The following is a 72,089-nucleotide window of genomic DNA, read 5'->3' on the forward strand; positions in this document are numbered from 1 at the left end:
CTGAAGAGGTGGGTTTTCAGGTTCTGTCTGAAGGATCCGAATGTAGTTGAAAGTCGGACGTTTTAGGGTAAAGAATTCCAGAGAATGGGGGATATTTGGGAGAAGTCTTGGAAGCGGTTGGGTGAGGAGCGAATAAATGTGTAGGAGAGAAGGAGGTCTTGGGAGGACTGGAGATTATGTGAGCAGTGGGGATGTTGAAATCACCCATCATGATGGTGGGAAAGTCCTCAGACAGAAAGTGAAGAAGCCAGGTGGAGAATTGGTCAATAAAGACAGTGGCCGGAGGTAGGTATATGATGGCCACTTGGAGGGAGAGTAGATGCGGACTTCAAAAGAGGGGAGGATAAGGGAGGGTAGAGGTGGGATTGGGTTAAAGGTGCAGTTTGAAGAAAGGATAAGACCCACTCCTCCACCATGTCTGTTTCAGGGGCGTGGGTGAAGTGGAGGCGGCCGTAACACAGCGCAGCAGGGGAGGCAGTGTCAGAGGGTGTTAGCCATGTTTCTGTGAGGCCAAAGAAGGCAAGTTTGTGAGAGAGAAAAAGGTCATGAATGACATGAAGCTTATTGCAGATGGGCATTCCAGAGTGCTCCGGATATAGGGAGCAGGGGAGTGGGCATCAGGGGCACGGGTTTTATGTTGGAAAGATTGCGGTAGTTCATATTAGATAGGGAGCTGTAGAAGGGGGTAGTAATGGGAGTTATGAGCTGTGGGGGTCCAGGGTTGGGGGATATGTCGCCAGCAGTGAGGAGAAGCAGAGAAAGGGAGAGCAGGTGGGAGAAGGAAAGTGGCCGGCTTGTTTTATTAGGACAGATTTGAGGTTGAGAAGCAGGTCAGCAGAGGAGGACAGGTGGGGAGGAAAGAGGGAAGGAGAGATGATTATTTGGTTAGAAGGTGCTGGGGTTTGTGGATAGCGAAGGAGAAAGGGGATTATTGGCGCAAACACTATAAGGGCATATGTAAACATGGTGAAGGAGGAGTAAGATGGGTTAACAGAAAAGCTAGATCCAAGTAATAGGAAGTGTTTACTCTGCAGACATACCCAAAAGAGACAGATACATAGAGTGGGGTCCTGACTCCTGCTGTGACTAACTGCCGTTGAAATAACTGTGGTGTCTTGATGCTTAGGCTACTTTCACACTAGCGTCGTTTTGCATACGTCATTTAGGAGAAAAACGCATCCTGCAAAGTTGTCTGCAGGATGCGTTTTTTCCCCATAGACTTACATTAGCGACGCATTGCGACGTATGGCCACACGTCGCATCCGTCGTGCGACGGATGCGTCGTGTTTTGGCGGACTGTCGGCACAAAAAACGTTACATGTAACTTTTTTTGTGCGTCGTGTCCGCCATTTCTGACCACGCATGCGTGGCCGGAACTCTGCCCCCTCCTCCCCGGACATTACAATGGGGCAGCAGATGTGTTGAAAAACTGTATCCACTGCCCCCGTTGTGCTACTTAACACACTGTCCATCGGGCCTTAGCTGCCGTAATGCTTTGTTGCAGGGGTGCGCGTGCCTGACCCCACACGCATGCACCCCTTAAGATGCTACTAAATTTATAGGATTGAGTAATATCTAGTGTGTGAAGCCGCTGCTCCTTTGTATCTTTAGAACTATTAATATCCGATGTCATCGCGATGGGCCAATCGTTGCCATGGTGGGCCAATCGTTGCCATGGTGACCCAATGTTGACACGACGACATCCAGGATACCAGAGCTAGCAAGCTTGCTTACAACGTGCTCAGAGCATGGTGTGGCAAGTTTGTCTTTCAGTGCAGTGCTGACCGTTTGTAAAGCATAGGAATGCTCGTGCATTCCCATGCTTTACAAGTAGACTGCAAAAAAGTGAAAATCCCATAGTGGGACAAAGTAAAAAAAAAAAAAAAAAAAGTGAAAATTTAAAAGATATAAATGAGGTATTGCTGTAATTTCACTGACCCATAGAATAAAGCTGTCTTATCAATTTTACCACATGCGAACGGTTTACAAAAAACAGTCCCTGAATTGCTGATTTTGTTCATTCTACCTCCCAAAAATCAGAATAGGAAGCAATAAAAAAAAAGTCATGAGCCTGAAAACGAAGCCAATAAAAATGTGAACTCGTCCCACAAAAAAAAAAAAAAAAAAAAAAGAAGCTGTCGCATAACACTGTCGGCCAAACCATGGGAAAATTATATCTACTAAATATGACGAGGCAATAACTAGTTTTCCCAATAAAAAGCGTCTTTTAGTGTGTGGCAGCAGCCAAACATAAAAATCCGATATAAATCTGTTATCGCTGTAATCGCACCGACCCGAAGAATAAAGTCACCTAATCACTTATTCCGCACGAGAAACGGCGGTGTCTGCCTAATTTACAGGTGTGTCTCCAGAAGCTTGAGCTCTGCATTATGTACTGGTCACTTTAACATACTGGTCACTACAATGGCAGTTTGCAATTTTCACTCAACAACATCCCCTACTGCTTGTTGAAATACACCCATGGAGTCAAAATCATCACTACACCTGTAGATAAAGCAGTATAATATCCAAAATGGGGTCACTTGAGGGGGAATTCTGCTTTTCTAGGACTTGGGGGCTCTGTATATGGAGTCTACAAGCTATTCTAGGATAATCTGCGCTCCTTTCCTCTCGAATCTCCCCGTGTGGCTAAGCAGTACTGTACATCCATATAGAGTATATGGCATTTGTAAATTCTGCAGAAATTGTGGATCAAATTTTGGTGCCATTTTTACCCATTTCCCAGTATGAAAAAGTTTTGGGCTAACACAGTCTTGGTGGTAAAGGTGTAAGTTATTTTTTCTTCATTGCCCAATGGTACAAACAATTATGTTAGCAATTTACATTCAAAAAGTCAAATGGTGCTCAGTCCCTTCCGAGCCCTGCCATACGCCCAAAAATTCTCCCCCACATAAGGAGTAACATGCTCAGGAGAAAGTGCACAACAAATTGTGTGGTCAATTTTTTTTTCCTGCTATACCCTTTTGCAAGTAAAAAAAAAAAAAAAAAAAAATTGGGTTTATTTTCCCCCTCCACATTCTATTAATTCATGTGAAGCATGTGATGGGTTAATAAAACTTCTTGAATGTGTTTTGAGCATCTTGAGGGGCACAGTTTTTAGAATGGTGACACTTTGGAGCATTTTGTCTTACAGGCCCCTCAAAATGTGATCCACAAATAAATTAAAAAAAAGTTCCGTAAAAAAAAAGAGAAATCGCTGATCAACTTTTAGCCTTTCTAACTTCATAAATTTTGTTACCGTATAGGGGTTGTCCACTACTTTCAATTAACCCCCCAATGTATCCCCCCGTGGCCCCTGATGACTTGTGCAAATACCTTCAGTTGCCGTTTTCGCCTGTGAGCGGCGCTATAGCGGCGGCTGAGTCCGGGTCACGTGATCCCCAGGCTGCAGCCACCACTTATTTCCGCCGACGTCACGTCAATTTCCAGACTCTGGAAATTGACGTGACGTCAGCAGCAGGCGTGTCCCAGCCGCACAGTCAGAGCAGTCACTCATCAAGAGTGACTGGGCTGTGGGCGGGGCTGGGGGCTCTGCCGGCGCCGGTATGTGCGTGCGGGCACCGGGGCTCTGTGTGCCGGTGCGGGAGCTCTGTGTGCCGGCGCCGGTATGTGCGTGCCGGCGCCGGTGTCTGCGTGCTGGTGCGGGGGCTCTGTGTGCCGGCGCCGGTATGTGCTGGGTCTGCTGGGGGGGGTGGTCTTTGGGGTATGTGTGTGTGTGTCTCTCTCTCTGTGTGCAGGCATTGTCCAATGGGACTACAAGTCCCATCGGGCTCTGCCTGCTACAGTGACAGTGAGTGACACATTAGCCAATGATGGGACAGTAGTAGTCCCATCATCCGGCTAATGTGTTGAATGTAAAAAAAAAAAAAAAAAGAAATGCACATATACAGTACATACATACAACACACACTATGTGACATGTAACAACATGCGACGTGACAACATGCAACATACGACATGCAATACCATGCGACAACATGCACCATGCGGCGACATGCACCATGCGACGACATGCGCCATGTGACGACATGCGCCATGCACCATGCGACGCCAATACGACATGTACCATGCGACAACATGCAACATGCGATGACATGCACCATGCGACGCCATGCGCCATGCGACGCCATGCACCATGCGACAACATGCACCATGCGACGACATGCGACATGCACCATGCGACGGCATGCACCATGCGACGACATGCGACATGCGCCATGCGACGACATGCACCATGTGAAGACATGCGCCATGCGACGACATGCGCCATGCGCCATGTACCATGCGACAACATGCGACATGCAACATATGACATGCACCATGCGACGACATGCACCATGTGACGACATGCGACATGCACCATGCGATGACATGCAACATGTGACATGCGACATGAAACATGCCACATACAGTACGTACATACATACAACATACATACAGTACATATAACAGAGTACATACCATCACTTGTCACTTTGATCCCCGAAGCCAGTGTCATCTGTAAAAAATATTTAAATAATAAACAACCAATATACTCCCTGATCCGCAGAAATCCAATTAAAACGAGTGTCCCTCGACGATCTCCCGTGGAGAGCAGGAGCATCTGCTGATGCGACTGCTCTCCAGGGGCTCCAGGAACACAATGATGGAAGGTATCCTTCCACAATGTATTCCTCACAATGTATTCCTACGCCCCTGTGAGAAAATAGTCCCTAGTCTCACTTTATGCCATTGCTGTTGAGAAATTTTCACAGGCAGCAATTGCTATAAAGTGAGATTTGTCCTTAGGTAACCTCTCAGTGATGCACTGCAGGAGCCATTGTCTCCTGTCAGTGTGTCACTGAGGGTCCTATAGAGCAGTCACATCACCCGATGTCACTGTTGTATAGGGGAGATCGTCGTGGGACACTCGTTATTAATTGGACTACGGCGGACAGGTAGTATACGGTTTATTATTTTACGTTTTTTGCAGGCTCTGAAATATGGTAAGTATGGTGAAATGAAGAATATTAAAATACTTTTTTCCTAATGTGTGCGTGTTTTATTAACCCTTTATTAATATTGGATTAGTAATGGATAGGCGTCTTATTGACGCCTCTCAGTTATTAACCCAGCTTAATGTCACCTTACAATAGCAAGGTGACATTAACCCCTTATTACCCCATATCCCACCGCTACACGGGAGTGGGAAGAGAGGGGCTAAGTGCCGGAATTGGCGCATCTTACAGATGCGCCATTTCCGGGGCAGCTGCGGACTGGTATTTGTAGCCGGGGGGGGGGGGGGGGACAATATCCATGGCCCCTCTCTAGGCTATGAATATCAGCCCACAGCTGTCTGCGTAGCCTTTCTGGCTATAAAATATAGGGGGACCCTACGTCATTTTTTTTGGGGGGGGTCCCCCTATTTTAATAGCCAGTAAAGGCTATGCAGACAGCTGCGGGCTAATATTCATAGCAGGCTACAAATATTGGCCCCCGGCCGTCGGCTTTCCCACTCTGGCGCAGAAAATTTCACGGGAGCCCATGCCGTTTTTTTTTTTTAACTGAAACATATTGTTCATTAAAACCTTTCTGACAGCTGACGGAATAGTACGTCAGCTGGCAGTATCCCCCACTTTGAGGTGGGCTTCGCGGTGAGCCCACTTCAAAGCCGCAACATGTCAGCTGTTTTCAATACAACAAAAAAAAATGTACTTGATCGCTAAACGGCATAGCGAGAAAAAAAAATCAAAAGCCAAAATTATGTTTTTTTTGGTCGCCGTGACATTGCATTAAAATGCAATAATGGGCGATCAAAAGAACGTATATCTGCACAAAAGTGGTATCATTAAAAACGTCAGCTCGGCGTGCAAAACATTAGCCCTCACCCGACCCGATATCTCAGAAAATATAGACGCTACGGGTATCGGAAAATGGCGCAATTATTTTATTTCTTTTTAGCAAAGTTTTGAAATTTTTTTTACTACTTAGATAAAAAATAACCTAGAGGTGTTTGGTGTCTATGAACTCGTAATGACCTGGAGAATCATAATGACAGGTCAGTTTTATGCTGTGTGCACACGTTGCAGATTTGGGTGCAGAATTGTCTGCACAAAATCTGCATCTCCTTGCAGAAAACGCAGCTGCGTTTTGGATGCATTTTTTTCACGTTTTTTTCATGTTTTTGCACGGTTTTGATGCAGGTTTTTTGTGTGGTTTTGATGCTGTTCTTGGTGCGGTTTTTGGTGTGGTTTTTGCGCGGTTTTGATTCAGTTTTTGCTGCAGTATTTGGTGCGTTTTTTTGCTTGGTTTTGATTCAGGTTTTTGATGCTTTTTTATGCAGTTTTTGGTGAAGATTTGATGCAGTATTTGGTGCAGTTTTGATGCAGTTTTTGGTGCTGTTATGATGCAGTTTTTGCGCGCTTATGATGCATTTTTTAATTTTTTTGGTGCGGTTTTTGCGTGTTTTTTGTGCGTTTTTGTATGCATTTTTGAAAGCTAAAGATGTATTATTGAACATTATTCAGTGATGTCATTTCTGTCCAACCTCCTCTTTTACATTTGTCCAACCCACACTCAATTACACACAGATAGATAGACATATAGATGATAGATGAAATGGATAGACAGAGCTACATATAGATAGATCTATAGATGCATACATCTATCTATTCCTATATCTATCTATAGATATATGTGGATAGATATATCTATTGATAGATGTATGGATAGTGTAGGGTGCGTGTCCACTGTCCGGATTACATCCAAATTAGCTGCAGATTGGATGCTGCGTACTTGTAGTCCCATTGGATGATCCCCGCACACACCCGAACAGTCCCACACACACCCGAACAGTCCCGCACAGCGTCACACACACCTGAACAGTCCCGCACACACCAAAACAGTCCCGCACACACCCGAACAGTCCCGCACACACCCGAACAGTCCCGCACAGCGCCACACACATCCAATCAGTCCCGCACACATCCGAACAGTCCCGCACACATCCGAACAGTCCCGCACAGCGCCGCACACATCCGAACAGCCCGCAGACCCAGCACACACATACACGCACACCGTCACTGCCCACATTCCGCCCACCAGGGCCGGACTGGCTATCGGGCACTTCTGGCAAATGCCAGAAGGGCCAGTGCCAGTCGTGGGCCGCTCGATCCGCCTCCCCCCGCCGCCGCCGACTCACCCCCCTGCCGTCGCATTTAACTATACCGGCGTCTATGACCACTGTGCGGGCTGTGCTGGATATACCACTGTGCGGGCTGTGCTGGATATACCACTGTGCGCGCTGTGCTGTATATACCACTGTGCGGGCTGTGCTGGATATACCACTGTGCGGGCTGTGCTGGATATACCACTGTGCGGACTGTGCTGGATATACCACTGTGCGGGCTGTGCTGGATATACCACTGTGCGGGCTGTGCTGGATATACCACTGTGCTGGATATACCACTGTGCGGGCTGTGCTGGATATACCACTGTGCGGGCTGTGCTGGATATACCACTGTGCTGGATATACCACTGTGCGGGCTGTGCTGGATATACCACTGTGCGGGCTGTGCTGGATATACCACTGTGCTGGATATACCACTGTGCGGGCTGTGCTGTATATACCACGTGCGGGCTGTGCTGGATATACCACTGTGCGGGCTGTGCTGGATATACCACTGTGCGGGCTCTGCTGGATATACCACTGTGCGGGCTCTGCTGGATATACCACTGTGCGGGCTCTGCTGGATATACCACTGTGCGGGCTGTGCTGGATATACCACTGGGCGGGCTGTGCTGGATATACCACTGTGCGGGCTGTGCTGGATATACCACTGTGCGGGCTGTGCTGTATCTACCACTGTGCGGGCTGTGCTGTATATACCACTGTGCGGGCTCTGCTGGATATACCACTGTGCGGGCTCTGCTGGATATACCACTGTGCGGGCTGTGCTGTATATACCACTGTGCGGGGCTGTGCTGGATATACCACTGTGCGGGCTCTGCTGGATATACCACTGTGCGGGGCTGTGCTGGATATACCACTGTGCGGGCTGTGCTGTATATACCACTGTGCGCGGCTGTGCTGGATATACCACTGTGCGGGCTGTGCTGGATATACCACTGTGCGGGGCTGTGCTGGATATACCACTGTGCGGGCTGTGCTGGATATACCACTGTGCGGGCTGTGCTGGATATACCACTGTGCGGGGCTGTGCTGGATATACCACTGTGCGGGCTGTGCTGGATATACCACTGTGCGGGGCTGTGCTGGATATACCACTGTGCGGGGCTGTGCTGGATATACCACTGTGCGGGGCTGTGCTGGATATACCACTGTGCGAGCTGTGCTGGATTTACCACTGTGCGAGCTGTGCTGGATATACCACTGTGCGGGCTGTGCTGGATATACCACTGTGCGGGGCTGTGCTGGATATACCACTGTGCGAGCTGTGCTGGATTTACCACTGTGCGAGCTGTGCTGGATATACCACTGTGCGGGCTCTGCTGGATATACCACTGTGCGGGCTGTACTGTATATACCACTGTGCGGGCTCTGCTGGATATACCACTGTGCGGGCTGTACTGTATATACCACTGTGCGGGCTCTGCTGGATATACCACTGTGCGGGCTGTACTGTATATACCACTGTGCGGGCTCTGCTGGATATACCACTGTGCGGGCTGTACTGTATATACCACTGTGCGGGCTCTGCTGGATATACCACTGTGCGGGGCTGTGCTGGATATACCACTGTGCGGGCTCTGCTGGATATACCACTGTGCGGGGCTGTGCTGTATATACCACTGTGCGGGCTCTGCTGGATATACCACTGTGCGGGCTGTACTGTATATACCACTGTGCGGGCTCTGCTGGATATACCACTGTGCGGGCTCTGCTGTATATACCACTGTGCGGGCTGTGCCGGATATACCACTGTGCGGGCTGTGCCGGATATACCACTGTGCGGGCTGTGCCGGATATACCACTGTGCGGGGCTGTGCCGGATATACCACTGTGCGGGGCTCTGCTGTATATACCACTGTGCGGGCTGTGCCGGATATACCACTGTGCGGGCTGTGCCGGATATACCACTGTGCGGGGCTCTGCTGGATATACCACTGTGCGGGGCTCTGCTGGATATACCACTGTGCGGGGCTCTGCTGGATATACCACTGTGCGGGGCTGTGCTGGATAGACCACTGTGCGGTTTGTGCTGGATAGACCACTGTGCGGTTTGTGCTCTATCTATTTGTTATCTATCTATCTATCTATCCATCTATCTGTGTGTAATGGAGTGTGGGTTGGACAAATGTAAATGAGGAGGTTGGACAGAAATGACATCACAAATCTTTTTGAAGATAAAGGGGGGAGAGGATGGAGGGGTTGGGGTGTGTTTTGGAGTGGGTGTGGTAGGTTCGTGCTTAGTAGCAGTGCAATGCATCATGGAACTTGTAGTATTAGAGCACAATAACTCAGGAGAAAGGATGTTGTCGATTAACCCCATGAGAGCTAGATCCAGCACTGAAAATGTGCTGCTACAGCATGATAAAAGGTAATATTGCTAAAATAAACACAGTGGATGTTTTCAGTGGCACATAATAGCAAGATTTATGAAAAAAAAGTTTATTGTAGTGGACAACTTCTTTAAGCTGATATTTTCAGGACATTTTTCGTGCTGAAAACACCCACCTTGGCTTATACATGAGTCACTGTCCAGAGAGCCAGCTAACAAAAGACATCCTACTCACCCTCCTCGCGCCGTCGCTGCATCTCCGTCCCAGCATCTCTTCCTGTGCTGAGTGGTCAGGTGGTACCGCTCACATTAAGGTAATGAATATGCAAGCATCTCCATTCCAATAGGCCTTAACGAGCTGTCCCACATGACCGCTCAGCAAAGGAGAGCTGCAGCACCAGGACAACGGAGATGCATTGACGGTGCGAGGAGGGTGAGGATGATGGGGGAGGGGGGGGGGTCTGTAAGGGGTGAGCCATGTGGGACAGGGAAAGCCATGCAAACAACAACAGGAGCCACACCAGAGTCAGACTGGAGCACCTTGGGCCCACCAGAGAAAAATCATTCTTGGGGCCCACTATGTAGCTGCATAGAAATAAATACAAGACCACCAATTGTGTGGTAAAAACCACACTAATATCAGGGAATGATATAAGGTAGTACATGTCTTAATTATGTAGCAGGGGTTGGGGTAGCCCCCCTCAAGGAATATAATGCAGCCCCCCCATAAGGTATAATGCAGCACACTCGTTAGTTAGCCCCCACACAATATATTGCAGCCCCCCACAGAATATAATGTAGCCCCCTCAAAGTATAACACATAGGATATAATGCAGCCCCCTCCACCATTGTCCTCATCACCACCTCCATCATTGCCTTCTCACCCACAACCCCCATCATTACCCATTCCACCTCCATCATTGCCCATTCCACCACCTCCATCATTGGCTCCTCCCGCACACCCCCCCATCATCCTTTCCATCACCTTCCCCTCCAACATTCCCATCACTGTTCTCTCCATCACCCACATCATTGCCTATCTCCTATACACATCACATACACAGGCAGACAGACACAGCAACACTCAACTATCTGCACGTTCCCCGTAGCACATCCAAGAGGCAGCACCTTCGGCGCTGGCAGCTTTCTCTCTGAAACAGCCACGCTGAATAATTATGTCATCCAGCCGCGCTGTGTCAGACAGAAAGCACAGGACAGCATCGGATACCTGCAGCTCCGCTTTGCTGTTAAGCTGCAGGAATTAGCTGCCCTACAGGGGCCCACCTCCAGGGCCCCAATGCAGCCGCTCCAGATTTACATGCGGGCAGTGTTTGCCTCAGCCTGCGGCTAACACTCCCCGCTATGTGAAATGAATACTCACTCCTTCACACCCATGGGGAAGCGTGAATATTCATTTCTCTTTAGCAGCGGGGACAAGCTCCTGTCTCCATCTGCTGCTCAGCTGACAACGGGTGGGCCAGTCACGTAGTACATTGCCCAGCCACGTATGTGACAGGTTAAAAAATAAACACATACTCACCTTCCGAGGGTACCCTTGTAGTTCTGTCGCCTCCTTCTGGCGCAGGCCCTGTGATGACGTCGCGGTCACATGACATGGGGGTGGGGTGGGGGGGGTAGTATGGAACGGGCGCCGGGCACTGACTGCAGGGAGGGACTATTCGGACTGTGGGAGCAGGTACCATCATCTTTTTAATCAGATGCAGCCAGTCTTCTAAAAAAGGCAAGAAAAGAAACCATGCATATAGGGCGCACACCCAAAAGAATACAAATTAAATAGCAAAATACAAAAATTGTTTATTGAGGAAAGAGACAAGTGCACAAGAATAAAAACATTCAAATGCAACTGACACACCACCGGTCCCATTGTAAATACTAATATACAGACGGCCCAAATACAAATAATAAACGACAAGGACAAAAACACACCACCAATATATTGCTGAGGCAAAACAATTCTTTTCAGTCAATATATAGGACTGACCTAAGATATGGGGGATGAAGCACCATACATCCTATGCCTATATAAGAATAGTGTAACTCCATACTTGAATGACCAACATATGATAATATATACATATAAACACATCGAGTCTGGGTGTCCCCAGACAACCCTATGATAAATAGAATGCTCTTATATAAATAGAAAAGCTAACAAGAGAAGATAGCTAACAGGTGGGCAAGAAGCGCCTGGGTACATACCGTAATCAACATAGAAGTAGGAGATATACGCTGACGCCTGCGCAGAGGTAAATAATCAAAAGTGAAAATGAAAGTACGTGCACAGCACATGTGCCTAGACATTGGGATGGTGTATGCGCACAACACACCACTCAGAATAAGACTTGTGTGACGTACGTAAGGCTGAATAAGCCCACAAGAAAGACCAAAAATGACGCATGCGCAGGGCACAGCACCATGATATGATACTAAGAGCACAGCATACAGCGCCATGGTGTAGCGCTGACAGAAAGGGAGGGGAGGTAGAAACAGTCAAACAGCGCCGATGATAGGGGATCCTTGCTTGGAAGTTAAAGGCCACAAATATAAAGTGCAGGGAAAGCTATAATACACCACAGGAAAAATCCATAATAAAGCGCAGGCACAAACAAAGGTAACTAGTTGGTGCCCAATCCCATTAAGCAAACAGAATAATATAACATACTTAACAATATTTTAATGATGGAATGGCAAATATATGTAAATAAATAAACATGTATATGAGTATTTACACCAAGACAGAACGTAAATATGTAGAATATACAATGTCCATGAAGAGGAGGAACAATATTGTTGTACGAGTCCCAAAAAAACACAAAAAAAAAAAAACTTGTGGTCCCTCTGTCTCTTCCATTATTTCCCAAATTGAAGTACAACAGTCCAGTAGAGTCATCCTAAGAAGCTTGTAAATAGTAATTCTTCATTGAGACTGGTGGGAGAGAGACTCCGTAGATTGAAAATCCACCGGGATTCAATTTGGAGCAACCGCTTCTTGTGGTTTCCTCCTCTGGTACTGGGAAAGATTTTCTGTAGACCAAAAAATGAGATCTGAGCAGAGGAGCCACCATGAACAGTTAAAAAATGCGAAGCAATTGGACACCACCCTGCCTTTTCTAATGTCAGTTGCTGCCAGATGTATTGTAGACAGGTGCTTCTGTGCCGTCTTCCTAAGTTCCTAGGAGGTCGGCCTACATACACCTTGTTACAGGGGCAGATGATAGCATAGACCACATTAGCCGTCCGACAATTGATGTACGATGTTAATCGGTATGATTTTGAATCCAGAGGATTAATAAAATGATCTCTGGTGACTGGAACATATTGACAGATGCTACATCCCCACAGGGGAACGACCCCCTAAGACGTATGCCACGATTCAAATTGGTGATAGGGCGTGAGAAATGGCTCCTAGTCAGGATTTCACCAAGGTTGGGAGCCCTCTTGGCCGTCAAGGCTGGGCGGGGGGGGGGGGGGGGGGGTGACCAAGGTAGAGGTTTGTGTATCAGTGGTAAGAATGTTTCTACCTCCCCCCCTTTCTGTCAGCGCTACACCATGGTGCTGTATGCTGTGCTCTTAGTATCATATCATGGTGCTGTGCCCTGCGCATGCATCATTTTTGGTCTCTTGTGGGCTTATTCAGCCTTACGTATGTCACACAAGTCTTATTCTGAGCGGTGTGTTGTGCGCATGCACCATCCCAATGTCTAGGCACATGTGCTGTGCGCGTACTTTCATTTTCACTTTTGATTATTTACCTCTGCGCAGGCGTCAGCGTATATCTCCTACTTCTATGTTGATTACGGTATGTACCCAGGCGCTTCTTGCCCACCTGTTAGAAAAGCTAACAAGAGAAGATAGCTATTTATATAAGAGCATTCTATTTATCATAGGGTTGTCTGGGGACACCCAGACTCGATGTGTTTATATGTATATATTATCATATGTTGGTCATTCAAGTATGGAGTTACACTATTCTTATATAGGCATAGGATGTATGGTGCTTCATCCCCCATATCTTAGGTCAGTCCTATATATTGACTGAAAAGAATAGTTTTGCCTCAGCAATATATTGGTGGTGTGTTTTTGTCCTTGTCGTTTATTATTTATATTTCGGCCATCTGTATATTAGTATTTACAATGGGACCGGTGGTGTGTCAGTTGCATTTTAATGTTTTTATTCTTGTGCACTTGTCTTTCTTCAATAAACGATCTTTGTATTTTGCCATTTAATTTGTATTCTTTTGGGTGTGTGCCCTATATGCATGGTTTCTTTTCTTGCCTTTTTTAGATTATCTTTTGGCTATGCATTGAGTGGCACCCCTTATTATATTCATTATTTGGAATATTATGTTTGCCCAGTTGTGGTGCTCCCTGGCCCCCTAAATTCTCCTCATGCAACCAGTCTTTAGCATAGTCAAAGCTGGACTGTTCCCTATGGAGCTCTGGCACAGCTCCTAGTCCTACAACAGAATGCTTCTAGCCAGTCATGCATTGCATAGATGTCTGAATGAGACATTACAGTTATAAGCAGCCCTGTGAAGGCACACAGTGTCTATTTGGCCCTCTGTGATAAGGAGTGACCCCTTCTTTAGAACATCAGTTCAGACACCTGAATGTTGCATTTGGGTGCTCCAGCAACATAATGTTGTATTACAGATTAAATGAAAGTAAATATCCAAGGATGAATCCTTCATAAATGAAGCCCAAGCTTCCAAAAGCTCATCCATCAAGATGGTATTTTGTAATATAGCCACTAACAACCTTCCAGAGGCCCTTGGAGCATACAAAGCCACCAGGTAGTACTGGCCACAGACTAAGGCTAGCCATCTCATATGATTATGGAGGAAAACCTGAAGTCAGCACAATGAATACAAGTCAAAACCAGATATTACATGTCAGACAAGACAGCATTTTATTAATACGAAAGTGCACAACACAGTTGACAGTTTACATAGTGAGGGGCTATACATTAGTGATACCAGATTTGTGAAGAGGAGCAGAAACACCCAAAAATAAGACCAAGTCCAATATTAGAGAGAACTAATGTCATATGGTCCATTGCCAGTTACTGGCCCTCAGATCAAGATGGCAGTTATCCATTAATGTGATCATGTGTCAACGGAAGCTTGGATTTTACTCATTAATGGAATCTCCCACATTGGCTTCTGGCTCCTCATGTTGGCTACTTAACATTTGGGAATAAAAACCACCAACCAGCCAATTTAGTGTTGTGTTGTTTATGATGTAGGTCAGCATATCATGCTTACTAGCCTTTATTCTTGTGAACTTGTCCTTTGTGGCGGTTAAAATGCTGGTAGACATTTCTCTGAAGGAAGAGGCAGAGTGGAAGTTTTGGTAGACATCAGCAGCCATGGCACCAACACTATGAACTTTGGTCTGAATGTTCTGTGGAAGACCTCGTACGCTGGAGACCAGAGACAAACATGTAGTCTGCAGGTGCCAAGTGAGATTTTGGGCAATAGTCAGTACGTGGGATTCTATTTGCTGTAAACGGACGTTGCATGTTATATTTTAGTATACAAGTGATGCCTAGAATAAGTCTTATGGGGGAATATTACCTCTGCACCCTCAGTGTCCCCACCAGCATCTTCTCCTGAGCCTCGTGTCCACTCTACCCATTTGTTGAACATGTTCTCCTGGGCATCATGGATCTTCAGACTTGCATCATTCAGGTTTTTTCTTGCGTAATCAAGCTTAAAGAAAGCAATACATTTACTTAGGTTCATGGAAGACTGGATGAGGCAGGTGTCAGTATATGCAATACACTTGTGTAATTTATCCCCTATAAGGCTGGGGTCACACATGGCGTAAGACAATACGCCACGTATTATACGTCCGTACTACGGCCGTAATACGGAGAAATGTTCCCAAAATAGTGATCCGTAGTCAGGGTGTGTCAGCGTATTTTGCGCATGGCATCCTCCGTATGTAATCCGTATGGCATCCGTACTGCGAGATTTTCGCGCAGGCTTGCAAAACCGACATCTAATGGATTTATGTGCTCAAATGTTCGGGAAAACACATATACAGTGTGTATATATATATATATATATATATATATATATATATATATATATATATATATATATATATATATATATATATATATATTAGTCTGTATTTAGATTTCATTCAGCGCGATATCTGTGAACAGCCGGTAATTCAATTGCCGGCTTTTCATTTCTCCTGCACAAACCCGACAGGATATGAGACATGGTTTACATACAGTAAACCATCTCATATCCCCCTTTTTTTTTTGCATATTCCACACTACTAATGTTAGTAGTGTGTATGTGCAAAATTTCTGCGCTGTAGCTGCTAAAATAAAGGGTTAAATGGCGGAAAAAATTGGCGTGGGCTCCCGCGCAATTTTCTCCGCCAGAGTGGTAAAGCCAGTGACTGAGGGCAGATATTAATAGCCAGGAGAGGGTCCATGGTTATTGGCCCCCCCGTGGCTAAAACCATCTGCCCCCAGCCACCCCAGAAAAGGCACATCTGGAAGATGCGCCTATTCTGGCACTTGGCCACTCTCTTCCCACTCCCTGTAGCGGTGGGATATGGGGTAATGAAGGGTTAATGCCACCTTGCTATTGAAAGGTGACATTAAGCCAGATTAATAATGGAGAGGCGTCAATTATGACACCTCTCCATTATTAATCCAATTGTAGGAAAGGGTTAAAAAACACACATGATTGAAAAGTATTTTAATGAAATAAACACAGCGGTTGTTGTAATAATTTATTGTTCTCTCAAATCCATTTGCAGTCCCTCGCTTGGCAACATAATAAACGCACAAGATACATACCTTCTGATGTACTGTCAGGTCCAACGATGTAATCCATCTGAAGGGGTTAACTAATATTACAGGCAGGAGCCCTGCTAAATGCAGCGGTGCTCCGTGCCTGTAATCCCCGGCGAATGAATGAAATGTAGGTCATTGACCTACATTTCATTCATTCGCGGTGAGGCGCCCTCTGGTGGATGTTCTCATGAACTGCAGCCTGGGAACTTTTTCCCACGCTCCAGGTCATATGAGGACATCCAGCAGAGGGCGCATCACCGCGACTGAAGGAAATGTAGGTCAATGACCTACATTTCATTCATTCGCCGGGGATTACAGGCACGGAGCACAGCTGCATTTAGCAGGGCTCCTGCCTGTAATATTAGTTAACCCCTTCAGATGGATTACATCGTTGGACCTGACAGTACATCAGAAGGTATGTATCTTGTGCGTTTATTATGTTGCCAAGCGAGGGACTGCAAATGGATTTGAGAGAACAATAAATTATTACAACAACCGCTGTGTTTATTTCATGAAAATACTTTTCAATCATGTGTGTGTGTTTAACCCTTTCCTACAATTGGATTAATAATGGAGAGGTGTCATAATTGACGCCTCTCCATTATTAATCTGGCTTAATGTCACCTTCCAATAGCAAGGTGGCATTAACCCTTCATTACCCCATATCCCACCGCTACAGGGAGTGGGAAGAGAGTGGCCAAGTGCCAGAATAGGCGCATCTTCCAGATGTGCCTTTTCTGGGGTGGCTGGGGGCAGATGTTTGTAGCCACGGGGGGGCCAATAACCATGGACCCTCTCCTGGCTATTAATATCTGCCCTCAGTCACTGGCTTTACCGCTCTGGCGGAGAAAATTGCGCGGGAGCCCACGCCAATTTTTTCCGCCATTTAACCCTTTATTTCAGCAGCTACAGCGCTGAAATTTTGCACATACACACTACTAACATTAGTAGTGTGGAATATGCAAAAAAAAAAAAGGGGATATGAGATGGTTTACTGTATGTAAACCATGTCTCATATCCTGTCGGGTTTGTGCAGGAGAAATGAAAAGCCGGCAATTGAATTACCGACTTTTCACTAACAGCGCAGCGTATTTCTCGCAAGTCACACTGCTGGTCCGTGTGGAATCCGTATTTTTCTCGCCCCCATAGACTTTCATTGGCGTATTATTTGCGCAATACGCTGACAAACGCAGCATGCTGCGATTTTGTACGGCCGTAGAACGCCGTATAATACTGAACCGTAATATACGGCTAATAGGAGCAGCCCCATTGAGAAGCATTGTGCCGTATGTAATGCGAGTTTTACGTACGTAGTTTTTGCGCTCTTACGTACGTAAAACACGCATGTGTGACCCCAGCCTAAGAGTTACTGCCAAGAACCGTTATGTTTGACTGGTACTCCCACGTCAGTCAACATTAAAGGAAAGCTGCATTCAAAGACTCATGGAGGTTATGACATGTTTAACCCCTTAATGACCGCAAATAAGTCTTTCAACTAACCTATGATAAGAGAATAGCATCCACATACAGGTGACAATCCAGCAGCTGTCCACTATAGCTGACAACTTGCTGTATCAGCCACGATCAGTGTTGGTATCGTCCACATCTGTTTAACCCCTTAGATGCTGCCAATAGTGACTGTGTAATGAGCTGGCCGGCTCTGACTGTTCTGTGATCATTGACAGAATCTGTGACAGACACTGCCCCCGTGTGGCCTGAAGTTGTACCTATGTCGAATGTGATTACAGGGAAACAAACTGTATTTGCAAAACTCCCCCCTGCTGTGTCATGTGATCAGGAAGGAGAGGAAGAGAGAGCCCGGGAAACTTCTCTGTGCAGAGAGAAGTCTGTGTATGCTGGTGCCCTCCTGTAGATGCGACATAGGAGATTGCCTGGACGATTCCCCTCTCTTGAAAGCTGACTTCCAGATTGTTCCCAGCTCCCACACTGCGGAGCACTCAGCGGTGACATCTCCACAGATCCTGAACCCACGAACTGTAAGCGGGTCCTCTGTTGAGAGGCCGAACATTCCACCCCTACCTGCCGTACCCCAAGGACTACAGTTTGGACCTGAGAGACGTAATTTTGTTTAATCCCTGTTTTCTCTTTGGCTGGAGCGTCCCCCTGCAGTGACAGGCCTGCGACGTGGGAAGATAACCTTCTGGAGCAAAGAGACTGGTAACGTGTGGATAGGGAAAGTGAGGGACAGTTTGTATTACACGTTATTTCTGTGGATAGGCATATTTTGTGTTGTTTATTATTGTGTTCCGCTGTGTTAAGGAAAAATGTATAACAGTAAAGATATGTTTGTTAAAATGGAATCTGGGTGTGGAAGTTTTGCTGAGCCAGATCATGGATATACATGGGCGAACTTGCCCTCGTCCACTTCAACTGCATCATATAAATGGTTAACTGAGAGTGGGGGCTTCCTCTTTATTCAAACTGGTGCCATCAGATCATGATTGTGTGGTCCTGATGTTTGCCATGGCAATTCACGGCCAAACAGCGGCCTTAGAGTGTTGGCTGTAGTAACCTGTTCAGAAGTTAGCAGCATTTAGGTGGTAAAAATAGAAATTAAAATGTGTATCATGCCACTTTGCATTAATTCCTGAAAATCACCTGAAGGGTTAATAAACTACCTGACAGCAGTATTTAATATAGGTCAGGGGGTGCCGTTTTTAAAATGGTTCCACAATATATAGAACTCTAAGTCACATCAGACCTGGATATGTCCCAAGAATATATAAATTTGTAGATCTCCTTGGGGGGGGGGGGGGTGGAATAGAAAAAAAAATAAAATATATATATATATATATATATATATATATATATATATATATACACACATACAGTGCCTACAAGTAGTATTCAACCCCCTGCAGATTTAGCAGGTTTAATAAGATGCAAATAAGTTAGAGCCTTCAAACTTCAAACAAGAGCAGGATTTATTAACAGATGCATAAATCTTACAAACCAAAAAGTTTTGTTGCTCAGTTAAATTTTTATAAATTTTAAACATAAAAGTGTGGGTCAATTATTATTCAACCCCTAGGTTTAATATTTTGTGGAATAACCTTTGTTTGCAATTACAGCTAATAATCGTCTTTTATAAGACCTGATCAGGCCGGCACAGGTCTCTGGAGTTATCTTGGCCCACTCCTCCATGCAGATCTTCTCCAAGTTATCTAGGTTCTTTGGGTGTCTCATGTGGACTTTAATCTTGAGCTCCTTCCACAAGTTTTCAATTGGGTTAAGGTCAGGAGACTGACTAGGGCACTGCAACAACTTGATTTTTTTCCTCTTGAACCAGGCCTTGGTTTTCTTGGCTGTGTGCTTTGGGTCGTTGTCTTGTTGGAAGATGAAATGATGACCCATCTTAAGATCCTTGATGGAGGAGCGGAGGTTCTTGGCCAAAATCTCCAGGTAGGCCGTGCTATCCATCTTACCATGGATGCGGACCAGATGGCCAGGCCCCTTAGCTGAGAAACAGCCCCACAGCATGATGCTGCCACCACCATGCTTGACTGTAGGGATGGTATTCTTGGGGTTGTATGCAGTGCCATCCAGTCTCCAAACGTCACGTGTGTGGTTGGCACCAAAGATCTCGATCTTGGTCTCATCAGACCAGAGAACCTTGAACCAGTCAGTCTCAGAGTCCTCCAAGTGATCATGAGCAAACTGTAGACGAGCCTTGACATGACGCTTTGAAAGTAAAGGTACCTTACGGGCTCGTCTGGAACGGAGACCATTGCGGTGGAGTACGTTACTTATGGTATTGACTGAAACCAATGTCCCCACTGCCATGAGATCTTCCCGGAGCTCCTTCCTTGTTTTCCTTGGGTTAGCCTTGACTCTTCGGACAAGCCTGGCCTCGGCACGGGAGGAAACTTTCAAAGGCTGTCCAGGCCGTGGAAGGCTAACAGTAGTTCCATAAGCCTTCCACTTCCGGATGATGCTCCCAACAGTGGAGACAGGTAGGCCCAACTCCTTGGAAAGGGTTTTGTACCCCTTGCCAGCCTTGTGACCCTCCATGATCTTGTCTCTGATGGCCTTGGAATGCTCCTTTGTCTTTCCCATGTTGACCATGTATGAGTGCTGTTCACAAGTTTGGGGAGGGTCTTAAATAGTCAGAAAAGGCTGGAAAAAGAGATAATTAATCCAAACATGTGAAGCTCATTGTTCTTTGTGCCTGAACTACTTCTTAATACTTTAGGGGAACCAAACAGAATTCTGGTGGGTTGAGGGGTTGAATAATAAATGACCCTCTGAAAAAACTTTTCCCAATTTAAAAAAAAAATAAACAAAGAAATAACATTCTTTTTTGCTGCAGTGCATTTCACACTTCCAGGCTGATCTACAGTCCAAATGTCACAATGCCAAGTTAATTCCAAATGTGTAAACCTGCTAAATCTGCAGGGGGTTGATTACTACTTGTAGGCACTATATATATATATATATATATATATATATATATATATATATATATATATATATACACACATACACACACACACACACCATTTTTTAAACCTCCTAAAATGCTAACAAAAATAAGAACAGTTTACAAATGTGGGAAAGCAGACGTGGGAAATGTTATGCTGGGGTATGACTGTTAGATTATAAGGATCATTAAAAGTTTAAGAATTGCTAATTTTTAAAAATTTCTCCAATTTGATATTTTTTTTTATAAATAAGCACAAAACATATCAACCTACATTTACCATTATCATAAAGTATAATGTGTCAAAAAAAAAAGTCTCAAAAACACTGGGATTTGAAGCGTTCCAGAGTTACCATGTAAAGTGACACTGGTAAGATTCCAAAAATTTGGCTCTGTCACTAAGGGGTTAAGGCTACAAGTACATTTACTAACCAGGCTGACAGTGCTCTGGAACTGAGCAATGGCCTTTTGACTCCTGCATTTTGCATCTTTGATCCTGGTCAAAGCCTGTTGATAAGAACGCTTGCGGACCTTAGTAGAGAGGGACCCCAGGCGCACGTAGTAACCAGGCTCATCTTGGGACACCTCAAAGCCTTCTGTCTTCGTTGCTTCCTTAGCTGTAATTAAGAAGGAAGTTATGCCCATATAGTCAACATGGAAGGTTCTTGAAGCACTCCCAGCAATGATCCTTTTACTATATTGCAATCCTACTATACTGAGCTGTGAACTTGCAATTGCTAATTTTTCCGGTCTACCCAGTTAATTTTTCCATTAGTTCTATGACATGTGATCAACAGATCATAGAAGGCTTCAGCTAGTCAAAAAAGAAACAGGATGCCTCTTCCCTGTCACTGAGTCCCTGGTGGAAGAAGGAGCAAAGCAGCTGGGTCAGGAGTTACAGGGATGACTGCAGGGAAAAAGAATAAGACTGGCGTTGCTACAAAGTAGAGAAAAGAAGTAGTAACTGGGTAGAAAGTCACAATGAGCAGTTCAGTGCTATATAAAGTGTGAAGGATAAAACCTTGGATGAAGAGATTCTGTAAAGAAACCCAGACAAGCTAGTATTTGGACTGCCTCATCAAGTCAATCTCCCTTGGGCACACAAGTTGGCAGGCCTGGTAGATTTTGGCTTACCCAACTCCTCATGTGTTGGTGGCAGGTAGTGTTCCAGGAGAGATTCAGACCTTGTTAGTGCAGAATCCACATGGTTGCTCATGATCTTCACGACACGGCTTCCCAGGACAGTGTTAGTGCTGCCATGTACAACAGCCCTAGTCATCTCCATACCACCTTGCACAGCTCCCTTCGTTTTATCCACTACTCCTGTGATACTATGGATTACAGCATCTCTGGCACCAACAGCGGCTTCTGAGGCATTAGCCACAACCTAAGATATACAAGATGGCACTTGTGTAATCTAACATGAAGTGAAATTTAAGGGTCGCCATCATTTTAGCAGCTTACCTTTCCAGGAGGCTGATGCAGAATAGGCAACTTCTCCTCAATCTTGTCCAGTCCAATACAGGCCATATTAGCCCAGTTCACTATGTATTGATTTAGGCCTTCGCCGGAATTTTTTGGAGAGTCTGAAAACTATACATTTTTGGAAAGGTTATAGTATAAGCAATACGAAAAACAATGTTTCCATTTGCCCCGAGTCCCACGTGACCGCCATATTGGATTTTACAAAATGGCTGACGTAAAACCAATTTTCGTTAATATCTCAGCTTATAAATAACATAAAAATAAAATTTGACAGCTAAACATACATTTTAGGATGGTCCGGATACAACTCACTGTTGTCCGAAAGCAAGCGATTTACCAACGTTGGAGCCTTACCACTGCTACCAGAGCTAGCACACGAGTGGTCAACCTTGCTGACTGTGATCATGCAAGCAAGTGAACTGAGGAAGTTGACTGTTGGTGAAGATCATCCCACTGTTGTTTCATTTGATATGGCTCTGTATGAGAAGGTTGTCCAACTTCTAGATGCAAGACCTGATCTGAAACGCACCGTTGTTCCACGACTGGGAGAGCTACATGTTGTAATGGCTGCCCTGCGTGCTCTGGGTACCTCTACGGAGAACTCGGGTATTGATGATGCATGGATAGAAGGTGATGTGTATGGGTCTGCAACAACAAGGCAAATACTGAAATGTACCCATTACAAGCGTGCTCTTCGTGCTCACACATATACATATGTTGCTCTGTATGAACTGTTGCTGGACGAGTTCTTCATTGATAATCCAGAACTAAAACAGGTGTGTTTGATGGCAACAGAGGGAATTGAAGCTGCCTGTTCTGAGGAAAACAAGAACACAAAAAGTAAGTCAGTGAAACAAGCAAGCACTTCCCTACTAGAGGCCTTGACCACTGCTGACATAATCACAGTCTTTCAAACATGGGTGAAACAGAGATCCAAAAATGCAATGTTCAAGTCAATGATGAACTACCTACAGCGAGTGGAAACAATCCTTTTATTTGTTGCTGCAACCAGGAATGCAGACCTTGAGCTTCATCTTCAAGCCGGAGAGCAGCTCAGCAAGCTCTTCTTTGCATTTGACCGGATGAAATACAAGCGATTGTGGCCAAGGTATATCACGGACATGCATGACCTTAAAATAAATCACCCTCAAACATGGGAAGAAATGAAAGCGGGTAACATTTCAGTCACGAAAAGTGCTATCCCATTTGTATCCATTGGGGCGGACCATGCATGCGAGCATCTGAACAAGCTGATGAAAATCCATGCTGGCATAGTCGGCATCTCGAACAATGCCAATGCTCGTCAGAGATTCTTCATGGCCACACCTGAACTCTCCCGAGTTGTCAAAGAATATACCAGACAGTTTGATTTAGAACGTGACAAAACCAGAGAGCATCACGATCTTGGGCCAAGTGCAGTCAAGAAGTGTCATCATGTTATTGACAAGATTAAGGAAGCAATTTTGAAACATGGCAACCCATTTGCTGTTGTAGGTGACAAGTTGCACAATGTAATCACCCATGCCTACATCGCTGATGAGTACGTAAAAATGATCCTGAATGCAGATGAGACAGGTCAAAAGCTGTATGAAGACTATGTGTTGGCGCGAATCAATGGGGATGTTAGCCTATGGGCACCAGTAAAGAAGGAGAACAACAGGATGTTCATGTCGGCAAACAAGAAAACCACAGTAAAACTCCGAGACAAGACTGTTGATCTTAAGGAGACCAAGGACTTGTATGGAAGAATGATGGTTTTGGCAAGGTCCAACAGAGACATAAACCAGAAAGTGGCCATTGGGAACTACGAATTCACTCTGACCCCAAGAGCCTTTTTTGCTCCAGATGGTACAATGTTACCATGCCATGACAAATCAAAACTGATCAGTCTCCTTAACAAGTTGGTTATAGTAGAAACTCCACAGAAAGATCTGCAGCCAGAAGATAGGATGGACACAAGATCAGATGCTCCAAGTCGCAAGATAGCCCTGGTAGATGGAATGGTTCTTCTGCAAAAGATGGCCAAGAAACCGGCAACACTAGTGACAGTCAAAGATCTCAGTTACTGCTTCAATGACAGGCTTATGTCTCTCACAGAAAATTACGATGAAATAATCCTTGTGTTTGATACGTATAGGGAAAATTCTCTCAAGGATGCTACCAGGGATAAAAGAAGAAAAGGAAAGGCACCAATTCAGTACCAGGTCAGAGATGAAACAAACATTAATCATATTCCAATGAACAGGTTCCTTTCACATGACAAGACAAAGGCTGACCTGACCAACTATCTTGCTGCAAAGACTCTAGAGTTCAACAGTTCATCACAAAAACTAGTCATCACTTGTTCTTCAGGGTGTACCAGGAGCAACAAAAACTTAGTTTTCGACGACAATCACGAAGAAGCAGACACACTGTTGATCTACCAAGCTGTCTTGGCAACACAACGAAACCCACCGGATGCAAGGATGGTTTTCTTCTCCCCTGATACCGATGTACTGGTGTTGGTCATAGCTAACTATGACCTCATGCTGAAGAATACATCGATTTCAATGGTCTCTGGGATGATCGAGATAGAGCCAATAAGGCGAGTCATAGGGGCAGGCAGAGCAAAGGCTTTGACAGCCTTCCATGCATTCACTGGTGCTGACACAACTGGAAGGTTCTCTCGAATTGGCAAAGCAATCTGGCTGCAAGCTTACATGAACGCAACACCAGATGTAATCAGTTCTCTGCAGATGCTTTCGACTGAAAAAGAAGTGAGCGAAACTATGTTGTCAACTCTTGCTACCTTCGTATGTTTTGCTTACTCTCCAAAAGGCATTTTTATTAAGAATATTCCCGAACTGCGATGGCATCTATTTTGCAAGCATATGGCAGAAAGTGACAGGTTACCTCCTACACTCGGAGCTCTAAAACAACATGTCCTCAGAGTCCATATCCAAGCCAGAGTGTGGGGACAAGCTAACATTGCTTTGCAGGATTCTCAGCTGGCTCCCGAGAAGAATGGCTATCACAAAGGGTTGGATGGACAGTTGAAACCAACCATGACAGATGTTCTTCCAGCTCCAAAAGCAATAATCGAGATGATTAGTTGTCAATGCAAACATGACTGTTCTTCTTCAAGGTGTTCGTGCCGAAAAAATAACTTATCCTGTACCGATCTTTGTCAGTGTGACAGCGAGTGTATGAATGACGAGGACACTCAGACCAAATATGAAACTGATGATGACAGTGATGGTGGCGATATGTAAAGACACTCTGGTTGTTCAAAAGTTAAAAACATTAACTCTCTGCTTTTCGAGTTCGAAAATTTGTTCAAATATAAACCGATACAATTTGTAGTCGTATATAGAGTATTTATTTGGATACCACTGCATTTCTTAGTACTCAAAATGTATGTTTAGCTGTCAAAATTTAAGTTTTACGTTACTTACAAGCTGAGATATTAACGAAAATCGATGTAAATCAGCCATTTTGTAAAATCCAAGATGGCGGCCACTTAGGACTCGGGGCAAATGGAAACATTGTTTTTCTTATTGCTTATACCATAGCCTTTCCAAAAATGTACATATTTGAAACTCTCCAGAAAATTCCGGCGAAATTACATAGTGAACCGGACTATATTGTTTGCCACAGAAACTGAGGGGAAGAAAGAGACATTGATGCAATAGTCATCTGTGTACAGAAGGCAGCAGAGACCTGAGTATTACTAGGACTGGTGCGATATAGGAAGTAGGCAATTACCTAAAAGCCTGGGTGTCATGACCAGAGTGGAGAAGTTACAGTTAAGTTGGTCTTGGATTTCTGGTTAGAGGGGAAAGCCATTTAAGGCTTTTTTCTCCCCATTGAGGGCATTTCAGTTAGCTTTTAGCTTGCACTATACATCAGGCTGCTGAATGAGGTGAATGGAATTGTCAGCAGGCTTTTGATGTGCAATTTGAGGGCAGCATGAGGTAGTGGCAGAGACACGGATTTCTTCAATGTGTCACAACAGGTATTTTATCAGCAGCAGATCACTGCAGACATATCAGCCTGGACATCTTCTGGTCCAACCTCACCCCCAGCACGGATTAGTAGCTTACTGGCAATATACACTGAGGTAAACTAGCAAACACTGATCACAACTGCTGCACCCAGAAGATTATGGATAGATGGCAAAAATTAGGGCTCATACCCCTCTGAATGGGGGGGGGGGGTCCAATATTGTTCCTGAGAAGTGGGACTAGCGTCATGAGACTACAATAAGATTTTCTTCACCTAGCACTTTTAACAAACTTTTCCATAGAGAAATTCTAGTTTAAACAGTTTTCTAAGGAAATATTCTGCAATATACGGTATTAGATATAAATGTGAAAGATCTATATAATCAGTGCTTTCCATGTATAGTTTACTGTATGTTTAATAAATCTGAAAAGTGGTATGGATCCCCTATGATTTTATTAACCAGCTGGGGGCTGATGTTAAATACCCATGGAGCATCCCAGGTTATTAGCCCCTTCACGACATGCCCCATTCTGGTACGGCACATGTCGTGTCTCCCCTTTGATGTGGGCTCACTGCTGGAGCCCACATCAAAGTCGCGACATGTCAGCTGTTATGTACAGCTGACATGTGTGCTCAATAGTGGCAGGTGGAATAGTGATCCACCTGCAGCTATTAAGAAGTTAAATGTTGCTGTCAAACGCTGACAGCGGCATTTAACTACCGCTTTTGGCAGAGCGGCCGGAAATGTGTGTATTGCCGACCCTGTCACATGATCGGGGGGGCAGCGATGCATCGGCATAGTAACCAGAGGTCTCCTTGAGACCTCTATGGTTACTGATGCCGGCTTGCTATGAGTGTCACCCTGTGGTTGGCACTCATAACAAGCCTGCAATTCAGCTACATAGGAGCTATCTGATGATCGCTGCCATGTAGCAGAGCCGATCAGGCTATGCCAGCTTCTAGCCTCCCCAGGAGGCTATTGAAGCATGGTAAAAGTAAAAAAAGTTTTTTTTAAATATGAAAAAAAAACAAACCAAAAAAAAAAAAAAACACACCAAGGTTACTTACCGGTAGCCGGTTTTTCCAGAGCCCATGACAGCACACCTGAGAGAGGGATCCGCCCAGTCAGGACAGGAAACCTACTGAAATAAAAGGGCGGTACCTCTCCCTTGCTTCAGTTGGTTTTCAGAGCATGAGAGGCCCCCTTGGTTAGTACATAGTAATCCATCACCACATCATAATTATAACAAAATACACCCAGCTAAAAAGTGCGCACCAAAGGGTGAAAAAAAAAGAAGGGAGGGAATATACAGGTGCTGTCATGGGCTCCGGAAAAAACGGCTACCGGTAAGTAACCTTTGTGTTTTCCCATCTCCCATGACAGCACACCTGAGAGATTTTTGGAGAAAGAACCACCTTAGGGAGGGACCACCGCTTGTAGCACCCTTCTACCAAAGGTAAGGTCAGACGAGGAGGATAGATCTAGCCGGTAGTGTCTAAAGAAGGTAGACGGAGAGGACCAGGTAGCGGCCTTACAAATTTGATCTATCGATACCTCTGCTTTTTCTGCCCAGGAAGTAGCCACGGCCCTGGTGGAGTGAGCCTTGATGCCATCAGGGATCGGGGCGCCACAGGAAGCATAGGATAAGGAAATAGCCTCCCTAATCCATCTAGCAATAGTACCCTTGGATACCCCATATCCCTTCCTACTACCCTGGAAGGCTACAAATAGGGATTGATCCTTCCTCCACTAACTAGTCAAGGATATGTACTGCAAAATAGTTCTCCTTACATCCAGTGTATGAAATTTCGCCTCCCCTGGGTTCTTAGGATTATTACAAAAAGAGGGTAACACAATCTCCTGACTCCTATGGAATTTAAGTACAACTTTCGGAAGGTATGCCGGATCTGGTCTGAGTACTACCCGGTCATCAAAAATTTGCGTGTAAGGAGGGGAGACGGACAGGGCCTGTAAGTCACTCACTCTACGGGCTGATGTTAACGCTACCAGGAGCACTGTTTTAAGAGTGAGTATCTTTAACGATGATTCCTGCAGGGGTTCAAATGGACTGTTGGTTAGAGGATCTAATACCAGATTTAAATCCCACGGGGGAACTCTGAATTTCTACTGGTCTAGACCTACTACAGGATTTAATAAAGCGGGACACCCATCTATTGGAGGCAAGATTGCAATTATATAAGGCTCCTAATGCCGAAATCTGGACCTTAAGCGTACTAGTTGCCAACCCCAGTTGTAAACCCGCTTGTAAAAATTCTAAGATGGTACCCACAGGAGCTTTATCCCCCAAAGGTTGCCCCGAAAAATCCAGAAATTTTTTCCGTTCTACCATAAATTCTCGATGTTACTGGTTTTCTACTTTTTAATAAGGTGGAGACTAACCCCGGCGAAAACCCCCGCCTACTCAGTAATGCCCTCTCAAATTCCAGGCTGCAAGATGAAAGCCTTTCACCTGAGAGTGGCATATTGGGCCCTGGGTAAGCAGGTCCGGAATCTCTGGTAGAATCCACGGATCGGTTATAGACATTTGTCTCAGGAGGGAGAACCAAGGTCTTTTCGGCCAAAATGGAGCAATCAAGATTACCCTCGCTTGCTCCATTCTGATCTTTCGCACCACTGCTGGAATCATCGCTATCGGTGGAAACACATAAGCGAGACTGAAATCCCATTGTATTTGCAGAGCATCTACCGCGAAGGGATTCTCCCTCGGGTCTAACGAACAGAACCTGTCTACCTTCCTGTTGTTTAGAGTGGCAAATAAATCTATTACAGGTATGCCCCAGGCCTGCACTATCTGTTGAAACACCCAGGGATTTAAAGACCACTCCCCCTGCGGCTTAGGTAGTCTGCTCTCGTATTCTCTACTCCCCTTATGTGGAGAGCAGAGAGGGATAGCAGGTGGCGCTCTGCTAGTTGTAGGAGGACAGACGCTGACTTCATTAGGGAAGGGGATCTCGTCCCCCCTTGGTGGTTGATATATGCCACCACTGCGCGATTGTCTGACATGACTGGTATGGTGACCTTGAAGGATGGGAAGGAAGTGTTTCACAGCTCTTTCTACGGCCCATAATTCTCTTAAATTTGATGCCTGCTGTGATTCTAGATGGGACCAGGATCCCTGAATTGAGCGAGTTCCTAAATGCGCCCTTCATCCTGTACCGCTTGCGTCTGTGGTGATGACCTGTTCTACCGGAGTTACCCACTGGACCCCCGACGCCAAATGATCTTTTATGGCCCACCATTTTAGGGAATCTGTTACCTCCAAAGAGAGACAGCTTGCCCTCTAAACGCCCTTTTAACCATCTTTGCGCAGATAGGACCTCCCACTGCAATAGTCTTAGATGGAACTGAGCCCATCTTACTGCGGGTATACAGGACGTCAGAGAGCCCAGCAAGGACATTGCCTTTCTCAAGGTCATTACAGGGTGTTGAACTGCTGTTTCCACAAGATTTTGAATTTTTACCAGCTAGTTTTCTGGTAGGAGACAAAGCTGACGCCTGGAGTCCAGAACCAGGCCTAGAAAGGACTGAATCAGCTCCGGCGTCAACCTTGATTTGGCGAGATTTATTTTCCACCCCAACAATTCTAGTGTCGCTATAACCTCTTTTATTTGCGACAGGCAGTGTGCCGCTGAATTCCCTATTATCAGGAAGTCATCTAGATACAGAACTATTACCACGTTCCGAGAACAGAGGAAGGACATGACCTCTGACATCAGCTTGGTAAAAATTCTTGGCGCTACTGACAGGCCGAATGGGAGGGCAGCGTACTGATAGTGCCTGAGACAACCTTGGACATAAACCGCTACCCTTAGGAATTTTTGAAAGTCTCGATGAATTGGGACGTGATAATAGGCGTCCTTTAAATCGATAGCTGCCATGAAGCACTGTGGGAACAAGAGTTTTATCGCTGTATTCACAGACTCCATTTTGAAGGAACAGTTTACTACCGATTGGTTGAGATTTTTTAAATTGACGATAGTTCTTAGTGACCCGTCTGGTTTTTTTAATAAAAAAAAAAAAAAGAGGGGAATAAAAACCTTTTCCCTGTTCTTCCCCCGGGACTTCAACCAGAACATGTTTTGATACCAGCTCCAATACCTCTGCTTCCAAGGCTAGCTCCTCTTCCGGGGTTTTTCTTTGGGGTGTTGAAACAAAAGTCTGTCGCGGTGGATAAACAAAATCTATTTTTAGGCCGTCTTTGACCACCTTCAGAGCCCAATGAGTGGGGGAGATGTTTACCCAGGCTGGGAAAAAAGATGAAAGCCTCCCCCCTACTGGCCTGGCGTCATTGGGAGGGCTTTTTAGTTGATGTTGAGGGACCTTTAAACATATATCCAGATCCCCTTCTGTCTCTGGAGTCCCAACTCCTTCTATCTCCCGGGGGGCGGCCCCTACTAAATTTGCCCCTCCGAAAATAAGGCCTTCTAAAGTCCACTGGAAAGCGAGGAAAACCCCTTTTTCCTGTCACCGGCTTTCTCCAGAATGTCCTCCAACTTTTTACCGAAGAGGAAATGGCCATCACATGGTATAGAACAGAGTCTATTCTTTGAGGGCAAGTCTCCCGGGCACCCCTTCAACCAGAGAGCACGTCTAGCCGCATTGGACAAACTTGCAGCTCTAGCCGCCAGCCTTACGGAGTCTGCTGACGAATCCACTATAAAGGCTGCCGCTCCTTTAGCCATAGCTACATTGGATAAAATTTCGTCTCTTGGAGCTTTAGATTTTAACTGCTCCTCTATTTGCTGTAACCATACAATAAGGGAACGTGAGACACAGGTTCCTGCAATTGCCGGTTTTAGACCGCCTGCGGTTGCTTCCCAGGTGTGTCTTAGGAATCCGTCCGCTTTTTTATCTAAGGGGTCCCTTAACCCCTTCATGACCGTGGGATTTTTCGTTTTTCCATTTTCGTTTTTCACTCCCCTCCTTCCCAGAGCCATAACTTTTTTATTTTTCCGTCAATTTGGCCATGTGAGGGCTTATTTTTTGCGGGACGAGTTGTACTTTTGAATGACACCATTGGTTTTACCATGGCGTGTACTAGAAAACGGGAAAAAAATTCCAAGTGCGGTAAAATTGCAAAAAAAGTGCAATCCCACACTTGTTTTTTGTTTGTTTTTTTGCTAGGTTCACTAAATGATAAAACTGACCTGCCATTATGATTCTCCAGGTCAGTACGAGTTCATAGACACCAAACATGTCTAGGTTATTTTTCACCTAAGTGGTGAAAAAAAATTCCAAACTTTGCAAAAAAAATAAATAAAATTGCGCCATTTTCCGATACCTGTAGCGTCTCCATTTTTCGTGATCTGGGGTCGGGTGAGGGCTTATTTTTTGCGTGCCGAGCTGGCGTTTTTAATAGCATTTTGGTGCAGATACGTTCTTTTGATCGCCCGTTATTGCATTTTAATGCAATGTCGCGGCGACCAAAAAAACGTAATTCTGGCGTTTCAATTTTTTTTTCTCGTTACGCCGTTTTGCGATCAGGTTAATGCTTTTTTTTTTATTGATAGATCGGGCGATTCTGAACGCGGCGATACCAAATGTGTAGATTTGATATTTTTTTATTGATTTATTTTGATTGGGGCGGAAGGGGGGTGATTTAAACTTTTATATTTTTTTTACTTTTTTTTTTTAACTTTTGCCATGCTTCTATAGCCTCCATGGGAGGCTAGAAGCAGGCACAGCCCGATCGGCTCTGCTACATAACAGCGATCATCAGATCGCTGCTATATAGCAGAATTGCAGGTGTGCTGTGAGCGCCGACCACAGGGGGGCGCTCACAGCCACTGGCGATCAGTAACCATAGAGGTCTCAAGGACCTCTATGGCTACAATATACAAGCATCGCCGACCCCCGATCATGTGACAGGGGTCGGCGATGCGCTCATTTCCGGCCGCCCGGATGCGGTAGTTAAATGCCGCTGTCTGCGTTTGACAGCGGCATTTAACTAGTTAATAGCGGCGGGTGATCGCGATTTCACCCGCCGCTATTGCGCGCACATGTCAGCTGTAAAAAACAGCTGACATGTCGCGACTTTGATGTGCGCTCACCGCCGGAGCGCACATCAAAGCAGGGGACCCGACATCGGACGGTATAGTACGTCCGATGTCGGGAAGGGGTTAATACACCAGAGTCTTCTAAGGGAAGGGATAGCTTTTTAGAAGATTTAGCTACTGCGCCATCAATTTTAGGCACTTTATCCCAAGTCTCTGAATCCTTCTCCTCAAAGGGGTAACGTCTTTTAGAAGCCGAGGGCAGATTACCCGATTTCTCCATTCTCTCTCTATAAGGGCCTTTACTTTGGAGTTAACAGGAAAGGTACTTTTTCTTTTTTCCTCCAAACCCCCGAACATAATGTCCTCCAGAGATTTGGTCGTTTTCTCATCTTTTAGGCCCATTGAAGCTCTAAGGCTTTAACCAGCTTGTCCATGTTCTCGGTAAGAAAACACGGACGGCCCCCAACATCACTATCTGAAGAGGAGGAGGAACAGGGAGACAATGGTTTCTCCTGACATTCCTCATCAGAATGAGAAACCTCGGATACAGAAACTGGTTCTGGGTCTCTACTACCCTTTTTCCTAAGGGCCGCTTTAACAGAGTCTTCTACTTCTGCTCTAATTATTGCCCTAAGACTAGAGGCAAAGTCAGGGGTCTCTTCCTGGATGGTCTTTTGGATACAATCTACACAAAGCTTTTTCTGCCACTGGACTGCCAACGGAACTCTACAGAGGGCACATTCCTTATTCTTTGTCTTGGAGCTAGCCTTCCTCGGCGCCTGCCAAGTAAACAGAAAATGTAGCCCATTACCACCAGGGTGACATTCATGAAGATCACTCACCACCCGCTGACCACAAACGGTACCGGATTCCGAGGCGGACTAGGAGCACGGGGACTGTTTCTCCTGGAGGTAGAGGAATCCTGAGACGACCGACCAGGACGATTGCCACTCCTTCCACTCGAGCGGCTATCCATTTTAGTACGCTGGTGGGCAGGTGTATCACCTGAAAGGGGCTCTTGCTGCTGCTGCTGTAATGGCTGCTGCTGAAGCTCCATACGATCCTCCATCTCTGGAATAGCTGTATGGAAATGAGCGTCGTTTCAGCGTTGATTTACCCTTAATAAAAGGTCCTCCTCCCTGCTCTCCACCTCTTCCGGTGACCATTAAGCTTCTTCTCCCCCTGAACACCGCCGGGAAGCCTGCAGCGTTACCGGAGGTTTTTTTCTCTTCATGGGCGCCGCCATCTTGGATCCGGCGCGCCGGTCTGACGTCACGCGGGCACGCCCACTCCCAGCGTACCTTGCGCGCAACATCTGCTGCGCGCCCAGAAGTCGCCCAGCTGAGGGGGAAGAGAGCGGCGTGGAAGACAGAGACCGGCCCCAGGAGTCCGGACTGTGCTGGACCGACGCCTGCACGTGCGCAAGAGCCCCACGGGATCTGCGAACGGCGCTACCGTCTCCTGAAGGCCGACATACAGGCGCCCGGGACAGGAGCGGGTAAGTGGATCTTCTATCAAAAAAAGAAACCGCCGTCTTTCAGCACAAGGGTTCCCATCAGGACAGGAAACCCAACTGAAGCGAGGGAGAGGTACCGCCCTTTTATTTCAGTAGGTTTCCTGTCCTGACTGGGCGGATCCCTCTCAAAGGTGTGCTGTCATGGGAGACGGGGGAAAAAAAAAAAAAAAAAAAAAAAAAACACATTTGGCATTGCTGCGTTCAGAATCGCCTGATCAATAAAAAAAATTTAGAACGCCAGAATTACTTTTTTGGTCGCCGCAACATTGCATTAAAATGCAATAACGGGCGATCAAAAGAACATATCTGCACAAAAGTGGCATCGGTAAAAACGTCAGCTCGGCACAAAAAAATAATCCCTCACCTGACCCGAAACCACAAAAAAAATTTAAAAATAAATAACCTAGGTATGTTTGGAATTGCACTTTTTTTTGCAATTTCACCGCACTTGGAAATTTTTTTCCTGTTTGATAGTACACAACATGTTAAAACGAATGAGGTTGTTCAAAAGTACAACTCGTCCTGCAAAAAAAAAAAAATAAGCCCCCACATGGCCATAAAAAGGAAAATTAAAAAAAAAAAAAAAAAAGTTACGACTCTGGGAAGGAGGGGAGCGAAAACGCAAAAACAAAAGGGCTGCATCTTGAAGGGGTTAAAGGGTACCAGTCACCCCCAAAATCGAAGATGAGCTAAGCCCACTGGCATCAGGGGCTTATCTACAGCATTCTGAAATCCTGAAAATGTATCCTGAAAGATAACAGGTTAGATTATACTCACCCAGAAGCGGTCTGGTCCGATGGGCGTCCTGGTCAGGGGCCTCCCATCTTAAGACAACGTCCTCTTGTATTCACTCTGCGGCTCCGGCGAAGGCGTACTTTGTCTGCCCTGTTGAGGGCAAAGTACTGCAGTGCGTAGGCCCCGGGAAAGGCCAGAGAGGCTACAGCACAGAAGGCTGTAGATAAGCCCCTGATGCCAATGGGCTTAGCTCATCTTCGATTTTGGGGGTGACAGGTTCCCTTTAATATCAGCTCACAGCTGTATGTGGCCTTTGCTGGTTATTAAAATATAATGGGGCACCCCAGATGAAGTGACATAGGGTCCCCTACAACCAGCAAGGATTAGGCACACAGCTGTGGGCTTATAATAGCCTAGGAAGGGGCCCATGGATATTGTCCCCCTCCTATACTAAAAACCATCAGCTCTAAGTAGCTCCAGAAATGGCACATCCATAAAACACACCATTTCTGGCGCTTAGCCTCACTCAACCCACTTGCCCTGGTGTGTTTGGCAAGTGGGGTGAATAGTACGGGGGTTGATGGCAGTCATGCTACACAAGCACTGTACTAGTTATACACATCACTGACATCTTTGTATCCATTTTAACATGCCACACTAATTATTCTGTATGCGGCTGATGAAATCTCAGGTTTTCGAGGAGATGAGCTGCATAAAGATACGAGTCCCTGCTCAGAGAGAAAAGATAGATTTTTTTTTCCATGAGATTGCACTCACCTGTATTTCTCACAAAAAAAAAAAAAAAAAAAAGGCGCATCACCGGTGTCAGTTTTGTGCATCATTTTTTACCACAGCCAAGCCCTTTCAAACCAAAAATTAAAGACGTGTGTTTTGCATTGACATGTGAACACCAATAGAGTAAAAAAAAACACCAGTTTTGTTTTTTGTTCTCTACAGCAAGTATGGGTAACAGACATCTGAATGAGGCCTAACAGTTCTGTAACCACCTGTCCTTCCCTGATCTCTGCCGATTTATAACAGACCACATTATGGGTATAGCTCCACGTTCAGGATTGCATCAGGATTTTCCATCAGTATTTGTAAGCCAAAACCAGGAGTGGGTGATAAATACAGAAGTGGAGCATATGTTTCTATTATACTTTTCGTCTGATTGTTCCACTCCTGGTTTTGGCTTACAAATACTGATGGAAAATCCTGACCAAATCCTGATGCAATCCTGAACGTGGAGCTATACCCTAAAGTTCAGTGTGCAGGAAAAACAGCCTAGAGCACTAGACAAAAAGAAAACTAGGGGAAAAGCCACAAGAAGCTAAACCTACTTTGAGGCTCTAGTTTCTGCAGGATTGGCCTGGCTCCGGTGATGGCCACAGACGTGATACTCCTCACACTTTTCTCTGCAATGTCACATACAGACTTCAGGTAGGGATGGTGGTCTTTAGTGGTCACGTAGGCAGAGGACACCAGGTCATATGTAGAGCTCACCAGTGGGAGGTTTATCAGCCTTACCACCACATTCTAAGGAAGAGAGAAAACATGGAAGAGTTGGACGAACAGTAATGTACTAATTATGATTATGTGAGAAATATACTTCAGTAAGACCTCCATAAAGAGCATACAAGGACCGCCAGCTACATACAGAGATAGTGACGGCTCATTTACCCCTATAGAGCCCCATTACAGATCTGACATGGAGCTACAGATCAGTCATGGGCATAATCCTCACTGAGGACACAGGAAAGTGCTGAGAACTAGAGATCTGCACCAGGCCCAGCCTGAGGGAGCCACAGCAAATCCTGGGACCATGCACCATCATATGGGAGAGCACCACACCTGGCTGCCAATATCCTGCATGAGTGGGCATCTCCCACAGGACAAGGGGGGGGGCATGGGTCATGTACACAGGGGGGGGGGGGGGGGTGTCACAAATTGTCTCCTCCCAACACATGGTGATACCATAGCAGTGACCCTGCAGCATAGCCCTGGAATTATATACACAGGAGCCATCTAACTGTAGGACTAACGGTGAAGGGGGAAGAGGGAAGGGGGTTAAGGAAATCAGAAAATGCAAAATATATAAGGATTGGCAAGCACTTAATGTTACTGGGGGTATCGAGAGAAATGTCAGAGTATAATGATTTAAAGGGACACTGTCACCCCCTCCAGCCGTTATAAACTAAAAGCCAGCTTGGGCAGCAGTAAAGCTGCATTCTACCAATGTGGCTCTTAGTTTTTGTTGCTGTTATTCCCCAAATAAAGCGTTTTATAACTTCTCCAAAACACCTTTAGACCTGGAGGCAGGTCTGAACCCCCCCCCCCTTGAAGTGCCAAACTGCCGTCAGTCATATCTTCTGGGGCGCTGGTCGCCGCCCCCCTCTGCGCTGTTTTCATCGGAAATCCGGGCCTGCGCTGTGCTCTTCTGCCTTGGGCAGGCGCATTGAGCATTGGCTGTCTGACCTCACCTGCTGGGTTGCAGACTGCGCCTGTGCGGGCACGCAGCTACTGAATCCCCGCAGTGTGTTATGCATTATGCACAGTGCGGGGCTGGAAGGCGGGGGAGCGTCTGACAAGCGCAGTGCACATGCCCAGGAATCCCAGCCCCGCACTGTGCATAATGCATAACACCGCGGGGCGGGGATTCCGTAGCCACACTGCCCGCACAGTCTGCAACCCAGCAGGTGAGGTCAGACAGCCAATGCGCCTGCCCAAGGCAGAAGAGCACAGCGCAGGAGCCGGATTTCCGAGGAAAACAGCGCTGAGGGGGCAGCGACCAGAAGATATCACTGACGGCAGTTTGGCGCTTCAAAGAGGGGGGTTCAGACCTGCCTCCAGGTCTAAAGAAAGGTATTTTGGAGAAGTTATAAAACGCTTTATTTGGGGAATAACCGCAACAAAAACTAAAAGAGCCACCTTGGTAGAATACAGCTTTACTGCTGCACAAGGTGGCTCTTTTAGTTTATAACGGCTGGAGGGGGTGACAGTGTCCCTTTAAAAAGCCAAGTTTTAGTGTGAAACATAACCAGAAGTTATAAAATGTATAAGTAATACAGACAGATAGCACTCCAGAGACTTATTAAAGGGAACCTGTCACCCCCAAAGTCAAGGTGAGCTAAGGCCACCGGCATCAGGGGCTTATCTACAGCATTCTGGAATGTTGTAGATAAGCCCCCCGATGTAACCTGAAAGATGAGAAAAAGAGGTTAGATTATACTCACCTGGGCAGTCCGATCCGATGGCCGTCTCGGTCCAGCGCCTCCCATCTTCTTGCAATGACATCCTATTCTTGTATTCACGCTCCAGCACAGGCGTACTTTGTCTGCCCTGTTGAGGGCAAAGTACTGCAGTGCGCAGGGAAAGGTCAGAGAGGCCCAGCGCCTATGCACTGCAGTACTTTGCTCTGCCCTCAACAGGACAGACAAAGTACGCTTGCTCCAGAGCCGCAGCGTGAAGGTAAGAAGAGGACATCGTAAGAAGATGGGAGGCCCCGGACCGGACTGCGACACCCATCAGACGGGACCGCCCCCCAGGTGAGTATAATCTAGCCTCCTCTTCTCATCTTTCAGGTTACAATCGGGGGCTTATCTACAGCATTCCAGAAATTCAAAGACCAAGAGAGTGACACTATAGTTAGATATAAATCTGCAACATGCCAGTAGTGTACAAGCAGGTGCCCCAATGGTCAGAAAGTTTGTAGAAGAAAAAAAAACAAAAAAAAAAAACACCCACACATCTCACCCTGCAATGGAGGAAAGAACTCAGGTCAGAATATAGAGTGAATCCCAATCCCCAGAGAACACGTAGCATGGATATTATCCTTGCTTTCTTAAGGAGGAGGTGCATAGGGATGGTGCCCCCAAAGGACCTTTACATAGCCATGGCAAATGGTCACATGGAAATCAGTCTACACCAACATTTTTCTTCTGATTGACATGTTTCACAGTGTTTTTTGTATGTGCACCCCTTCATGCCCAGTAATACCTATATAAAGGGGGGGGGGGGGTTGGTGAAGCATCTCCCTCCATGCCCAGTAGCTACTATACACAGGTGGTGGGGGAGGGTGCATCTCTCTCCATGCCCAGCAATATCTATATACAGCAGGGTAATGACAGCAGCTCCCCAGCATCACTGCACATTACTATCCCCCATTACATAAGTAGTTGTTACCTGTTGCTGCTGCACCGCCTCAGCCATGTTGCTAAGTGAAACCCTACAAAAAAAAAAGCAAAGCACAGTCACCACCAAAGGGGAGACACCGCCCCCTGCTGCCAAACTACCACAGCTGCCGTCTCAGCACTCACGTGTGCTCTGCAGGGAAGAGAAAGGGAGGAATGTCTGCTGCTCGGGCATCTCCGCTCTTATAGGCGGTAACCACGCCCACCTGTCTCCGGGAAGGCTCCCTGCGCTCAGCTGACTGGTGACGTCACGCAGTGTGCTCTCCTGACTGGTCGCGCCGTGCAGCGGTCACACAGGGTATTGCAGCTGTGTGGTGAGAGCGGTGAGCAGGGCCGTGTATGGGCTGAGGTCACGTGTACATATGGCGGTTATTGCTCCGCACAGTGGCTGCCGGTGTACTCTCTCCCTTCTCCCCATACAGGGTCCATGGCTGTCGGCCGTACGGTGGGTGGTCGCTCCTTTCTCTCCTGACCCTTCGGCTACTTTCACACTAGCGTCGTGCACTGCACGTCGCTATGCGTCATTTTGTAGAAAAAACGCATCCTGCAAAAGTGCTTGCAGGATGCGTTTTTTCTCCATAGACTTTTATTAGTGACGCAGTGTGACGCATTGCCACACGTCGCAACCGTCGTGCGACGGTTGCGTCGTGTTGCGTCGGACCGTTGCCACCAAAATACGTTGCATGTAACATTTTTTGGTGCATCGTCTGCAGCATTTCCGACCGCGCATGCGCAGCCGGAACTCCGCTCCCGCCTCCCGCACCTCACAATGGGGCAGCGAATGCGTTGTAAAACTGCATCCGCTGCCCCCGTTGTGCGACGCTTTCACAGTTTGCATCGGTGCGCCGCAACGTCGCATTGCGACGTGCAGTGCACGACGCTAGTGTGAAAGTAGCCTTCATTGCACACATCCGGAATCGTCACACTCCATACATAGGACCCTGTTATTTTACCTTGCGGTGACGGAGTGTCACTGCAAGGTAAACAGACATGCTGCGTTCTAAAAAAGATGCGCCGCATGTATGTAAATGCAGGGCCACCGGATGCGGGTTCGCACGCATAGTGGAGACGGGATTTCATAAAATCCACTCCACTATGCTGTAACATCTGGACGCTGCGGATGTACTCAATGCTCAACGCAGCTAATCCGGATGTAATCCAGCCCGTGGACACATACTCTTAGGGTCTATGCACTGCATAAGAAAGGAAGGAGGGCACTCACTGGTATGCAGGCCCTCGCTTGGCAAAATAATAAACGCACAAGATACATACCTTCTGATGTCCTATCACATCCCACGAGGTAATCCATCTGAAGGGGTTAACTAATATTACAGGCACGAGCTGCGATAAACCACTCGCTCGTGCCTGTAATCCCCGGGTGCTGAAAGGAAAGCTGGATCTATACTTACATTGAGTCGCGGTGATGCGCCCCTGCTGGATGTTCTCATGAACTGCAGCCTGGGAACTTTTTCCCACGCTCCAGGTCATATGAGGACATCCACCAGGGGGCGCATCACCGCGACTGAAGGAAATGTAGGTCAATGACCTACATTTCATTCATTCGCCGGGGAATTACAAGCACGAGCACACAGCTGCATTAGCAGGGCTCCTGCCTGTAAAATATTTTAACCCCTTCAGATGGATTACCTCGTGGGACGTGACGGTTCAGCTGAGGGTATGTATCTTGTGCGTTTATTATTTTGCCAAGCGAGGGCCTGCAAATGGATTGAGAGAGCAATAAATTATTAAAACAACCGCTGTGTTTATTTCATTAAAATACTTTTAAATCATGTGTGTGTGTGTTTTTTAACCCTTTCAAACAATTGGATTAATAATGGATAGGTGTCATAATTGACGCTTCTCCATTATTAATCTGGCTTAATGTCACCTTACAATAGCAAGGTGGCATTAACCCTTCATTACCCCATATCCCACCGCTACAGGGAGTGGGAAGAGAGTGGCCAAGTGCCAGAATAGGCGCATCTTCCAGATGTGCCTTTTCTGGGGTGGCTGGGGGCAGATGTTTTTAGCCACGGGGGGGGGCCAATAACCATGGACCCTCTCCTGGCTATTAATATCTGCCGTCAGTCACTGGCTTTACCATTCTGGCGGAGAAAATTGCGCGGGAGCCCACGCCAATTTTTTCCGCCATTTAACCCTTTATTTCAGCAGCTACAGCGCTGAAATTTTGCACATACACACTACTAACATTAGTAGTGTGGAATATGCAAAAAAAATGGGGATATGAGATGGTTTACTATATGTAAACCATGTCTCATATCCTGTCGGGTTTGTGCAGGAGAAATGAAAAGCCGGCAATTGAATTACCGACTTTTCACTAACACCGCTGCGTATTTCTCGCAAGTCACACTGCTGGTCCGTGTGGAATCCGTATTTTTCTCGCCCCCATAGACTTTCATTGGCGATTTTTTTGCGCAATACGCTGACAAACGCAGCATGCTGCGATTTTCTACGCCCGTACAACGCCGTATATTACGGATCCGTAATATACGCCTGATAGGACTAGACCCATTGAGAATCATTGTGCCGTATGTAATGCAAGTTTTACGGACGTAGTTTCTGCGCTCTTACGTCCGTAAAACACGCATGTGTGACCCCGGCCTAAGACTCCTACCATTACTAATCCTATAGTTGGTAAAGGGTTAAAAAAACCACACACACATGCAGAATAAAGTATTTTAAAAAATAAAACACACAGTTTTGCCATCTTTACTACACTGTGAAGTGAAGTCATCGATCTTCTGAAAAAAAAACACAAACCCAACAGTATACCCCTTGGTCCGACGCAGTCCTTAATAACGAGTGTCCCACAACGAGTCCAGCTCTGCTACATCTGGATGCCTGACATCCAGACATAGCAGAGCTTGTAGATGACCACCGGAGATAACTCCAGCGATCACCTACACTCTAGCTCTCGCGTTCAGCTGACCATGAGAACCAGCCTAGGGTGACCTGAGATAACCCCCGGTCACTTGCACGGCAGTTCTCGCAGTAAGCTAAGTTATCGCAAGAACTGCAGTGGACGCGGACTTCCGGCGGTGTGACAGGTAAGACCTTATTTAAAATAGCAGACTTGCTTAGTAAGCTGCGTTTACACAGTTATTACGCATGTGACTAATCATTAGTGACTATGGTAAATTTATTGTGTATCGCCGCATTGTAAGCAGTCATGCTGCATTCTGGAAAGACGCGCCGCATGTCCGTTTACGTGGGTCTGCCACCTGCATCTTTTAACGCATAGTGGAGACAGGATTTCATGAAATCCCCTCCACTATGAAGTAACATCTGGACACTGCGTGTTTGGCGCTGTGGCTGTATGCCGCATCAAACACGCAGCGTTTCCTGACCGTGGAAACATACCCTTAGTGACCAGGGGTATTCCTGTTTTTGCTCCCCTTCCCAGAGTCATAACTTTGTTATTTTTCCATCTATGGCCATGTGAGGGCTTGTTTTTTGCGGGATGATTTGCACTTTTTGAACAACCCTATAGTTTTTACCATATCGTGTACTGGGAAAAAATTCTACTTGGACTGAAAATGCAAAGCAAGTGCAAATCCACAATTGTTTTTTTTTTGTTGTCATGTTCGCTAAATTCTAAAACTGACCTGCCAATATGATTCACCGGGTCATTACAAGTTTCTAGATACCAACCTTGTATAGGTTGTTTTTTTATTTAACCCCTTTCTGACATCTGTTGTAATAGTAAATATAAGAAAACTGACTGAACAGCAATATAATTGAAATCCACCGCACTCCCTGTGTGGAATATCTTAGAAACAAAAGGATTTTTTGAAATTTGCTAATTTATTCAAGTGAAAAACAGAAAATCAAATGTGACAGATCAAATAGTAGGCAGTATAAGCGACTGAGTGATTTGACGTTTCGACCCTCCCGGGTCTTACTCTAAAGTCGCACTTAATCCAGGATTTATGAGTGGCTCTTATGGTAGTGAGGATGTTATCCCTGTAGTGTCAAGGGGCAGGTACAGTCTTTTTGATACCAAGTATGGCCTGATAGTTGATTTCTCTCTGAGTATGACCTTGCTGAGGAATAGCAGCGGTGCATCAGCGTCTTGCTGCTGTTTGCATACGCGATTCAAATAGAAAGTTGGTATGTCACTGGAGACAACCTTTCTTGCAGGTGCCAATGTATCAGCCTTAAATTGCTGGTAAGTTGTATGTGGTTTAATGGATTTGCCAGTTCTGGATAAAGCCTTGTAGTGGGGTAACAGCGGCGCAACTGCGTCTTGCTGGTGGACATGTAGGCTTAGTACCCTTAGTGGATGGGGGATAGCGCTCCTGCGTCCTGTGGGAATGATTTGCACTTTTTGAACAACCCTATAGTTTTTACCATATCATGTACTGGGAAAAAATTCTACTTGGACTGAAAATGCAAAGCAAGTGCAAATCCACAATTGTTTTTTTTTTGTTGTCATGTTCGCTAAATTCTAAAACTGACCTGCCAATATGATTCACCGGGTCATTACAAGTTTCTAGATACCAACCTTGTATAGGTTGTTTTTTTATTTAACCCCTTTCTGACATCTGTTGTAATAGTAAATATAAGAAAACTGACTGAACAGCAATATAGTCTGAACTGGTGCATAACCAGAAAAGTAATATAGCAAATAGATCAATGGCTGCACTCAAAATTTACTGTGGTAAGGTAAGGAAATGTGCAATACATGAAATGTGAATAGCATAATGGCTTGGGAAATTTATGAAAAAACACGAGATGCTTAGCTTATGTGGGGTGCGCGGGCAATTTCTGCTGGGTGTCAGCTGATTGTGACAGCTGCCGCCCGGCACTAGGTGCCAGGAGCAGTCACCGACCGTTCCCTGAACTTTAAGGCCATGTGCACACGCTGCGGATTTTTTCTGCAGCGTTTTTGATAAATCCGCAGTGCAAAACCGCTGCGGTTTTTACTGCGGATTTATCGCGGTTTCCGCTGCGGGTTTACACCTGCAGTTTCCTATTGGAGCAGGTGAAAAACCGCTGCGGATTCCGCACAAAGAATTGACATGCTGCGGAAAATAAACCGCTGCGTTTCTGCGCGTTTTTTTCCGCAGCATGTGCACTGCGGATTTCATTTCCCATAGCATTACATGGTACTGTAAATGCATGGGAAACCGCTGCGGATCCGCAGCAAAATCCGCAGCATGTGCACATACCCTTACCCCCCAAATACTACGATCGCAGCATTCTGGAAGCTGGCACAGGGCTGACAGCCCCTCTGCCTTTGGATCGGCAGAGTACCGATCGTCAACATGGTGACCCAATGTCATCATGACAACATCCGGGTCACCAGAGCGAAGAAACTTCCTGATCATGCGCAGTGCATGATCAGTAAGTCTCTGTCAGTGCAGCGCTGACAGCTGCTATAGCATGCCGATGCTGCTTCATTTACATGCAATAGAAGCGATAAGCCTGCAAAAAATGATTGTCTCATAGTGGGACAAAGTAAAAAAGCTAGAAAAATGTTAAAAAAAAAAGTTTAATAATTGTAAAAATATAAAAAATAATTATTAAAAAAATACACTGCTCAAAAAAAATAATAAAGGGAACACAAACAGAATATAAGTCCAAGTAAATCAAACTTCTGTGAAATCAAACTGTCCACTTAGGAAGCAACTCTGTCTGACAATCAATTTCACATGCTGCTGTGCACATGGAATAGACAACAGATGGTAATTATTGGCAATTATCAAGACACACTCAATAAAGGAGTTGTGCTGCAGATGGGGACCACAGACCACATCTTCGTACCAAAGCTCTCTGGCTGATGTTTTGGTCACTTTTGAATGTTGGTTGTGCTGTCACACTTGTGGTAGCATGAGATGGACTCTACAGCCCACACAAGTGGCTCAGGTAGTGCAGCTCATCCAGGATGGCACATCAATGCGAGCTGTGGCAAAAAGGTTTGCTGTGTCTGTCAGTGTAGTGTCCAGAGGCTGGAAATGCTACCAGGAGACAGGCCAGTACACCAGGAGATGTGGAGAGGGCCATAGGAGGGGACAACCCAGCAGTAGGACCGCTACCTCAGCCTTTGTGCAAGGAGGAGCACTGCCAGAGTCCTGCAAAATGACCTCCAGCAGGCCACAAATGTGCATGTATCTGCACAAACGGTTATAAACCGACTCCATGAGGATGGTCTGAGTGCCCGACGTCTACAGATGGGGGTTATATTCACATCCAAATACCGTGCAGGACGATTGGCATTTGCCACAGAACACCACTGGCACCCTGTGGTCTTCACAGATGAAAGCAGGTTCACACTGAACACATGTGACAGACTTGACAGAGTCTGGAGACGCCGTGGAGAGCGATCTGCTGTCTGCATGCCTTCAGCATGACCAATTTGGCAGTGGGTCAGTAATGGTGTGGGGTGGCATTTCTTTGGAGGGCTGCACAGCCCTCCATGTGCTCGGCAGAGGTAGCCTGACTGCCATTAGGTACTGAGATGAGATCATCAGACCCCTTGTGAGACTATAAGCTGGTGCGGTTGGCCTTGGGTTCCTCCTAATGCAGGACAATGCCAGACCTTATGTGGCTGGAGTGTGTCAGCAGTTCCTGCAAGATGAACGCATTGAAGCTATGGACTGGCCCGCCCATTCCTCAGACCTGAATCCGAACACCTCTGGGAAATCATGTCTCACACCATCCACCAACGTCACGTTGCACCACAGACTGTCCAGGAGTTGGCGGTTGCTTTAGTCCAGGTCTGGGAGGAGATGCCTTAGGAGACCATCCGCCACCTCATCAGGACCATGCCCAGGCATTGTAGGGAGGTCATACAGGCACATGGAGGCAACACACAACTGAACATCATTTCCTTGTCTTGAGGCATTTCCACTGAAGTTCGATCAACCTGTAATTTGATTTTCCACTTTGATTGTGAGCATCATTCCAACTCCAGACCTCCGTGGGATATTCATTTAGATTTACATTGATCATTTTTATGTTTTATTGTTCTCAACACATTCCACTATGTAATGAGTAAAGATTTACAACTGGAATATTTCATTCATATCTAGAATGTGGTATTTTAGTGTTACCTTTATTTTTTTGAGCAGTGTGTATTCTATCACTAAATATATATTTGAATTAAAAAAAAAATCTAAACAATAAAAGTACACATATTTGGTATTGCCGCATTCTCAACGACCCAACCTACAAAACTGTCCCACTAATTAACCAATTAAGTGAACACCATAAAAAATAAAAAACAAGGCAAAAAACAATGCTTTATCATCATACCACCGAACAAAAAGTGGAATAACATGCAATCAAAAAGATGGATATAAATAAACATGGTACCACTGAAAACGTCATCTTGTCTCGCAAAAAACAAGCCGCCATACAGATCCATCAGCGGAAAAATAAAAATGATCGCTCTCAGAATAAAGTGATGCAAAAATAATTATTTTTTCTATAAAATAGTTTTTATTGTATAAAAGCACCAAAACATAAAAAATTATATAAATGAGAAATCACTGTAATTGTAATAACCCGAAGAATAAAACTGCTTTATCAATTTTACTACACACGGAACAGTATAAAACACCCTACCAAAAAAAAAATTATTGAATTGCTGGTCTTTGTTCTTTCTGCCTCAAATGGTACCAATAAAAATGTCAACTCTTCCCGCAAAAAACAAGACTTCACAAGGCTCTGTTGGCCAAAATATGGAAAAATTATAGCTCTCAAAATGTGGTGATGCAAAAACTATTTTTTTGCAATAAAAAGTGTCTTTTAGTGTGTGACAGCAGCCAAGCATAAAAACCCGCTATAAAAACCCACTATAAGGTCTCTTTCACACGTCCTGATATTTTCAGTACCAGAGATGTCAGAGAGCCGCACACCACAACTATGGCTGCCGTTGCTGTGTGCACAGGAACTGTGATGAGCTCACAGAAGGGGAGGAGTCAGGAGTCACATGATCAAGGGCCTCCGTGTAGTGCAGGACTCTGCTGGTTGTGATGGTGCTGGACGAGGGTAAGCTTTTGTGTGGGGTCAGGAGTGGTTTGTGTGGATGTAGCAGAGCCGTGTGTGCACGAGGTGTACAGAGCAGAGCCGTGTGTGCAAGGTGTATGGAGCGGAGCTGGGTGTGTACGAGGTGTATGGAGTGGAGCTGTGTGTGCAAGGTGTATGGAGTGGAGTCGTGTCTATGAGGTGTATGGAGCAGAGCTGGGTGTGTGCAAGGTGTACGGAGCGGAGCCGTGTGTGTACGAGGTGTACGGAGCGGAGCCGTGTGTGTACGAGGTGTACGGAGCGGAGCCGTGTGTGTACGAGGTGTACGGAGCGGAGCCGTGTGTGTACGAGGTGTACGGAGCGGAGCCGTGTGTGTACGAGGTGTACGGAGCGGAGCCGTGTGTGTACGAGGTGTACGGAGCGGAGCCGTGTGTGTACGAGGTGTACGGAGCGGAGCCGTGTGTGTACGAGGTGTACGGAGCGGAGCCGTGTGTGTACGAGGTGTACGGAGCGGAGCCGTGTGTGTACGAGGTGTACGGAGCGGAGCCGTGTGTGTACGAGGTGTACGGAGCGGAGCCGTGTGTGTACGAGGTGTACGGAGCGGAGCCGTGTGTGTACGAGGTGTACGGAGCGGAGCCGTGTGTGTACGAGGTGTACGGAGCAGAGCCGTGTGTGTACGAGGTGTACGGAGCAGAGCCGTGTGTGTACGAGGTGTACGGAGCAGAGCCGTGTGTGTACGAGGTGTACAGAGCAGAGCCGTGTGTGTACGAGGTGTACAGAGCAGAGCCGTGTGTGTACGAGGTGTACAGAGCAGAGCCGTGTGTGTACGAGGTGTACAGAGCAGAGCCGCGTGTGTACGAGGTGTACAGAGCAGAGCCGCGTGTGTACGAGGTGTACAGAGCGGAGCCGCGTGTGTACGAGGTGTACAGTGCGGAGCCGCGTGTGTACGAGGTGTACAGTGCGGAGCCGCGTGTGTACGAGGTGTACAGTGCGGAGCCGCGTGTGTTCGAGGTGTACAGAGCGGAGCCGCGTGTGTACGAGGTGTACAGAGCGGAGCCGTGTGTGTACTAGATGTACGGAATGGAGCCGTGTGTGTATAAGGTGTACGGCGTGGAGCTGGGTGTGTACCCGGTGTACGGAGTGTAGCCGTGTGTGCAAGGTGTATTGAGCGGAGTCGTGTGTGTCTGTGGGGTGTATTAAGCGGAGCCACTTGTGTACGAGGTGTACGGAGCAGAGCCGCATGTGTACGAGGTGTACGGAGCAGAGCCGCATGTGTACGAGGTGTACGGAGCAGAGCCGCATGTGTACGAGGTGTACGGAGCAGAGCCGCATGTGTACGAGGTGTACGGAGCAGAGCCGCATGTGTACGAGGTGTACGGAGCAGAGCCGCATGTGTACGAGGTGTACGGAGCAGAGTCGCTTGTGTACGAGGTGTATGGAGTGGAGCCATGTGTGTACAAGGTGTACGGAGCTCAGTCGTGTGTGTAGGAGTAACTAGGTGTGGCCATTATACGGTACGCAATATGTGTATTTGTGCGTGCATGCGTAGAGCTGCGGGTGAATGTACAGAGACGTAAATGGTTGTGTGTGGGTGTACGGGGAGGAAAGGCAAGGGCATTGATGGGGCTGACAGGGAAGAGGGCAATAATTGGCATGGAGGGGGAGGAAGAAATGATGGATGTGGTGGAATGGGCAATGATGGAGGCGAAATGGGCAATGATGGGGTGGGGGGAAATGATGGTGGTGGAATGGGCAATGATGGGGGTGGGGTGAGGTAATGATGGAGGTGGAAATTGGAATGAGCAATGATGGTGGTGGGGAGAATGCAATGATGGTGGGGAGGAGGAAATCATGGAGGTGGTGGAAAGGGCAATAATGAGGGGGGAAGAAATGATGGAGGTGGTAGAATGGACAAGGATGGTGGTGGTGGAAAGCACACTGATGATATTGGAGGTGGAGAAAATGATGGAGGTGGTGGAATGGGCAAGTATGGTGATGGCGGCAGAAAGGACAATGATGATGGTGGGGGAAAGGGCAATGATGAAGATGGTGGGGGAAGAGAAAATGATGGATATGATGGAAAAGACAAAGGAGGAAATGATGAAGGTGGTGGAAAGGACAATGATGGGGATGGTGGGGGAAGAGAAAATGATGGATATGGTGGAAAAGGCAAAGGAGGAAATGATGGAGGTGGTGGAAAGGGCAATGATGGGGATGCTGGGGGAAGAGAAAATTATGGATATGGAGGAAAAGGCAAAGGAGGAAATGATGGAGGTGGTGGAATGGGCAATGATGCGAGTGCTGGGGAAGGAGGAAATGATGGATAGTGTGGAATGGGAAATTATGGGGTGGTGGGGGAGAAAGCAATGATAGTGGTGGTGGAGAAGGCAAAGATGGAGGTGGTGAAGACAGCAATAATGGGGTGGGGTAGAGGAAAATAATGGGCATACAGTATATGAGGAAACAGTACAGGAGAATGGGGGGCATGTATGAGGAAACAGTACTGGGGAATTAGGGGCATGTATGAGGAAACAGTACTGGGGAATTAGGGGCATGTATGAGGAAACAGTACTTGGGAATAGGGGGCATATCTGAGGAAACAGAACTGGGGAATGAGGGGTGTTATGATCCTTAGTGGTTGAGGATCATGAATTACTCCAGCTAAGTAACAAACATAGGACAAGCTCTAGGGAGGTGGCAAACTGGACTGACCGCAAATCTGAACCTATCCAAACACACTAGAAGTAGCCGGTGAACGTGCCTAAAAATCCTAGACGTTTCGAGCCAGCCTGAGGAACTAACTACCCCTAGAGAGAAAGAAAAGACCTCTCTTGCCTCCAGAGAAATAATCCCCAAAGATATAGAAGCCCCCAACAGATAATAACGGTGAGGTAAGAGGAAGGCACATACACAGGGGTGAAAGCAGATTCAGCAAATGAGGCCCACTAATACTAGATAGCAGAAAATAGAAAAGGGAATCTATGCGGTCAGTAAAAAACCCTTACAAAATATCCACACTGAGATTTCAAGAACCCCCGCACCAACTAACGGTGTGGGGGGAGAAACTCAGTCCCCTAGAGCAACCAGCAAGCGAGGAGATCACATCTTAGCAAGCTGGACAAGAAACATGATGAATGCTGATAATCAAAAAATGAACGGACAAAAACTTAGCTTGTCTTGGAGAGGCTGGGAGCAAGGTAATCACAAGGAATCTGAAGAGCACTGAATACATTGATAGCAGGCAAGGAACTGAGTATCCAGGTGAGTTAAATAGGAAACCAACCAAGGATAATGACCCAGCTGATGCAGGCAACCTGCAGAAAGACAACACTACACAGTACCGCTTGTGACTACTAGAGGGAGCCTAAAAACAGAGTTCACAACAGTACCCCCCCTTGAGGAGGGGTCACCGAACCCTCATCAAGACCCCCAGGGCGATCAGGATGAGCCGCGTGGAAGGCACGAACCAAATCGGCCGCATGAACATCAGAGGCGACAACCCAGGAATTATCCTCCTGACCATAGCCCTTCCACTTCACCAAATACTGAAGCCTCCGTCTAGAGATACGAGAATCCAAAATCTTCTCCACCACGTACTCCAATTCTCCCTCGACCAGCACCGGAGCAGGAGGCTCAACAGAAGGAACCACAGGTACCACATACCTCCGCAACAAAGACCTATGGAACACATTATGAATGGCAAACGATGCTGGGAGATCCAAACGAAAAGACACCGGGTTAAGGATTTCCAAGATCTTATAAGGACCGATGAAGCGAGGCTTGAATTTAGGAGAGGAGACCTTCATAGGAACATACCGAGAAGACAGCCACACCAAATCCCCAACACGAAGTCGGGGACCCACACCGCGGCGGCGGTTGGCAAAGCACTGAGCCTTCTCCTGTGACAACCTCAAATTGTCCACCACATGGTTCCAAATCTGCTGCAACCTATTCACCACAGAATCCACCCCAGGACAGTCAGAAGACTCAACCTGACCCGAGGAAAAACGAGGATGGAAACCAGAATTGCAGAAAAAAGGCGAAACCAAAGTAGCAGAACTAGCCCGATTATTAAGGGCAAACTCGGCCAATGGCAAAAAAGTCACCCAATCATCCTGATCAGCAGAAACAAAACATCTCAAATAAGTTTCCAACGTCTGATTAGTTCGCTCGGTTTGGCCATTAGTCTGAGGATGGAAGGCCGACGAAAAAGATAAATCAATGCCCATCTTAGCACAAAAAGTCCGCCAAAACCTGGACACAAACTGGGATCCTCTATGAGACACAATATTTTCAGGAATGCCGTGCAAGCGAACCACATTCTGAAAAAATAGAGGAACCAAATCGGAGGAGGAAGGCAACTTAGGCAAGGGCACCAAATGGACCATCTTGGAAAAACGATCACACACCACCCAGATGACAGACATTTTCTGAGATACTGGAAGATCCAAAATAAAATCCATGGAAATGTGCGTCCAAGGCCTTTTCGGGACAGGCAAAGGCAAAAGCAAACCGCTGGCACGAGAACAGCAAGGCTTAGCCCGAGCACAAATCCCACAAGACTGCACAAAGGAACGCACATCCCGCGACAAGGAAGGCCACCAGAAGGACCTAGCCACCAAATCTCTGGTACCAAAAATCCCAGGATGACCCGCCAACACCGAAGAATGAACCTCGGAAATAACTCTGCTGGTCCATCTATCTGGGACAAACAGTCTCTCTGGTGGACAACGGTCAGGTCTATCCGCCTGAAATTTCTGCAGCACTCGTCGCAAATCTGGGGAAATGGCAGACAAAATCATTCCCTCTCTGAGAATACCAGCCGGCTCAGAAACTCCCGGAGAGTCAGGCACAAAACTCCTAGAAAGTGCATCAGCCTTCACGTTCTTCGAACCAGGCAGGTATGAGACCACGAAGTTGAAACGGGAGAAAAACAGCGACCAACGAGCCTGTCTAGGATTCAGGCGCTTGGCAGATTCGAGGTAAATCAGATTCTTGTGATCAGTCAAGACCACCACACGATGTTTAGCTCCTTCGAGCCAATGACGCCACTCCTCAAATGCCCACTTCATAGCCAACAACTCCCGATTACCAACATCATAATTCCGCTCGGCAGGCGAAAACTTTCTAGAAAAGAAAGCACATGGCTTCATCACAGAGCCATCAGAGCTTCTCTTCGACAAAACAGCCGCTGCTCCAATCTCAGAAGCATCAACCTCGACCTGGAAGGGGAGAGAGACATCTGGTTGACATAAGACTGGAGCTGAAGAAAACCGGTGCTTCAGTTCCCGAAAGGCCTCCACGGCCGCAGGAGACCAATTAGTCACATCAGAACCCTTCTTGGTCAAATCCGTCAAAGGTTTAACCACGCTAGAAAAATTAGCGATGAAACGACGGTAAAAATTAGCGAAACCCAAGAACTTCTGAAGACTCTTAACAGACGTGGGCTGAGTCCAGTCATGAATAGCCTGGACCTTGACTGGGTCCATCTCCACAGTAGAAGGAGAAAAAATAAAACCCAAAAAGGAGACCTTCTGTACTCAGAAGAGGCATTTTGAGCCCTTCACAAATAAAGCATTAGCACGCAGGACCTGAAACACCATCCTGACCTGCTTCACATGGGACTCCCAATCATCAGAAAAGACCAAAATGTCATCCAGATAAACAATCATAAATTTATCCAGATATTCTCGGAAGATGTCATGCATGAAGGACTGAAACACAGAAGGAGCATTAGAGAGTCCAAAAGGCATCACCAAGTACTCAAAATGGCCTTCGGGCGTATTAAATGCTGTTTTCCATTCATCTCCCTGCTTAATGCGCACAAGGTTATACGCACCACGGAGATCTATCTTAGTGAACCAACTGGCCCCCTTAATCCGAGCAAACAAATCAGACAATAGTGGCAAAGGATACTGAAATTTGACTGTGATTTTATTCAGAAGACGGTAATCTATACAAGGTCTCAAAGAACCGTCCTTCTTGGCCACAAAAAAAAATCCTGCACCAAGAGGGTAAGAGGATGGGCGAATATGTCCCTTCTCCAAAGACTCCTTTATATAACTCCGCATCGCGGCATGCTCTGGTATAGACAAATTAAAAAGTCGTCCCTTAGGGAATTTACTACCAGGAATTAAATTTATAGCACAGTCACAATCCCTATGGGGGGGCAGGGCACTGGACCTGGGCTCATCAAATACATCCTGGTAGTCAGACAAAAACTCAGGGATCTCAGAAGGAGTGGAAGAAGCAATAGACACCAACGGAGTATCGCCATGAATTCCCTGACAACCCCAACTTGACACAGACATAGCTTTCCAATCTAAAACTGGATTATGAGCCTGCAGCCATGGCAGACCCAAAACGACAACATCATGCAAATTATGCAGAACGAGAAAGCGAATCACCTCCTGATGTACGGGAGTCATGCACATGGTCATTTGCGTCCAATACTGAGGCTTATTCTCAGCCAATGGCGTAGCATCAATTCCCCTCAGAGGAATAGGAAATTCCAAAGGCTCCAGGACAAAACCACAGTGCCTGGCAAACGACAAATCCATCAGATTCAGGGCAGCACCCGAATCCACAAAAGCCATAACCGAGTAGGATGACAAAGAACAAATCAAAGTAACAGACAAAATAAATTTAGGCTGTATCGTACCAATGGTGACAGGTTTAACGATATTTTTTAAACGTTTAGAGCATGCTGAGATAACATGAGTAGAATCACCACAGTAAAAGCACAACCCATTTTGACGTCTATGACTTTGTCGCTCAATTCTGGTCAGAGTTCAGTCACATTGCATAGACTCAGGTCTCTGTTCAGAAAATACCGCCAAAGGATGAGCAGATTTGCGCTCCCGCAAACGCCGATCAACCTGAATGGCTAAAGCCATAGAATCACTCAGACTTGTAGGGGTGGGAAACCCCACCATAACATTCTTAACGGCCTCAGAAAGACCTTCTCTGAAATTTGCAGCCAGGGCACACTCATTCCATTGAGTAAGCACCGACCATTTCCGAAATTTTTGACAATACACCTCTGCTTCATCCTGACCTTGAGAGATAGCCAGCAACGCTTTTTCTGCCTGATTCTCAAGATTAGGCTCCTCATAAAGCAGTCCAAGAGCCAGAAAAAATGTGTCTACATTAAGCAATGCAGGATCTCCTGGCGCCAGAGAGAAAGCCCAATCTTGAGGGTCGCTACGCAACAAGGAGATAACAATTTTAACTTGCTGAGCGGAATCACCAGAGGAACGAGGTCTCAGAGACAGAAATAACTTACAATTATTCTTAAAATTCTGAAACCTAGATCTATCTCCAGAAAACAACTCAGGAATGGGTATCTTTGGTTCTGACATAGGGCTATGAATAACAAAATCCTGAATACTTTGCACCCGTGCAGTAAGATGATCCACACTAGAAATCAGAGTCTGAACATTCATGTCTGCAGCTGAGCTCAAAACCACCCAGAGTTCAAGGGGATGAAAGAAGCTAAACAGACTGCAGCAAAGGAAAAGCGGGAGGAAAAAAAAAAAAAAAATGTACTCAGGTCTTCTTTTATCCCACTTCTGCGATGCATTAAACACTTTTTTGGCCTGCTATACTGTTATGATCCTTAGTGGTTGAGGATCACGAATTACTCCAGCTAAGAAACAAACATAGGAGAAGCTCTAGGGAGGTGGCAAACTGGACTGACCGCAAATCTGAACCTATCCAAACACACTAGAAGTAGCCGGTGAACGTGCCTAAAAATCCTAGACATTTCGAGCCAGCCTGAGGAACTAACTACCCCTAGAGAGAAAGAAAAGACCTCTCTTGCCTCCAGAGAAATAATCCCCAAAGATATAGAAGCCCCCAACAGATAATAACGGTGAGGTAAGAGGAAGGCACATACACAGGGGTGAAAGCAGATTCAGCAAATGAGGCCCACTAATACTAGATAGCAGAAAATAGAAAAGGGAATCTATGCGGTCAGTAAAAAACCCTTACAAAATATCCACACTGAGATTTCAAGAACCCCCGCACCAACTAACGGTGTGGGGGGAGAAACTCAGTCCCCTAGAGCAACCAGCAAGCGAGGAGATCACATCTTAGCAAGCTGGACAAGAAACATGATGAATGCTGATAATCAAAAAATGAATGGACAAAAACTTAGCTTGTCTTGGAGAGGCTGGGAGCAAGGTAATCACAAGGAATCTGAAGAGCACTGAATACATTGATAGCAGGCTAGGAACTGAGTATCCAGGTGAGCTAAATAGGAAACCAACCAAGGATAATGACCCAGCTGATGCAGGCAACCTGCAGAAAGACAACACTACACAGTACCGCTTGTGACCACTAGAGGGAGCCTAAAACCAGAGTTCACAACAGGGGGGCATATCTGAGGAGACAGTACAGGTGAATGGGCGGCATGTATGAGGAAACAGTACAGGGAGAATGGGAAGGTGTATGAGGAAACAGTACTGGGGAATGGGGGCATATCTGAGGAAACAGTATGGGGGATGGGTACAGACAGTATGAGGAGCAAATGGGGGAAAGCATCCGGACACAGTATGAGTAGGGATGTGAAAAATGTATGTGGACAGAGTATAGGGAGTGAGGGTTATGGGATGTGTGCAGACACAGTATGGGGAGTCAGGTGAGCAGGCAGTATAAAAAGTGAGGGGGGAAATATATGAGGACACAATATGGTGAACAGGGGGATGTGAGAAGAGACAGTATGAGGAGGGAGGGGAATAGTGTGAGGAGACAGTATGGGGGGAGAAAGTGAGTGGGCACAGAATAGAAACTGAGTAGTGGGGGCGCAGCATGGGGGGACAGTGATGAGAGAGTACAGTATAAATACTGGGCCCTATAGGGGGACACAGTGTGAGTGGACAGTGTGAAGAGGGGTCCGGTATGGAAAGGAGAGGTCAGTGTGAAGAGCATGTACCATAAGAGGGACAGTGTGGGGGTCATATTTTGTGCAGACAATATAGTGAGGGGCAATTTTTTATTCAGGAGCATTATAATGACACTTGTATCTTTAAGAGCATCATGTGGAGAGTTTCTGCAAAAGAGCGGAGAAGATGGAAGTCTGCAGAGACGGCTGTGGATGAGAAAACTCATCATGGGATCCTGACAAGATGAAGAAAAGAAGGAGAACGACTCCAGAGATGACATCATCTATAAGGTACCTGGATGTAAATGTTATTTGTGATACTGACTAATTCTCATGTTTTTATTTATGTTAGGAGAATTAAAGGGAATGTCCAGGTTTGTGATGAGTCTGCAGTCATTCTTTGTGACTGCAGACTTCTGACATCTCAGAGTGCGCACTGCATGCATTCATACAGTCATGAGCTGACTAGACATGTGTGGCCTCACTCAATGAAAATGAACTGAGCGAGGCTGGGCACGTCTAGTCGGAATGTCAGAAGTATACAAATCACATGCTTGTGCTGACATGACTGTCCACCGGCAAGGGAGAATCCTAAAAGTGTGCAGTGCATTCGTTGTGAGAATTCAGATGCTGCAATGTCAGGATTCAGCTCTGCAGGTTCCAGTAGTCGTCACATGGACACTTCACTCATATGTGACATTCATACTTATGGTCCTGTGACAACGAGCTTCTCTTCTGCTTCTCTCAGTTTTTCACTGAACATTGAGAGAATTGGGGAGAGCAGCTCGTGGGTACATGACTAAGTGTGCAAATCGCATATGTCCTGGGGGGGGGTTCCAAACTGAACTCTTCCCCCGGGTGCCAGAAACCCTAGATACGCCTCTGCTGGTGATCGGCGTGAGCAGGGGAGAATGATGAAAGTTACATTTAAGTGATAAAAAAAAGACAGCAGGTGGCAGCTGATGGGACTATTACTCCCATCAGCCTATCCCTGCTGCTAATAACAGTGACTGTAGAAGCGGCTGATGTGGATATTCATCAGCCACCGCCTGTGCTATCTATCTATATAAAGTTCAGTGTGTGTGTGTGTGTGTGTGTGTGTGTGTGTGTGTGTGTGTGTGTGTGTGTGTGTGTGTGTGTGTGTGTGTATCAAGCCACACCCACTCCACATAGCAGGCACAGGCCATATCTAGCTCCGTCGTGCCTAGAATGGAGTTGCTCCTGTAAGGCATGACATCAGAGGTTACCTCCGGTCACTGGGTTCCATTCCCAGCCGGGCTGAGCTGCAGTGAGATCCCCACTAGCACCATGAGCGCTCATGGTGCTAGTGGGTATCTCACTGCAGTTCAGCCCGGCTGGGAACGGAGCCCACTGACTGGAGGTAAGCTATATTATGTCACCCCCAGTCACTGAGCACTCACGGTGCTATCGGGAATCTCACCACAGCTCAGCCGGCTGGGAACAGAGCCCAGTGACTGGAGGTATCCTCTATGACTTTACAACCTGTCACTGATGCTGCACTCCCAGCAGCTCATTCACCAGTGGTTCTCAGCCTGGACGGTCGTATATTGGCACCATCCAGGTTGAAAACTAATTTTCCCCAGACACGGATTACGACATGGGACAAAACGATGGACAGGTATGGTATTTTTATTTTATTTTTATTACAGGAGATAGAGGGCTTCGGTGGAATTAAGCAAGGTCGTATGTATGGTTTAATTGAGAACATTACAGGAGTTTGTGTCATTTTTTTCAATTAAATGACTTTATTCTGGCTGTGTCTTTATTTACCATATAACTATAGGATTAGTAATGGATAGGTGTCTTATAGATACCTCTCCATTACTAAGCCATGGGCTTTATGTCACCTGACAATACAAAGGTGACATCAACTCCACAAATATGAACCCCACTTCCACTGCTACAGGGCATGTGGGAAGAGCCAGGCAAAGCACCAGAATTGGCGCATCAAATAGATGTGCCTTTTCTGGGCAGCTGCGGGCTGCTATTTTTAGGCTGGGTTGGTCAATATCCATGGCCCCTTACCAGCCTGAGATTACCAGCCCCCAGCTGTGAGCTTTTTCAAGGCTGGTTGTCTAAAATGGGGGGGATCCCATGCCTTTTTTTCTTAATAAAAAAACAAACAAAAAAACACAGTGTGGGGACCCCTCTATTCTTGATAACCAGCCTTGCTGAAGCTAACAGCTGAGGGATGCAGCCTCCAGCTGTGAGATTTTCCTGGCTGGTTATAGAAAATACAGGGGAACCCACGCCGTTTTTTTTTCCATTTTATTTATTTACTAGCTGAAGAGCCCGGAGTTGCCCGGACATAGTAACGAACTGTGGTTAGTTATAACAAATTATAATAAAGAAAAAGAAATTGTCGCTGTTGAACATAGCAACGCTCCTGCACTGATACACGGAACGCAACCGGTGCCATTTTGTTGAAGCAAAAGGTTTTTTAACAGAATATTAACGCCTTAAGTACTGCCTATCCGACTTTTAGCGGCGGCAGTTAAGGGGCCTTATTCCTCCTACACCCCATGCTCCTTTTTACACAGCCTCCTCCTGCACCTCACGCTCCTCCTTTATACACAACATTTTTCTGCAGCACAACCAGGGGCTGGCTGGCACTTTTCAGCTTAGGGGGCAATCACAAGGCAGTGGCCCTTGAGTTGCAGTCGCTCACCTTTGCCCTACTGCTGGCTGCTGCATTAAAGCAACAGAGATAACAGGCTTTAAAAACAGGCTTGTACATAGATATATAAATAGAATGAAGCTTGCTGCATAGATATGGGAGCAGAACCAAGCTTACTGCCTACTAGATACTGTAACAGAAGCAAGCTGCCTACATAGATATGAGAAGGATGGATTACTACGTAGATAAGGGAGCAGAGCCATCCTTACTAAAGAGGTATAGGAGCAGAACTCAGCTTACTACAGAGATATGGGAGAAGAACCAAGCTTAAGGTACCTTCACACGAAACGACATTATAACGATATCGCTAGCAATCCGTGACGTTGCAGCGTCCTCGCTAGCGATATCGTTTCGTTTGACACGCAGCAGCGATCAGGATCCTGCTGTGATGTCGCTGGTCGCTGAATAAAGTCCAGAACTTTATTTGGTCGTCCGATCGCTGTGTATCGTTGTGTTTGAAAGCAAAAGCAACGATACCAGCGATATTTTACACTGGTAACCAGGGTAAACATCGGGTTACTAAGCGCAGGGCCGCGCTTAGTTACCCGATGTTTACCCTGGTTACTAGCGTAAAATGTAAAAAAAACAAACAGCACATACTCACATTGCGTCCCCTGCAGTCTGCTTCCTCCTCTGACTCAGCGCCGCAAAGTGAAAGTGAAAGCAGCACAGCGGTGACGTCACCGCTCTGCTCTCACTGTACGGCGCTCAGTCAGTCAGGAAGTGGACGCAGGGGGACGTGAATGTAAGTATGTGCTGTTTGTTTTTTTTAGATTTTACGCTGGTAACCAGGGTAAACATCGGGTTACTAAGCGCGGCCCTGCGCTTAGTTACCCGATGTTTACCCTGGTTACCAGGGGACCTCGGCATAGTTGATCGCTGGAGAGCGGTCTGTGTGACAGCTCTCCAGCGACCAAACAGCGACGCTGCAGCGATCGACATCGTTGTCGCTATCGCTGCAGCGTCGCTTCGTGTGAAGGTACCTTAACTACAGAAACATGGGAGCAGAACAGAGCTTACTGCAGAGATACTGGAGAGGAACTGAGCTTACTACTACAGAGATAAGGGAGCAGAACTGAGCTTACTACAGAGATATGGGAGCAGAACTGAGCTTACTACAGAGATAAGGGAGCAGAACTGAGCTTACTACAGAGATAAGGGAGCAGAACAGAAATTACTACAGGATAAGCGAGCAGAACAGCTTACTACAGAGATATCGGAGCAGAAAGGAGTTTACTACAGAGATATGGAGCAGAACTGAGCTTATTACAGAGCTGTGGGAGAAGAACCAAGCTTACTACAGAGTTATCGGAGCAGAAAGGAGTTTACTACAGAGATATGGGAGCAGAACCGAGCTTACTACAGAGATACGGGAGCATGACCAAGCTTACTAAGTCTACTACATGGATACGGAACAGAACCAAGCTTACGGCATGCATAAGGTACCAGAATCTAGATTACTACAATCTAGATTACTACATCGATACAGTACTAGAACCAAGCTTAGATACAGAACACAGCACACCCACAGATATTCCCAGATCTCACTATATATCACATACCAATATTGTAAAATAATAAAACAGACCACCAGGGTGCGCTGTGAAAACCAGCAGTGGAAGCCACTGCAGAAGAAAGATTAAAACCAAAGCAATATGAAACAAAGAATCACCAGATAATATATGAGCATGAAAATAATTAAAATATGCCTTTATTCATAAAAGTGGCAATGATTACATAAATTAAAAAAATTGTATAATATTACAAAAAGTGCGCAAAAGCAGGATTACAAAAAGTAAATATAATTCCCAGCAGAATCCCCACCATTTCCAAATAACAGGATTTTTGTTTCAGCTGTGCATATCAGAAAGTGACAAAGAATATATAATATAAAAACTGTTTGTGCAAAAATATAACTGTAACAAGGATAAAGTGCCAAAGTGCAATACGCCAGACAATATATATGGTAGTGTATAAAAATAATTGGACACACGCAGAAATGCATAAAGTGCCAAGGTGCAATGACCTACCAAGAGGTTAAACAATGTGCAAACACATGCTAAAAAAACTGAAGATGTTCAAAAAAAGGTGTAGGATGGCACAGCCGTATATGTCTCATATACTTGGGGGTAAGCTGAGTCCCGTGCCTGCGCACACCCGATGCGCGTTTAGGAAATAATTCTCCTTCGTTAGGGGGTGGCTATTATGGGTTCTGGAGGAGTTTATATAGCGTACTAATTCCGAGCGCTGTGGCCTGGGTGTAACCGGCGCATGCGCAGTCAGGAGGTCCGGAAGTTCCGGTCTCCGAGTCACATGGCCGGCCGCATAGTAACGGAGTACCTGGCGTAACCAAGGATACATGGATGCAGAGAGCCGGGACCTCAAGACACAGACTGGGCATGCGCACAGCCAGGGGCACAGCGTGGGAGAGAATGTAAATAAAGATAACCGTAAGCAATTTGCGTATAGCACATAGGAAAATCCCTGTGCTATTAGAAACACAAATTAAAACTAAAATATATATATATTTATAATATAACAAAAGAAAAAAAAAAAAAAAAAAAAAGAAAAAATGTGAACATAGGGAACCGGGACTCCAGCATATAGATTGGGCATGCGCATAAACATAGGCACAGTATGGAGGATAGATATCAAGCCCTCTAAGTGCGCATATATTGCATCAGAGGAAACACAGTATAATAAATAAATTAAAAAAAAAAAAAGGGGGGGAGCAAAAGAGACTAACGATATCACATCAGAGTTTCTTATATATGTATATCTTTATAGAAATGTGGCATAGATAAATTTTGCCCGCACAAGGTAACAATGCCACATATATCTAAATGTGCACAGATTATAGATGTGGCCATCCTTCTGATATAAAAAAGAGTATATATACATAAAAAGAAAAGAAAACAGACAAAAAATAATAATAATATAAAATAATAATAAAAATTAAAGATTACAAAGAAGAAAAATATTTTTATATATTAATTTTCTTTTCTTTCACATGCTCCATAGGGTCTGTTAGAAGGATCTCTAGATCCACAACTTGCGTTGGTCCAAAGTCCATTTGTCCAGTGAACTGACCGACGTCCTGTATCCAGGACCCATAGTTCACATAAGATAAGTACAAGATGAAGACTAAAATCAATAAAATAATTGATTAAGCCACAACATATTAAAACAATAGTATAGCCAAAATAAAAAAAATATAAGAGTAAAACAATAAAATGATGGTTTACAAAAAAGATGCAAAGCTCAGATTTTCATTTACTCCCTTAGGTGACACCGTGTCAAGGGTCCAGATCCATTTAGTTTCTTTTTTAGCCAAAGCTATGCTTGTTTCACCACCTCTCTCATTAGCCTTGATCATATCTATGCCAGTTACCTTTAATAAAGATGCATCACACTCATGATGTAGTTTGAAGTGTTTTGGGATTGTTTTCAATAAGGACACATCTTTCACTTCTTTTGCAGCTAAAATGCCCAAAATGTGTTCCCGGGCACGAACCTTGAGTTGTCTGTCATGCCCACATATACAAGGGAACACGGGCATGTGGCATGGTAAATTACGGCTTTGGATGTGCATGTTATGACCTGTTTAATTTTGTATGAGGTCGTGCCATTATAATTACAAAATGAATTAGTTCTTGTAATATTTGGGCAGGTGACACATCGGCCGCATGGCTTACAGCCTGGAACTGCCTTTGTATTAATCAGAAAAGAGGGGATTACTGGATTGTAGGTGTGATGGCTTTTAACTAATTGATCTTTCAAATTTCTGGATCTACGATAAGTGATATTGGGTATTTCACCAATGTACTGTGACAAAACTGGATCAGCCTTCAAAATAGCCCATGATTTAGTTAGATAGGACCTCATTAATTCAGTCCGTCCATGGTATTGGGTGATATACCTTACTACCCGATCAGGTTTGGACGGCTTATTCCCATATAGGGCTTGATGCCGTGTTATGTGCTTGGGGCTGTGGGAGAGGGACCTCTTCCATACTGAGCCAGTGTAATCGATGGAGCCCATTCCGGCCGGATGACACAATATTAATGGCCCAGGAATTAGCAGTTATCTTCCTTCATTGATGACTAAACTGTAGTAATCTACCCCCTACTGGCAGGGAAGAACTAGCAGGATCTATCCGCAGGTTTGAAGGGGCGTCTGTTAAATAGGTTCCCCTTCTGTCTGAATTCTGTTATTCCAGCGATCTTTAATGTCCTTTCTCCTGCCAAATGCCGGCTTCCTGAATGCCCTTCTGTAGGAGGGAATGAAAGGATTAGGAAACCCATTTTTCCGCTAACCTGCTTTAGTCAGGATATCATCAAGCGCAGTTCCAAAAAGGTACTCACCCTGACAGGTTATCGCACAAAGCTTGGACCTGGATTGGGCATCACCTTTCCAGTTTTTTAACCATAACACTCTACGAGCGGTATTAGTTAGATTAGCTGTCCTGGCTGCCAAACAGAGAGAGTCTATAGCGGCATCTGACAAAAAAGCCTCAGCACCTTTGACCAAGGGAACAGTAGAGCGTAATTTCTCTCTTGACATACCATTCTTTATATTCTGGTCCAGCCAAACTAGCATAGATCTGCCCGTACATGTTGCTGAAATTGCTGGCTTAAATGTAGTAATGCAAGCTTCCCAGGATCTTTTCAGAAGTGCATCTGATTTCCGATCCATAGGGTCAGACAGGGTCCCTGCATTCTCTACAGCAGGGGTGTCAAACTGCATTCCTCGAGGGCCTCAAACCATGCGTGTTTTCAAGATTTCCTTCTCATTGCACAAGGTGCTGGAATCATTCTGTGCAGGTGATTAAATGATCACCTGTGCAATACAAGGAAATCCTGAAAACATGACCTGTTTGCAGCCCTTGAGGAATGCAGTTTGACACCCCTGCTCTACAGGTAAGGAGGAGCGGCGAGAGGTAGGACATGGGAGGTTACCCCAAACTTTATTTTTTAACCAAAAAAAAAAAACTTGATCTTTCATCCCTTCTCTCCTGCAAGCGCTGCTTTCAGCCGAGCAGGACAGAAGTGATGAATGCCGGCTTCAGCACCACACGCAGGGACAGCGCTTAACTGTAGCGCTGTTTCTCCTGCGGTGGGACGTGCACACTGTTCTCCGTGTGCGGGACGCTTTGCGGACCGTGCTGTCGGAGAAATACAGACATGTCTCCGTGTTTTGCACATGGTCACACGGTCCGTGAAAACACGCAGGCATGAGCATAGACCCATTCATTTGAATGGGTCTACGTGTGTCAGTGTCTCCGGTACGTGAGAAAACTGTCACTACACGTACCGGAGACACTGACGTGTGAAACCAGCCTTAACCTGATCTTTAATAGTCTGGATTACTGGGAACACACGACCTTCCCGCTGGGAGAGACCCGCAAACATAACTTCTTGGGGAGTCAGGGGTTCTTTGGATTCTGAAACACCCATTGTGTCTCTTACAGATTTAATTAGATTATTAACCCCCTCTGTTGGAAAACAATCTTCGTCTGAAGAACCAGAAGTTTGTGATATATCTGAGTCTCTCTGCACTCAGAAGAAGTGTCAGCTCTGGGTGAAGGTAATCATTTGCTGGATTTCTTTTCTACATTCATGGAGGGGCCACTAAAGGACTGCGGCGCTCACTCACCGTTGGCCTCCCAAACAGGCGCAGGGTCCTCTGTCACATACCAGCACTGCAATTATAAAGTGTGTCGGCACTTCAACCAGAGTTCCAGCAAGGAGACTGTTGAAAGCACATGGGAAGCCTTTTCCTCATGTGTCACAGAGGGTGGAGCCCACAGAACATTCCCTTGACCTGGTTACCCACACTGGAGCCCCTGCCGCTCAACCAGTACTGCACAGGTGGCAATCCAAGCAGGTTTTCCTCTTCAATCCTCTCTATAGGTTCCCTTCTAGGAACAGAAAACCAACTGAAGAGCGAGGGGGCCGCCCCTTTTATCTGTAGGTTTCCTGTTCCTAGGGGGTGGATCCCCTCTCAGTGGGTGCCGTCGTCGCAAATAAAAAACAGGTTATATTATACTCACCCTGGGGAGGTCCAATGGGAGTTGTGATCCGGATCCAGCGCCTCCCATCTTCATGCGATGACTTCCTCTTTTCCTGCTGCAGCTCTGGCGTACTATGTCTGCCCTGTTGATGGCAGAGCAAAGTACTGCAGTGCGCAGGAAAGGTCAGAGAGGCCTGGTGCCTGCACACTGCAGTACTTTTCCTGCGCAGGCGTACTATGTCTGCCCTGTTGAGGGCAGAGCAAAGTACTGCAGTGTGCAGGCACCAGGCCTCTGACCTTTCCTGTGCACTGCAGTACTTTGCTCTGCCTTCAACAGGGCAGACATAGTACGCCTGCGCAGGAAGACAAGAAGAGGATGTCATTGCATGAAGATAGGAGGTGCTGGACTCAGATTGTGACGCCCATTGGACTGCAGCAGGACCGCCCCTGAGTGGAGTATAACAACCTGTTTTTCTTACCTTTCAGGTTACATTGGAGGCTTATCTACAGTATTACATAATGTTGTAGATAATACCCTGATGCTGGTGGCCTTAGCTAATACAGTTTTTGGGGTGACAGATTCCCTTTAAGAAGTCATTGCCCTAGTAGTGGACAGCCCATTTCTAGAACATTTAGGTGTGCACTGGATATCAAAAGCCAAGATCACACCCACCCCCAGGGTGGTGCCACCGAAGTACTGGCTGCCCTAATGGGGCAGTGTGGGACATTAATCCACAGCTTGCTCATGGTGTGCAGAGATGTAGACTTCCTGCTTTCAATGGACACTAGTGTATTTATGACCACTTTCTATGGATGCCACTTGTGCCTTCACTGATCTGGAAAGAGGAGACCATATTACATCGATAAAGCCAGTGCATATCAGAGCCAGCACAGGGAACTGGTTCCATCTTTGATAAGTAGACCTAGTCAGCCAGCACTTACCCAAAAGGAGGGAGGTAGTGGCAGAAGGGAGCAGGTGACATCTTTTAATCAGAACAGATGCAGCCAGTATTCAGTATAGGGAACAGCCGATCTTGGACTATTGATCTCTGGCACAGCTCTCATCCTCACAACAGAACGCTTAGAGCCAGTCGTGCATTGCATAGATGTCTGCATGAGCCTTTAACAGTTATAAGCAACCCTGTGAAGGCAAACCATGCTGATGTGGCCCTCTGTGACAAGGAGCGACACCCCTACTTCAGAACATCAGTTTAGACACCTAAGGCTGCTTTCACACTAGCGTCGGTACGGGGCCGTCGCGCTGCATCGGCCTGACGCATACTGTGAAAAAAAAAAAAAAAAAAAAAAAAGTTGCATGTAACGTTTTGTGCCGGCGGTCCACCAAAACACGACGCAACCGTCGCACGACGATTTAGGCCCTCCAGCAACATAATGTTGTATTACAGATTAGATGAAAGTGTAAATATCCAAGGACAAAGCCTTCATAAGTGACTTAAGCCCAAGCCTCCCAAGAGCTCATCCATCAAGATTTCCCCCTCCCCTATAGCCACTAAACCTTCCAGAGGCCCTTAGAGCATACGAAGCTACTAGGTAGTACTGGCCACAGACCAAGGCTAGTCATCTCATTATATGAGTAGGGGGAAAAACCCTGAAGTCACAACACAATGAGTACAAGTCAAAACCAGATATTACATGTCACAGCATTTTATTATTACTGAAGTGCACAAAATAGTGGACAGTGTGGGGGAGGGGGCCCATACATTAGCGATACCAGATTTGTGAATAGCAGCAAAAACATCCAAAGAGTTAAACCAAATCCAGTGTTAAAGAGAACTCCTGCCACATGGTCTATTGCCAGTTACTGGACCTCAGATCAAGATTGCATTTATCCATTACAGTGATCATGTGTCTCACCAGAAGCATGGATTTTACTCCTCTTTAATGGAATCTCCACATCTGCTTCTTGCTCCTCATGCTGGCTACTTGCCAGTTGGGGATAAAAACCACCAACCAGCCAATTTAGTGTAGTGTTGTTTATGATGTAGTTCAGAATATCATCCATACTAGCCTTTACTTGAGAACTTGTCCTTTGTGGTGGTTAAGAAGCTGGCAGGCATTTCTCTGAAGGATGAGGGCAAAGTGAACATTTTGGTAGACATCAGCAGCCATGGCACCAACACTATGAACCTTGGTCTGAATGTTCTGTGGAAGACCTCGTACGCTGGAGACCAGAGACAAACATGTAGTCTGCAGGTGCCGAGTGAGATTTTGGGCAATAGTCAGTACACGGGATTCGATTTGCTGTAAATGGAAATTGACAGGTTATATTTTAATACACAAGTGATGCCTAGAATAAGCCTTATGGGGGAATATCATTACCTCTGCACCCTCAGTGTCCCCACCAGCATCTTCTCCTGAGATGCGTGTCCACTCCACCCATTTGTTGAACATGTTCTCCTGGGCATCATGGATCTTCAGACTTGCATCATTCAGGTTTTTTCTTGCGTAATCAAGCTTAAAGAAAGCAATACATTTACTTGGGTTCGTGGAAGACTGGTTGGATGGGGAAGGTGCAAGTATATGCAATACATCTGTGTTATAAATCCCCCTATAACAGTTACTGCCAAGAACTGTCATGTTTGACTGGTACTCCCACATGTCAATCAACATTAAAGAGAAGCTGCATTCATGAAGGCTATGACAGATGTTTAAGGCTACAAGTACATTTACTAACCAGGCTGACAGTGCTCTGGAACTGAGCAATGGCCTTTTGACTCCTGCATTTTGCATCCTCGATTCTGGTCAAAGCCTGTTGATAAGAACGCTTGCGGACCTTAGTAGAGAGGGACCCCAGGCGCACGTAGTAACCAGGCTCATCTTGGGACACCTCAAAGCCTTCTGTCTTCATTGCTTCCTTAGCTGTAATTAAGAAGGAAGTTATGCCCATATAGTCAACATAAGGACAACAGGGAAGGTTCTTGAAGCACTCCCAGCAATGATTATCCTTTTATTATAATGTAATCCTACTTTACTGTGCGCTTACAATTGCTCATTTTGCCATCTACCCAGCTAACTCTTCCATTAGGACATAATGTATTTTATTAAAAGAAAAAAAAAAAAAAAAAAAAAAAAAAAAGTAGAAGGCTTCAGCGAGTCTATGTAGAAACAGGAAGTCACTTCCCTGTCACTGAGTCCCTGGTGGGAGAAGAAGTGAAGCTGTTGGGTAAGGGTAAGGAGTTACAGGGAGGACTGTGCAGGGAAAAAGACTGGCATTACTACAAATTAGAGAAAAGTAGTAACTGGGTAGAAAGCATTAAGCTACTTACGGGTAGCGGCATTTTTCGGAGGCCCATGACAGCACCACGAGAGAGGGGATCCGCCCCTTTAGGAACAGGAAACCCACAGACACAAAAGGGCGGCACCTCTCCCATGCATCAGTTGGATTACAGAGCCTGAGAGGACTAACCGCAGTTAATGACAAGCAAACACAAAATTGCATACAATTGAACACAATGATTTTTAATAAAGTAATACATGTGAGAAGATAACATTCCTTCTTTAAATTATCTGGTTGATTATAAACCCAGGATGTGCAACCCCACGTGAAAAGGGAGGGAACTAAGGGTGCTGTCATGGGCCTCCGAAAAATGCCGCTACCCGTAAGTAGCTTAATGCTTTATTCGGACTCCCATGACAGCACCACGAGAGATTTACAGAGATGTAAGCCATTTTTAGGGAGGGACCACAGCCTGCAGCACCCTTAACCCGAAGGTGAGATCTGAGGAGAACCCCAAGTCTAACCTATAGTGCTTAAAGAAGGTAGAAGGGGATGACCATGTGGCCGCCTTACATATCTGGTCGACCGACACTCCAGACCTCTCTGCCCAGGATGACGCCATGGCTCGGGTGGAATGTGCCCTCAGATTCTGCGGAGCTGGACCCCCACCTGTCGTGTAAGCAAGAGAGATAGCCTCCCTAATCCATTTTGCTAATATGTATTTAGAAGCTCTAGCCCCTTTCCTTGGACCTTGGTAAGACAGGAATAGTGCATTATCCTTCTTCCAATCATTAGTGACCGAGATATATTGAAGAAGGCATCTCCTGACATCTAAGGTATGGAGCTCACTTTCTTTCGGGTTAGAAGGATTAGGGATAAATGAAGGTAAAATTATCTCCTGCGATCTGTGAAACTGTGATACTACTCGGTAAGTAGGCTGGGTCCGGTCTAAGGATAACTCTATCCTGAAGAAATTCTGTATACGGGGGATTTCTAGAGAGCGCCTGGATGTCTCCTATTCTGCGAGCTGATGTTATAGCTATTAGGAAAGCTGTTTTGAGAGATAACATCCTGACTGAGGCTTCATTCAACGGCTCAAAAGGAGGCTTTGTCAAAGAAGAAAGGACCAGATTTAAATCCCATGGCACCATTTTGTTTCTATACAGTGGTCTAATTCTACCGACCGCCTTAATGAACCTCGACACCCAGTAGTTACCCGCAATATTACATGAAAACAGGGCTCCAAGTGCTGAAACTTGTACCCTTAAAGTGCTTGTGGAGAGTTTTAACTCTAACCCTCTTTGCAAAAATTCCAATATTTGACGTATTGGTACACCATCATTAATATTAAATTTTGAGGAAGTTAAGAACTTTCTCCAGGTTCTGGAGTAGATTTTTGTTGTTATCGGCTTTCTACTTCTTAAAAGGGTATCGACTAATTTAGGAGAGAAGCCTTTATTTTCTAACAATGACCGCTCAAAATCCAAGCCGTCAAATGAAGTCCCTTCACTTGTGGATGGAGTATCGGCCCCTGGGAAAGCAAATTTGGGATGTCTGGGAGTACCCAGGGATCGCCCACTGACATCATCCTGAGCCATGAAAACCAGGTTCTCCTGGGCCAAAAGGGAGCAATCAGAATGAGTCTCGCCCGATCTTCTCTGACTTTCCTCACCACTAGAGGTAGTAGGTTCAGTGGCGGGAAGGCGTAGGCCAGAGAAAAATCCCATTTTATGAGGAATGCATCCACTGCCAGTGGATTTTCCCTGGGATTTAAGGAACAAAAGTTTTTTACTTTTTTGTTCTCCCTTGTGGCGAATAGGTCCACCACCGGTTGACCCCACAAGCGGACAATCTGTCTGAAGATGTCTCCATTTAGAGACCATTCTCCTTGTTTTAGGACATTGCGGCTGAGAAAGTCCGCTTTTATGTTGTCTTTTCCTGTGATGTGCAGAGCAGTCAAAGATTGTAAATTCTCTTCTGCCACCCGGAGGAGACGATCTGTGATCTGCATCAGAGCCTCGGAGCGTGTCCCTCCTTGATGATTTATATAGGAGACTGCTACCCGGTTGTCTGAGAGGATCCTGACGTGGTGGCCCTGCAGATACATGAGGTTTTTAACCGACAACTCGATTGCTAATAATTCTCTCTGATTGGAAGAGGACGTTGAGTATGGTTCCCATTGGCCTTGCACTACAATGTCATTCATGTGAGCCCCCCAACCTGAGGAGCTGGCATCCGTAGTCACAACCCGGGACACATCTATCATCCAGGGAACGCCTGCTGATAAATTATCCCTATTCAGCCTCAAGAACTGCTGGAAATCCACATGAATAGGTACGTGGTAATAGGCATCCTTTAAATCGACTACCACCATAAAGCAGTTTTTGAACAGTATTTTTATTGTCGAGCTGATGGACTCCATTTTAAAGGTATGCTTAACCAAATAACTGTTAAGATGTCTGAGATTTATGATGGTCCTATACGTGTTGTCGGGCTTCTGGATAAGAAACAAGGGAGAATAGAAACCTTTCCCTCTATCAGCCTCTGGAACCTGTGTAAGGACATTTTTTGAACAGAGAGACCACACCTCTTCTTCCAGAGCAGATTGCTCTAGAGGATTAGAACGTAATGGAGTTAACATAAACTTATCCCGTGGGGTATGGCAGAACTCAAGAGTAAGACCCCGAGAAATAGTATCTTGCACCCAGATACTATTCGTGATCTGTGACCATTCTGAACCAAAATGTAAAAGTCTACCCCCCACCGGGGCTCCTAGTCATTTGTCCTCCTTCTTCCTTTCTTTTGAGGAACGACGGAACATATATCCCGTACCTCGTCTACGTCTGTCATCCCACCTAGACCGATCCCTTGAAGGTGAAAAGGTACGCTTCCCTCCGCGACCGAACCTTCTTTTATTAAAGGGACGACGGTAGGACCCCAGCAGATTGGGGAACTTCTTTTTGTCATCTCCCGCCTTCTCTAGGAGTTCGTCTAAGGTGGGCCCGAATAGGTATTCCCCTTTACAAGGGATGATGCAGAGTTTTGACCTTGATTGTATATCGCCTGGCCAACATTTCAGCCAAAGAGCCCTCCTGGCCGCATTCGAGAGACCTGCTGCTCTAGCCGCCATTTTGACAGAGTCAATAGATGCATCTGATAAGAAGGCAGCCGCTTCTTGGATCAGTGGTAAGGCAGACAAAATAGAGTCCCTTGATGCACCTTCTTTTAACTGAGTCTCTAACTGTTCCAACCAGACCATCATTGATCTGGCTGTACAGGTTGAAGCCACCGCAGGCCTTAAAGAGCCGGCCGCCATCTCCCAGGTACTTTTTAGAAAGGTGTCCGCTTTTCTATCAAGGGGGTCCTTAAGGGTCCCCATGTCCTCAAAAGGGAGAGAGGCTCGTTTAGCTACTTTGGCTATTGCCGCATCCAACTTAGGGGCTTTTTCCCAGTTGGTGACTGCAGGATCATCGAATGGATATCTGCGCTTCTGCGCTGGAGGTAAAGAACCCTTTCTTTCGGGTTTTTTCCACTCTCTATTGATGAGATCCTGGATTTTTTTCATTGAGCGGGAAGACTCTCCGTTTTTTCTGCTCCAACCCACTGAACATAATTTCCTCCTTGGAAAGTTGGGGTCTCGGTTCCGTTATGCCCATCGTTCCTCTGACCGCCTTAACCAGCTTATCCACTCGTTCAAGGGGTAGACAGAAGCGGGCGGTGTCCTCATCCGAGGAAGAGGAAGACGCAGCTGAACCGGAAAAAACTTCCTCCTTATCCTCTTCTACTGAAGAATCGGAGAGTAACGGAGCTTTGGACTTAGAGCTTCCTCCTTGAGAAAGACCCTTCAAGGATTGTCTGACCTCCATTCTGATCAACTCCTTCAGGCTGGTGGTCATAGTAAGGGATTCCTCCGCTACCTGAGGGGGGTAAGTAAAGCAATCTAACTCCTGTAGATATAATGCTCTCCCCCTCTCCCCTTTCCTGAGACCTCACCGTCTGCTGGATACAGGGCCCACATAACTTTTTGGGGCACGAATCAGGTAGGGGAACCCCGCAGATACCACATTCCCTGTGTTTCGCCTTCCCGGCACATTTCTTCCCCTATAATGGAACATATGAGGGGAATCATGTCACTGGGTGAACTTTCACGAAGATCACTTACCAGCGCTGCCCAGAGAAAAAAGTACCGGAATACGAGGGGGATTTCCACTGGCTGATGCTCCAGACCCCTGTCTGGAGGTGCTTTTGTGGCCAGACTCACTACTCCTCCTGTCGCGATCCTTCCCTTTGGGCTTCTGGGACACCTCTTGCAGCAACTGCACGTGCTCGTCCTCCATCTTCACCATATGAGGCCAGAAGCAAGGGATCACGATCTGGAGTTCCTTTTATAACCCCTCCTCCGGTCAGCAGCTGTGCCTAGCGCTCCCCTGATTACTTCTTTCGGCCTCCCCCTGGCGCAGGCGGTAAGCCCCGGGGCCCAGAACGCCGGCGATGCTATTACCGGTGGGCGCCGCCATCTTAGACTCACTGCGCA

General features: G+C 46.1%; 1 protein-coding gene and 1 pseudogene across 2 annotated transcripts in view; both read right to left on the reverse strand.

Moving 5' to 3' along the window:
• Nucleotides 1-14,420: 14,420 nt before the first annotated feature.
• Nucleotides 14,421-38,916, reverse strand: LOC143763819 (perilipin-2-like). Its single transcript, XM_077249308.1, has 8 exons — nt 38,858-38,916; nt 38,724-38,766; nt 35,882-36,077; nt 22,268-22,347; nt 21,938-22,190; nt 21,236-21,420; nt 15,119-15,253; nt 14,421-15,044 (listed from the first exon to the last, which is right to left on the reverse strand). Exons 2-8 carry the CDS (start codon nt 38,748-38,750, stop codon nt 14,673-14,675), a joined length of 1,248 nt encoding a protein of 415 aa, XP_077105423.1. The 5' UTR covers nt 38,751-38,766; nt 38,858-38,916; the 3' UTR covers nt 14,421-14,672.
• Nucleotides 38,917-65,966: 27,050 nt separating this feature from the next.
• The window catches only part of LOC143763803 (perilipin-2-like), a 10,666-nt pseudogene continuing 4,543 nt past the window's right edge, over nt 65,967-72,089 (reverse strand). The window contains exons 6-8 of the transcript XR_013212820.1: nt 67,013-67,197; nt 66,658-66,792; nt 65,967-66,579 (exon numbers count right to left, since the gene is read on the reverse strand). The product of XR_013212820.1 is annotated as a perilipin-2-like (transcript). The remainder of the gene's footprint in view (nt 66,580-66,657; nt 66,793-67,012; nt 67,198-72,089) is intronic.

The sequence above is a fragment of the Ranitomeya variabilis genome, chromosome 1 (assembly GCF_051348905.1).
Source record: "Ranitomeya variabilis isolate aRanVar5 chromosome 1, aRanVar5.hap1, whole genome shotgun sequence".
Classification (NCBI taxonomy): domain Eukaryota; kingdom Metazoa; phylum Chordata; class Amphibia; order Anura; family Dendrobatidae; genus Ranitomeya; species Ranitomeya variabilis.

What these genes read in the sequence shown, in the direction of transcription:
- LOC143763819 (XM_077249308.1), bottom strand. Translation starts at nt 38,750, where the DNA reads ATGGCTGAGGCGGTGCAGCAGCAACAG. An exon ending in AGGCGGTGCAGCAGCAACAG is followed by an intron (nt 36,078 to 38,723) that starts GTAACAACTACT and finishes TCTCTTCCTTAG; the next exon opens with AATGTGGTGGTAAGGCTGAT. An exon ending in TCCAGAGCACTGTCAGCCTG is followed by an intron (nt 15,254 to 21,235) that starts GTTAGTAAATGT and finishes GCTTTCTTTAAG; the next exon opens with CTTGATTACGCAAGAAAAAA.